Genomic DNA, 64991 nt, shown 5'->3' with positions numbered 1-64991 from the left:
CACACACTCTTTCAACTGTCATTCTACCCCCCTCTATCTATCACACTCTCTCTCTCCTTCCTTCCCTCTATATCTCTCCCTTCCTTCTTATGTGCCAGTCTTGTGTTGAGGCCCCACCCCCCCTTGCACAGCTAGTGCATAGTAACCCTGCTGGACAGTGAATCTATATACACACACACAGACACAGACACACGTGCGCATGCACACACGCACACACACACACTTGTGATTGGTCACTTGCTCTGGGTTATCAGCTTATCACATGGCCAGGCTAGGGGGTAGATGAGAGGGGTACCCTCCCCCTGCAGGGTTTTCCTCAGATGGAGAGAGATTCTTCTCTGTCTAATATAGGTTCTCATATGCTCTCCTCCTCTCTCTCTCTCTTCTCCCTTTCCATCTTTCTCCTGTTCTTATACTCTCCTTCTCTCATTCCTGTACCTCCCATCCTCTTTCTTTCTCTCGCTACTGTACCTCCCACCCTCTCTCACACCCTTCCCTTTCTCTCTGCCTCTAAAGTATAGTTATCCTCCTTGTTATCCATTCCCCATCACTCTCCCTCCCTCCCTCATGCTCTCACTCTTTATTCTGTAGAAACATTATGAGCTGGAAGGAGGAACCCTTTTCTCCCCAATAGAACACAGGAAGCAGGTCACATATGAACACATATTGTATACAGTACCATGACAGATATTGTTTACGGTATGTTGCCCCCACACACGTAATGAATAATCAGTTCATTGTTGCAGCGCTGTGTACCAATAATAATATACTGACGCAGGCATGGAGATGCTGGATGGATGAGAGAAGGAGAGATGGAGAGTTTGATAGGTGAGAGATGGATGTAGGTTTGATTACATGCGACTCATCCTCTGTAACCCCACACACACTGTGCGTTGCCCTGGATACCAAGATCAGCTCGACGACTAAATGTAAACGTTAACTGTAACTGTGTGTGTGCTTACTGTGCCTTCAGAAAGTATTCACACCCCTTGACTTTTTCCACATTTTGTTGTGTTACAGCCTGAATTTAAAATGTATTACATTTAGATTTTGTGCCACTGGCCTACACACAATACCCCATAATGTTAAAGTGGATTTTTTTTGACAAATGAATACAAAATGAAAAGCTGAAATGTCTTGAGTCAATAAGTATTCAACACCTTTGTTATGGTAAGCCTAAATAAGTTCAGGAGTAAAAATGTGCTTAACAAGTTGCATGGATGCAATAAGTGTTTAACATGATTTTTGAATGACTACCTCATCTCTGTACCCACACATACAATTATCTGTAAGGTCCCTCAGTCGAGCAGTGAATTTCAAACACAGATTCAATCACAAAGACCAGGGAGGTTTTCCAATGCCTCGCAAAGAAGGGCACCTATTGCTAGATGGGAAAAACAAAAAGCAGACATTGCATATCTCTTTGAGCAATACAACATGGGATTTTACTGGGAGTCACCTAGTTACCGTTTTGACTTAAATGGGCTTGAAAATCTATGGCAAGACTTGAAAATGGCTGTCTAGCAATGTTCAACAACCAACTTGAGAGAGCTTGAAGATTTTAAAAACAGTCATGTGCAAATATTGTACAATCCAGGTGTGCAAAGCTCTTAGAGACTGAACCAGAAAGACTCAGCTGTAATCACTGCTAAAGGTGATTCTAACATGTATTGACTCAGGGCTGTGAATACTTATGTAAATTAGATATAACAAAAAAATTCAGGCTGTTCCACAAAATGTGGAATAAGTAAAGGGGTATTCATACACTTTCTGAAGGCTCTATACATGCATGCGAGTGTATAAATGTATTTAGATTTTGTGTGTACTGTGTGTTTGTTACATTTACAGTGCATTTGGAAAGTATTCAGACCCCTTGACTCAGTACTTTATTGAAGCACCTTTGGCAGCGATTACAGCCTCGAGTCTTCTTGGGTATGACGCTACAAGCTTGGCACACCTGTATTTGGGGAGTTTCTCCCATTCTTCCCTGCAGATCCTCTCAAACTCTGTAAGGTTGGATGGGGAGTGTTGCTGCACAGCTATTTTCAGGTCTCTCCAGAGATGTTACATCGGGTTCAAGTCTGGGCTCTGGCTGGGCCACTCAAGGACATTCAGAGACTTGTCCCGAAGCCAGTCCTGCGTTGTCTTGGCTGTGTACTTAGGGTCATTGTCCTGTTGGAAGGTGAACTTTCGCCCCCAGTCGGAGGTCCTGAGCGGAGGTCTTTCCCTCGATCTTGACTAGTCTCCCAATCCCACCGCTGAAAAACATCCCCACAACATGATGCTGCCACCATCATGCTTTACCGTTGGGATGGTGCCAGGTTTCCTCCAGATGTGACGCTTGGCATTCAGGCCAAAGAGTTCAATCTTGGTTTCATCAGCCCAGATAATCTTGTTTCTCATTGTCTGAGAGTCCTTTAGGTGCCTTTTGACAAACTCCAAGCAGGCTGTCATGTGCCTTTTACTGAGGAGTGGCTTCCGTCTGGCCACTACCATAAAGGCCTGATTGGTGGAGTGCTGCAGAGATGGTTGTCCTTCTGGAAGTTTCTCCTATCTCCACAGAGGAGCTCTGGAGATCTGTCAGAGTGACCATTGGGTTATTGGTTACCTTCCTGACCACGGCCCTTCTCCCCCGCTTGCTCAGTTTGGCCGGGCGGCCAGCTCTAAGAAGAGTCTTGGTGGTTCCAAACTTCTTCCATTTAAGAATGATGGAGGCCACTGTGTTCGTGGGGACCTTCAATGCTGCAGAAATATTTTGGTACCCATCCCCAGGTCTGTGCTTCAACACAATCCTGTCTCGGAGCTCTACGGACAATTCCTTCGACCTCATGGCTTGGTTTTTGCTTTGTCATGCACTGTCAACTGTGGAACCTTATATAGACAGGTGTGTGCCTTTCCAAATCATGTCCAATTCATTGAATTTACCACAGGTGGACTCTAATCAAGTTGTGGAAACATCTCAAGGATGAAACAAGATGCTCAATTTCGAGTCTCATAGAAAAGTGTCTGAATACGTATGTAAATTAGGTATGTCAGTTTTTTGTTTTTTATATACATTTGCAAACCTTCCTAAAAACCTTTTTTCGCTTTGTCATGGGTTATTGTGTGTAGATTGCTGAGGGGAAAAAAGTATTTAATCAACTTTAGAATGTTTTGTGTGTAGATTGCTGAGGAAAAATGTATTTCATCAACTTTAGAATAAGGCTGCAACATAACAAAATGGAAAGGGTGTGAAAACTATCTGAATGCACTGTACATTTGAGTCATTTAGCAGACGCTCTTATCGAGAGCAACTTACAGTAGTGCATACATTTTCATACTTTTTCATACTGGTTCCATACTGGTTCCTTGTGGGAATCAAACCCAAAACCCTAGCGTTGCAAGCTCCAAGTCCTACCAACTGTGTGTGTGTGTGTGTGTGTGTGTGTGTGTGTGTGTGTGTGTGTGTGTGTGTGTGTGTGTGTGTGTGTGTGTGTGTGTGTGTGTGTGTGTGTGTGTGTGTGTGTGTGTGTGTGTGTGTGTGTGTGTGAAGATTCCTGCTAGATGCATGTCTTAGAAATACAGTCGTTTGTATGTTGATGTGTGGGGGTGTTAGGATGCGGAAAACAGAGAGGAGAGAGAGCAGAGAGAGAGCGAGAGCAGAGAAAGAGAGAGAGAGAGCAGAGAGAGAGAGAGCAGAGAAAGAGAAAGAGAGAGAGAGAGCAGAGTATGAAGAACAGACCGACACACACACATGCTCGTTCTCGCACTCTAACACACACACACACACATACACCAACCCAGTCACACCCCATCCATTACACATGGGGTCTGATTCTGAAACGGTAGTAGAGCAGTGAGCAAGATAATCCAGCCCTCCTGTACATGTAGGCCCCTTCAGTGTGTATTAATTATATAGATGCTCAGAGACTATAAATACTGGTGACTGTGTTCTAAGTACAGACACACACATTCTTCAGTTGCCATCTGTGCCAGGACAAAGAGCCAATCACACCATCTCTGTCTCACTGTTTTCAAGGAAAGAATGAGTGTGCGTGTACGTCACATGGGCTATTAATATATTGCATATACACAAACAGTATTCCATCATTTCTATCTCATTGGTGAAGTAATTTGTGTCTCACCACTGAGTATTAATATGCAGTTAAATGTATTACCTCTTCCCGCTGGAAATCATTTCATTGAGTATGGGATTCCATTCCACATTAGTTCATGTTATAGCATGTACTGTAATCTTTTTAAATAATTATTCCCCTAGAAAAAAGAGTAGTGTAAATATTGAGCTAAGCTGTCTCAAAGTGAAATAATGAAATTATAACCAAGCAAGCCCACATCGCTAGCGTCCTTGTTAAGGCTAATAGAACTGGACGCTTGCTGCATCTCTTCTGCATGACCTCCTAAATGTGTTTTCTGCTTTACTGCTGCTGCTGGTTAGACTGAACTAAAGCTGCCTGGCCTGGCCTGGCCTGGCCTTGCTTCTATCTGCACTGGGACGCCACACTGAGCAACCCCTAATGAAGTTGGTGTGTACAGTCAGGGTCATGACGCAGAGCCTCATTCCCCTCTTTTCAACTAGGGAGGTAAAGGGAGGATAAGGGAGGTAGAAGGAGAACGAAAGATGACAGAAATTATGAGGGGAGGATGGGGGAGAATGAGTGAGGAATAGGGAGGACAGGGAGGATGTGGGAGATAGAAGATGAGGGAGAGAGAGGATGAGGCAGGAAGAGAGAGAGGATGAGGTAGGGTGAACAAGGGCCTGGGTTCACCCTGAGGGAGAGGAAAGGAGTCACACAAAGAAGAGGAGGCACCAGGGTAACAAACCAAACCAAGCAGAGATAGTGTGACTGAGAGATGAGGGGTGAGAGGCATTCGCTTACATCTCCATACCACATATCCCTTACATATCCATATCACATATCCATATCCCTTACATCTCCATATACATATCCCTTACATATCCATATCGCATATTCCTTACATATCCATATCGCATATCCCTTACATATCCATATCACATATCCATATCCCTTACCCAGTGGCGATTTTAGCATGTAAATCTTGGTGGGGCAACATTTTTTTAAGTGGGACGCATGCCAGCAAAGCCACAACACTAAATTAATTGCACTATAACAACGGCCTACATAAAGCTGTCCGAACAGCAGTCCCAAAATTTTACCGCTGCTACACCTGGCTATCAGCGGTGCCTTGTCTGGCAGCGAAACAGTTCATTCAGCCTCATTTACTGACTTTAAAAAACATAGCTGATATGGCTGACTTGCTGAAACAAATGTGGTTTCTGGCATAAGGGGACGACAAGCGGATAAGAGACAATCCGTAATTTCGATTAAGAGCGAGCTACAACGGACATAGTCAATATAACTATTTGTTTAGCACTTTTGAAATGTACAGCGACAGAATTCAGAACATGGGGCATTCTTAGTGTTCTCCCTGTACACCAAGTCAGAACTGTGGAATAAATAAAGGGGGCATTTAAGCAGACAATGAAAGTGCTTACAATATTTGATTATTACATTTCTCTAAAACAGGTTTTAGGCTACATGTGCACCACCAAGTCAGAACAGTAACAGGAGGTGAAATTGAGAGGGGTAAATAGACTGAATTATTAGGGTGAGGCACATGGGCTACTAACACCTTACTACACAACATACACGTGTTTCTTAGCTACAGTGTACATATCACCCTGGTATATTACATCATTTACGCAGCAGCATACAATAAATTTTTGGACTCATCTTGTTGTGCTGTGCTCACTTGAACAGGAAGGTGGCGCCGCAGTCCTTCGCGGGCAAATTTTGTCATCAAAGTCTGTCATTCTCTGGATTTATTATGCTTTCAAAACAACTGGGAACTCTGAAAAAAACAAGGTTGAATCATGATGACGACATTGATCTTCAGATCGTAGCTCTAGAAAGAGTCCGGATTTACAATTCCGAGTTCGATGACCGTTCAAAACTTATTTTCCCAGTCGGAGATCGTTTATTCCCGATTTCCCAGTTGTCTTGAACTCACTGAAGTCAAGTTTTTGCAGTTCCGAGTTAAGAGTTGTTTTGAGCGCGGCACAAATCATGCTTCATTGACAGCATGGCCAATGTTGAATGTTTATCATTTAAACTTGGAAAAGCACCCCTTAATCCCAGATTTGGGACCACACAGCCACTCCACTGAATAGCAGGCTAGTGATTGCTTCTCAATGCTTGCAGTTAGCCGCTGATTCCTTCCAAACCACTCATTGTTGAATTTGCGATTTCCAACTTGTTGTGTAATGTCCAATGGCCGATGAGCACCAATACGTTTTATCTATAATTTCTCTTCATACGACAAGGATTTTAAAGGATTTGCAAGTAGATTGTCAACTTGATTCATGATGATGACTGCTAGCTAAGATTTTTAAAGTATGATGTTGACATGATCAGTGCAATCCAAGCTACTGTACATATAACGTGATTTAACGTTATTTTATCTGTGGCCAATGACCTTGAGCCTTCTTGGATGGGCACTTCTAATGTAACTCTATGGCAGCACCCAAGAGACTACAATTTTTTTCGCTCTACCCTTAGACTTGGTGGTGATATAGTGTCCCCATGAGTGACAGAACACTGAGCCAATCACGGCGCAACGCTCTGTATTTTCTGCTGGCTTGCCCCACCACCACAGAAAGCACTGAGCTAGGCTGAAACACCTGCATTTTGGAGCTGCCTTACTCAAGAAAACAAAAAAGAGACCATGTTTGTATGCAGCTTCATTAACTCAATGATATATATATATTTTACATTGTTTGCAAACTGATATGTGACAGGTATTAATGCCAAAATAACATGCAAAACAGGCAAGCCCTTCAAAATTTGTATTTATTTTTTATTTATTTATTTCGCTAAAAATGTGGGGCTCAAAACAGGGGCTGAATGATGGGTCACCACTGCCCTTATATATCTACTGTATATCATATATCCATATCCCTTACATCTCCATATCACATTTCCATATCCCTTATACACTGAGTATACCAAACATTAGGAACACCTTCCTGATATTGAGTTGCACCCCCCATATCCCTTACATATCCATATCAAATCAAATGTTATTTGTCACTTACACGTGTTTAGCAGATGTTATTATGGGTGTAGTGAAATGCTTGTGTTTCTAGCTCCAACAGTGCAGTAATATCTAGCAAATAATATCTAACAATACACACAATCTAAAGGAAAGGAATTAAGAATATATAAATATATGGATGAGCAATGTCAGAGCAGCACAGACTAAGAAACAGTAGAATAAGACAGAATACAATATATACATATGAGATGAGTAATGCAAAATATGTAAACATTATTAAAGTGACTAGTGTTCCAATTATTAAAGTGGCCAGTGATTTCATGTCTATGTATATAGGGCAGCAGCCTCTAATGTGCTAGTGATGGCTATTTAACAGTCTGATGGCCTTGAGATATCCCTTACATATCCATATCACATATGCATCTCCCTTACATATCCATCTCCCTTACATATCACATATCAATCTCCCTTACATATCCATATCACATATCCATACCACATATCAATATCCCTTACATACATATATCACACATTCATCTCCCTTACATATCCATATCACATATTCATATCCATTACATATCTATATCACCTATCCATATTCCTTACATATACATATCCCTTACATATCCATATCACATATCCCTTACATATCCATATTACATATCAATCTCCCTTACATATTCATATCACATATTCATCTCCCTTACATATTCATAACACATATTACATATCTATATCCTTACACATCCATATCACATATCTATATCCCTTACATATCCATATCACATATCCCTTACATCTCCATATCATACAGTGTATATCTCTCATTCTATTTTTGCCCAAGAAATGACCATAGTTTTCGACTGAAGAGACAATTATCAGCAAATGACAAAGAAAAGGTCCTTCATCATACATTAAATACACCGATTGTTTCCGTTTATTTTCCAACTCCACATTAACACCCATGATTTTGTAATGAGATGTTCGACAAGCAGGTGTCCACATATTTTTGGTAATGTAGTGTAGTTTTGGCCATATTGCTTTCACCACTGTCATCTATAGGGGACAACTATTTGGAATGAAATTGTTATATAGGCTATGTCTTGACCAGAATACATGTTTTTATATATGCATCACATTGCAGTAGACAAAGAGAACCTTCTCATATCTCTACCTCACCGTTTCATGGCCCCGTTTCCCTGGCCTGGAAGAAGCCTTTCCATCAGGAAGGAGGGAAGGAGAGCACTCTAAAGACCTCTGTTACGTCACCACCTCAGAAAAGGCTCATGTCAATAATTTATTCCCTCCCTTTTCCCAGAACTCTCCACTCACTGACGAGAGCAACACAGATCTGCACTTTCCTGGAGCTTGTCTGAAATATCCTTACACACACACACACACACACACACACACACACACACACACACACACACACACACACACACACACACACACACACACACACACTGGCCTGTCTGAAAAGCTCTCTGGCGTTTGCATTGCCCCGCATTTATTTTCCTCACGATTGTCAAATGGTGTTACATCGTCCTCTTCTCCACCCGCAGATATACAGAGCCCAGCCTGGGGTTTAAATCCCAGTACTGGAGGCACAATAACTAGAAACACTCCCTATCCTTCTCCTGTTCAGCCATGATAATGCTTTAAATCCATCAAATCACAGACTGCATCCTACTGTACAGTATAATGAACTACTTTGCAGCTATACTCAACAACACTCAACTTGCTACTCAACTACAATGAACACATGTATATGGGGCTTTTCTGTAGTGGTCATGGTAATAACATACAATGCAACACACAATTGGAGCTAAGGCATTAGCACTCATTGGTAGGGAAAACAATACATGATCTAAACCCACAGGATCAGGAATGTAAATATTAAGGCAGTGGGGTTGAACTCTTCAATTTGCAATGTACCAGAAATCAGCCATGCCCTTATCCTGTGGGAAGACCGATAAAACATTGATAGAAAAGCTGAGCTTCTCTCTCAAGGCTGAGCTCAGAGCGCAACACTGATTTTTCTGAGAAATACATGTATGGTAAGAGGGAGTATGTGTGTGAGAGAAGTAGAGAGGGGGCAGAGAGAAAGAGGGAGGGAGAGAGAGAACAACGAGAAGAAGCGGAGAGGGAAGAAGAGAGTGAGAGAGAAAAAAAAAGAGAAACAAGAGAGAGAGATGAAGTGGCTAACAAACACAAGGGGCTTGAGGGAGATGTCAGCTCTCATCAGACAAGCTATAGGAGAAGTGCTAAGGGGTGTCTGTGTGTGTGTGTGTGTGTGTGTGTGTGTGTGTGTGTGTGTGTACTGTATGTGTGTGTGCATGCTTTCATGTGTGGGTGTGTATGTGAATGGTTACATCCATGCATGTGTGTGTGTGCTTATACGTGCCTGGCTGTGTGCATGTACAGTAAAAGTCAAAAGTTTGGACACACCTACTCATTCAAGGGTTTTTCTTTATTTTTACTATTTTCTACATTGTAGAATAATAGTGAAGACATCAAAACTATGAAATAACACATATGGAATCATGTAGTAACCACAAATAAGGCCCGTAACCATGCCATATGTGTGAGAGCAGACATCACCTCAGGCTCCAGAGTGTAGGGTCAGCCTTCACCTGTAGGTTGCACCTTGCTGCTCACACAGCGCAGGGGTCAAAGGGCACTCAATCAAAGCAGGAAGTGGCCCTGAGGCAGCAGGAGTATGACTAGTGTGACTAGTGCTATCAGGGATCCTTGGGACGTCCATAACTTAAACCCTACACTCTTACAAAAAAAGGTTCCAAAATTGTTATTTGGCTGTCCCACTAGGAGAACCCTTTTTGGTTGCAGGAAGTACCCTTTCTGGTTCCAGGTAGAACCCATTTGGGTTCCATGTAGAACCCTCTGGGTTTTACCTGGAACCAAAAGGGTTCTACCTAGTACCAAAAAGGGTTCTTCAAAGGGTTCTTCTATGGGGACAGCCAAAGAACCCTTTTAGGTTCTAGATAGCACTTTTTTTCTAAGAGTGTAACCTTAACCCTTACCCTAACCATAACCCTTACCTTTACCAGGACGACAGGTAGCCTAGCGGTTAAGAGCATTGGGCCAGTAACCAAAATGTCGCTGGTTCGAATCCCCGAGCCAGCAAGATGAGTTCCTGGACTATAGTCAATACAAGCATCTCTAAAACTAAGAGCATTGTATTTGGTTCAAATCATACCCTATGTTCTAGACCTCAGCTGAATCTGGTAATGAATGGTGTGGCTGTTATAGAGCCATTATTTCATGGAACTCCCTTCCACCTCATATTGCTCAAATTAACAGCAAACCTGGTTTAAAAAAACAGATAAAGCAACACCTCACGCCACAACGCCTCTCCCCTAATTTACTTAGATAGTGTGTGCCTTTTTTAAATTGATGTCCTTGAGCTGTTCTTGTCTATTAATGTTCTGTATTATGTCATGTTTGATGTTTTGTGTGGACCCCAGGAAGAGTAGCTGCTGCTTTCGTAATAGCTAATGGGGATTCCAATAAAATACCAAATACCAAGCATTCACACCTGATTCAAATAATCAGGTAGGGCTGATCCTAGATCTGTGGCTACAGGCTACTTTTACCTGCAGCTGTATTCCAATAGACCAACATGCAAGGAAAGAGAAAAGTCACATTAGCATAGTTAGTTCCATTAGTTGACTATTACATCAAACAGGACACCTTTTTATTATTTTTGACCTTTTTTGTCTCCCCAGTTCAGAACTGAGCCTGAGTGGGGAAAGTGGGGTCCTGAGAGCCAGATGGCCTGTGGAGTGCTAGGAGTCAGTCTACTGAGATGGCGCTCTCTGTCCATCCCACTCCAACACAGCCCCGTTAGAATCTCTCTCCTCAACACTGTCTCCTCAGGCATCTCTCCTCAACACTCTCGCTACAGGCCTACATTTTACTATCTCTGCCCTTGGTTTGTTAAGCGCATCAGCTGCAGTCGAAGAACATCACCTGTCTGGAAAGCACATCATCAGCTCCAAGAACAATCCCAGGCAGCACATGTATAACAGAGTGACAAATGCAGTAATTAGATGGTTAGGACATTTGTGACTCATAGCTCAAGGCAGGAGAGACTTTTCACAGCTTTCATAGCTTGACAAGTAGGACTAATACAGTAGCTTTCATGCGGGAAGTAATCGGATGGATTTCTGAGAAACTGGTTTGAACTGTGTGATGTAGACTGGAGTTATAGAGGATTTCAGAGCATGTGGCATAGACTTATTATAACATGCTGGAGTTATAATGCATGATTACCGCTCTGAATAAAATACAATGATATTCAGATTGAAAAAGGCAATCATACGTGCACACAGCGAGCAGCCAGCCGTCTGCATTCACACACCTAGCTACAAACATACACAAATTGAGAGAAATAAACGACACATACGGAGTGAAAAGTTGCAAGAAAATCAACAGTAGTGGCAAATCAGACAACAACAAAAACAACAGCAACAAAAACGTCCCTCTTTCGGCTGAAAATCATTCTGGTGTTGCCATGGTGAGGGGGTCCTGTGCTTGAATATAACTGTGACAATGACATCATCCCATTCAAACATAGCCTAGCATTTAGGATGGGTGTCATGGGCTGAATAATACCCTGAGGAAACATAATGGGATTCTGCTTAAACACTTAGTGTTGATCCTTTTTAGATGGACCATAGAGAGTGGCTGGAGTCTAGCCAGTGCCGAGGGGCACTCTGTTTCTGCATCAGACAGCTCTATGGTCAGTCCTTCATTTGTAAGTCGGGAGGTGCCCGAACAAAGAGTGAACTTGAGAGGTACCAGAACTGATTAAAAAAATCCCCTTTATAATAAAGCATTGCATGCATATCATAGCATTTGCGTAATGGCATATAGCAGTAGAAGTTACAGACGTTGCACACATGGGGAACTTTTTAGTAACCTAGGGGCTGGGAAAAATGTGGCCTTTTATAAACGCATTTCATGCAATTCTACATCATTTTACATGTCCGAAGACTTTGGCAGAATCTTTTTTAATATTGCACATATGATCGAAAAGGCAGGCTACTTTGACTCTGACAAACTGAGAATCTGAGATACATTAAAACGACCTTGAATCCATCAATAGCATAGGCCTAGGTGTGTGGAGACATATTGTAGGCTACAACTCTGTAGGCGGGGACCTTAATGAGGATGAACTTATAGTCCTAAACATGCTTTCCGGTTTCACTGACTCACCCAGTGAAGTGCAGCTCACCCGCCTGTGATGGCTGATGCGTTCGGGCCATAAGCCTATATTTCGCTCTTGTTTTACTTTGTAAAACAATATTTGGAAGTTGATGAAATATTTTGGTAGCCTACAGGATAGTCTTTTCAGCTGGAGACATTTGCTTTCAAACCTGTGTTTTTCCTTGATTATATTTGAAATATTGCGAAAGGCCTGTTTTGTCTGCTTGTTCACTGACAGATTTGCCGCATGATCCCAACTGTAGGCTATGTCATGTTATTGGGCTACACAAAATCCACAGCTGTGGAGGCTCCTCAGAGGAGGAAGGGGAGGACCATCCTCCTCAGCGAATTTCATAAAAATCTAAATAGTGAAACATTAAAAAAAAGATATACTAAATATATTCACATCACCAAATAATTGATTAAAACACACTGTTTTGCAATGAAGGTCTGCAGTAGCCTCAGCAGTACTCTGTAGAGTAGCACCATGGTATAGCCTGAGGGCAACTAGCTTCTGTCTTCCTCTGGGTACATTGACTTCAATACAAAACCTAGGAGGCTCATGGTTCTCACCCCCTTCCATGTACTTACACAGTAATTATGACAACTTCCGGAGCACGTCCTCAAACCTATCAGAGCTCTTGCAGCATGAACTGACATGTTGTCCACCCAATCAAAGGATCAGAGAATGAATCTACTACTGAAAGCATTAGCTACAGCTAGCTAGCACTGCAGTGCATAAAATGTGGCGAGTAGTTGACTCAAAGAGAGAGAAAAACAATAGTTGAACAAATTAATTTCTTCCAAAATTAAGGAGAAGCGAGAGCGAGAAAGAGAGAGCTAGCTATATTTGGTTGTATTTTTTAAACTTTCACTTAGCTAGAAAATGCTGCTAGCTAGTTTAGCCTAGTCAAACACCCGACACAAACAGAGAGGGATGCTATGTTAGCTAGCTGGCTATGACTATCCAACACTGGAACTCTTTTAAGTCAAGGTAAGCTTTTGGTTTTATTAATTTATTGCCACTGGGACACACCAGTGTGGCTGCTAAACTGCTTTCTGACTGTAAATTGTACTGCATGACTGTAGCGGGTTTACTAACGCATTAGTTCTAGTAGTTTTGATAGTAGATTTGATTTCTAGTTGACTATGACGTGACAACTACAGTATGTAGAATGTGTGCAGCGGTTAGCATTCATGATATGAAGGTTTGGCTTGGAAAGGTTTTTTCGCCTGCTCACAGACAGCTGATATGTTGTGCACTGAAGTTCACAAGCAATGGGAAAAGGTGAGAGAAGAGCGTGTAGATAGTTGTGAGAAGGAATTATATATACAACGAGCAAAGTGATCATGCTGTTTTTATGTGGCTGCTATGAAAGTGAACTGTTTGCGTGTGATCAGGGATGTATTCATTCCGCCGATTCTGTTGAAAAACGTTTCTAAAACGGAAGCAAACAGAAGAAAACGGGGATAAACATACCTGAAGAGTGTTCAATAGAAACTCTCATTTGCAACTGTTGGACTAATAATTACACCCTAGATCAGCTAGATGCAGGCAAGAGTGTTCAAGGCAGTATTTAATGTGTCACTGTCTGTCACCTTGAATCCTCCAAATTCTCTCGACCTGTGCAGCAACGTTTTAAACTTTTATTCATAGCAACGTTTTAAACTTTTATTCATAGCAACCTCATGATGGGTATAGGGAAAATTAGAGTATCATGTAGTAGCCTAAACCTATCAATGTTACATTAAGCTGGGTGAATGGAATATGAATGACAGTCATCCAATATGCTGTAAAAGGCCATGCTCATAAAATTATAATTCTCCTTCATCTTAAATGGCACCGACCTCCACTGATCCACAGCTAGGCAATTTTTTAAAAGAAGCTATTGATCCTCCATGGCTAAATTATGGGCATTTTCATGGTGTAGTATGCTATTCTAAATGATTTCATTTATTTCTGAACAGACGGCAGTTATTCTATAACTTTGGAAAATGTATTTCAATTTATCATGGGTGTTGCAAGCAGTTCCTCCAGAACCCTTCACACGGCTATGATTCTATAAATAAATAAATGATGAAGTGCAACGCTGGAGAGATGAGAGTTGCAGGCTCAGGTCTATCAGAGCATCATAGAAAGGGAATCTCATTCTATTTCTGTAAGAGATACAGGCGCGCTACTCACACAGCTATGGCCACGCTTTGGTCTCAAACATAGTTACAATGTTACGCAAACTATAAACCCGGGCCTAGCCAACCTGACTCAACTCTTAGAATATCAGGCCCGGGCAGCAAATCTACTTTTTCACATTACGTTTTCTTTTGGGGGCGGGGGGTACCGGATCCGGCCACATAGGTTCCGGAACGAAACAGTCCAAAAATGAAGCAGTCTATGGTCATTGTCGATGGTCAATATCAGAGGTGTCGTAACCATTGAAACTGAGCAGCCACTTACCCCCTCGCTTTCACACAATAGTTTCAAGACATATGATGACATGGTTACAGCACACACACACGAACACACACACACACCACTTCAGGAGCTGCTGTGTGCAATGCTGTGCGAGCATAAATGCTAAAGTTAATTTGCAATTCAGAAGAGTAGGTCAAGCATGTGGTTGTGGCATTTAAGCAACAGGTGGTTGCCCACAAGATAAAATTAATATCAGTGGAGAACTAGATATGGATCTTATGTCCACCTACCAAAATTCTAACCTGAATACCACGATACTGATAGCCAGGTCAAATGGCCTAGGAGGACAAAAAGCAAATCAGATGGCTCTAAACAGAAAGTATTTAACCTGAGACCTACTGGTGCTGTTGAGAATGGATTGTGATGTGTAAAGTGCATTTGGAAAGTATTGAGATCCCTTTTTCACTTTTCCACATTTTGTTATGTAACTGTTACGGTTGTCCAAAGGAGTAGACCAAGGTGCAGCGTGGTAAGTGTTCATCCTGATATTTATTTTAACTCAGAACACTTAAACAAAATAATAAACAATGGTAAACAACCGTCACGTCTTGCAGGCTTTACAGAGCAGTACAAAAATAAGATCCCACAACTCAAGGAGGAAAAAAGGGCTGCCTAAATATGGTTCCCAATCAGAGACAATGATAGACAGCTGCCTCTGATTGGAAACCATACCTGGCCAAAACATAGAAATATAAATACATAGAATGCCCACCCCATATCACACCCTGACCTAACTAAACAGAGAAAAACGGCTCTCAGGTCAGGGCGTGACAGTACCCCCCCCCCCAAAGGTGCGGACTCCCGGCCGCAAACCTGAACCAATAGGGGAGGGTCCGGGTGGGCATCTATACTTGGCGGCTCTGGTTCGGGGCGTAGCCCCCACTCCGCCTGCTGATCCCCCCTCTTCTGTGTCGCCGGAGGAACCAGACCGTGGATCATCACCGGAGGCTCTGAACTGCCGTCCGCAGCTGAAGACTCCGGGCTGCAGGCCGCCGCTGGAGACTCCGGGCTGCAGGCCGCCGCTGGAGACTCCGGGCTGCAGGCCGCCGCTGGAGGCTCCGGGCTGCAGGCCGTCGCTGGAGGCTCCGGACTGGGGAGCATCGCTGGAGGCTCCGGACTGGGGAGCGTCGCTGGAGGCTCCGGACTGGAGAGCGTCGCTGAAGGCTCCGCGCCATGGATCATCACTACAAGTTCCGCGCCATGGATCACCACTGGAGGCTTTTTGCCATGATCATCACTGGAGGCTCCAGGCCATGGATTATCACTGGAGGCTTCGTGCCATGGATTATCACTGGAGGCTCCGGGCCATGGATCATCCCTACAGGCTTCTTGCCATGGATTATCCCTACAGGCTCCGGGCCATGGATTATCACTGGAGGCTTCGTGCCATGGATCATCCCTACAGGCTCCGGGCCATGGATCATCACTGGAGGCTTCGTGCCATGGATCATCACTGGAGGCTCCGGACCATGGATTATCACTTGAGGCTTCGTGCCATGGATCATCACTGGAGGCTTCGTGCCATGGATCATCACTGGAGGCTTCGGACCATAGATCATCACTGGAGGCTTCCTACGTGGAGCTGGAACCGGTCTCACCGGACTGGGGAGATGCACAGGAGACTGGGTGCACAGAGCAGGCACAGGGTATACTGGGCCGTGGAGGCGCACTGGAGCGGAGCGCTGGCACAGGACAAACTGGTTTGTGCTGGTGAACGGGGGGTGCCGTGCGTAGAGCTGGCGCAGGATAACCTGGGCCGAAGAGACGCACTGGAGACCAGGAACGCTGAGCCGGCACAATTCTTCCTGGCTTACTGCCAACTCTACCACGGCAACTGTGGGAAGCTTGCACCGAGCGCACTGGGCTGTAGCTGCGCACTGGTGACACAGGATCTCCTCCCAAGTCCAGTCCTCCTGACCACGCTGCTTGGTCCGTCACGTAAACGACCGTCACGTCTTCCAGGCTTTACAGAGCAGTACAAAAATAAGATCTCACAACTCAAGGAGGGAAAAAGGGCTGCCTAAGTATGGTTCCCAATCAGAGACAACGATAGACAGCTGCCTCTGATTGGAAACCATACCTGGCCAAAACATAGAAATATAAATACATAGAATGCCCACCCCATATCACACCCTGACCTAACTAAACAGAGAAAAACGGCTCTCTCAGGTCAGGGCGTGACAGTAACAGCCTTATTCTAAAATGGTTTAAATAAATACAAATACTCATCAATCTACAAACAATACCCCACAATGACAAAGTGAAAACAGGTTTTTAGAAAGGTTTGTAAATGTATTAAAAATACAAAACAAAAATACTTTATTTACATAAGTATTCAGACCCTTTGTTATGAGACTTGAAGTTGAGCTTTGGTGCATCCTGTTTCCACTGATCATCCTTGAGATGTTTCTACAACTTGATTGGAGTCCACCTGAACCCGATGGTCCCTCTGACAGGGCTCCAGAGTTCCTCTGTGGAGATGGGAGAACCAAGATTCTCTGGTCTGATGAAAACAAGATTGAACTCTTTGGCCTGAATGCCAAGTGTCACATCTGGAGGAAACCAGGCACTGCTCATCACCTGGCCAATACCACCCCCATGGTGAAGCATAGTGGTGGCAGCATCATGCTGTGGGGGAATATTTCAGCGGCAGGAACTAGGAGACTCGTCAGGATCGAGGGAAAGATGAACGAAGCAAAGTACAGAGAGATCCTTGATGAAAACCTGCTCCAGAGCAATCAGGACCTCAGACTGGGGCGAAGGTTCACCTTCCAACAGGAATACGACCCTAAGCACACAGCCAAGACAACGCAGGAGTGGCTTCGGGACAAGTCTCTGAATGTCCTTGAGTGGCCCAGCCAGAGCCCAGACTTGAACCCGATCTAACATCTCTGGAGAGACCTGAAAATAGCTGTGCAGTGATGCTCCCCATCCAACCTGACAGAGATCAGCAGAGAAGAATGGGAGAAACTCCCCAAATACAGGTGTGTCAAGCTTGTAGCATCATACCCAAGAAGACTCAAGGCTGTAATCACTGCCAAAGGTGCTTCAACAAAGTACTGAGTAAAGGGTCTGAATACTTATGTAAATGTATTTATCTCAGTTTCTTTTTTTTTTTTTACATTTGCAAAAATGTCATTATGGTTTATTGTGTGTAGATTGTGGGGGGGAAACAATGTAATACATTTTAGAATAAGGTAACAAAATGTGGAAAATTGAAGTAGTCTGAATACTTTCAGAATGCATGGTATAACTGAAAGTTGAGCCAACGTTACAGGAAAACAAATTATCAATGAGAAGAAACTGACTACACCGATGAAGTGTCTTCACAGACATTTTCAATCTATCCTTTCCCAGTCTGTTATCCCAAAACGTTTAAGCTGACCACCATTGTCCCTGTTCCAAGGTAACCTGCCTAAATTACTATAGCCCTGTAGCACTCATAATCTATAATTATGAAGTGCTTTGAAAGGCTGACACACATCAACACCATCATCCCAGACACTCTAGATCCACTCCAATTCGCATATCGCCCCAACTGATCCACAGATGATGCAATCTCAATTGGACTTCACACTGCCCTCTCCCACCTGGACAAGAGGGGAAATAACTATGTGAGAATGCTGTTCATAGACTACAGCTCATTCAACACCATAGATCCTGGGCTTCCTGATGGGCCGGCCCCAGGTGGTGAGAGCATACGGTTTATGAAATGGTACAAAAAACTACACTTGATTCAACATTTTTTTTTTTCAATTTAAATGATTATATAAAATTATTGCCACTGCTCAAAAAAATAAAGGGAACACTTAAACAACACATCCTAGATCTGAATGAAAGAAATAATCTTATTAAATACTTTTTTCTTTACATAGTTGAATGTGCTGACAACAAAATCACACAAAAATAATCAATGGAAATCCAATTTTTCAACCCATGGAGGTCTGGATTTGGAGTCACACTCAAAATTAAAGTGGAAAACCACACTACAGGCTGATCCAACTTTGATGTAATGTCCTTAAAACAAGTCAAAATGAGGCTCAGTAGTGTGTGTGGCCTCCACGTGCCGGTATGACCTCCCTACAACGCCTGGGCATGCTCCTGATGAGGTGGCGGATGGTCTCCTGAGGGATCTCCTCCCAGACCTGGACTAAAGCATCCGCCAACTCCTGGACAGTCTGTGGTGCAACGTGGCGTTGGTGGATGGAGCGAGACATGATGTCCCAGATGTGCTCAATTGGATTCAGGTCTGGGGAACGAGCGGGCCAGTCCATAGCATCAATGCCTTCCTCTTGCAGGAACTGCTGACACACTCCAGCCACATGAGGTCTAGCATTGTCTTGCATTAGGAGGAACCCAGGGCCAACCGCACCAGCATATGGTCTCACAAGGGGTCTGAGGATCTCATCTTGGTACCTAATGGCAGTCAGGCTACCTCTGGCGAGCACATGGAGGGCTGTGCGGCCCCCCAAAGAAATGCCACCCCACACCATGACTGACCCACCGCCAAACCGGTCATGCTGGAGGATGTTGCAGGCAGCAGAACGTTCTCCACGGCGTCTCCAGACTCTGTCATGTCTGTCACGTGCTCAGTGTGAACCTGCTTTCATCTGTGAAGAGCACAGGGCGCCAGTGGCGAATTTGCCAATCTTGGTGTTCTCTGGCAAATGCCAAACGTCCTGCACGGTGTTGGGCTGTAAGCACAACCCCCACCTGTGGACGTCAGGCCCTCATACCACCCTCATGGAGTCTGTTTCTGACCGTTTGAGCAGACACATGCACATTTGTGGCCTGCTGGAGGTCATTTTGCAGGGCTCTGGCAGTGCTTCTCCTGCTCCTCCTTGCACAAAGGCGGAGGTAGCGGTCCTGCTGCTGGGTTGTTGCCCTCCTACGGCCTCCTCCACATCTCCTGATGTACTGGCCTGTCTCCTGGTAGCGCCTCCATGCTCTGGACACTACGCTGACAGACACAGCAAACCTTCTTGCCACAGCTCGCATTGATGTGCCATCCTGGATGAGCTGCACTACCTGAGCCACTTGTGTGGGTTGTAGACTCCGTCTCATACTACCACTAGAGTGAAAGCACCGCCAGCATTCAAAAGTGACCAAAACATCAGCCAGGAAGCATAGGAACTGAGAAGTGGTCTGTGGTCCCCACCTGCAGAACCACTCCTTTATTGGGGGTGTCTTGCTAATTGCCTATAATTTCCATCTGTTGTCTATTCCATTTGCACAACAGCATGTGAAATTTATTGTCAATCAGTGTTGCTTCCTAAGTGGACAGTTTGATTTCACAAAAGTGTGATTGACTTGGAGTTACATTGTGTTGTTTAAGTGTTCCTTTATTTTTTTGAGCAGTGTATATATATATATGGGGCATACAACAATCTCAGCTCCGTCGATTTTGCTGCGAAGAGACAGAATCAATAGATCATTTATTTTGGTATTGTCCCTATGTAGCTCGTTTCTGGTCACAGGTTCAGGAATGGTTAGAAAATCACAACATGCACTTAAAATGAACTTTACAAATAGCAGTGTTGGGCGATCTGGAAAGCCATAGTCAGATAATAAATAATATAATAATACTCGTAGGAAAGGTTTTCATCTTTTGCTCACAATCTGTGGATACTGTATGATTAGAAAGGTTCAAGAATGTTGTAAAACATCACAGCACAATTGAAAAACATCTGGCACATGGAAACCAAACAAGGGTGGTCTATGGTGATAGGTGAGATGGGCTGAGAGTGGCTGAAGGTTAAGATTAAAGAGCTGATGTTTGGTAAAGTATTATTGTTATGTGACTGCTTTATATAAAAGTACCATGTACTGTATGTAAAATGTGTATGTAAAATGTATATATATATGTAGCAAAAAAGCTACAAAAACGAAAAGATATTTGTTCTCCGAAGAGTGGAGGGGTTAATAATAACAATAACATTTAAATTAAAAAACATATCCGCAACGCTGACTCGCATCACGGTGGCCCCTTAGTCCCCTCCTGTACTCCCTGTTCACCCACGACTGCGTGGCCTAATCACTGACGGCAATGAGTCAGTCTACAGGGAGGAGGTCAGAGACTTAGCAGTGTGGTGCCAGGACAACAACTTCTTCCTCACTGTCAGTAAGACCAATAGGCTGATCGTGGACTACAGGAGAAAGAGGGGAGAGCACGGCCCCATCCACATCGAAGGGGCTGTTGTGGAGCGGGTCGAGACTTGAGAGCTTCAAGTTCCTTGGTGTCCACATCACTAAGGACCTAACATGGTCCGCACAGTCGTGAATAGGGCACGGCAGCGCCTCTTCCTCCTCAGAAGGCTGAAAAGATTTGGTATGGGCCCTCGGATCCTCAAAAAGTTCTACAACTGCACCATCGAGAACATTGACTGGCTGCATCACAGCTTGGTATGGCAAATGCACCACACTTGACTGCAAAGATCTACAGAAGGTGGTGCGGAGAGCCCAGTACATCACTGGGGCCGAGCTTCCTGCCATCCAGGACCTCTATATCAGGCTGTCTCAGAGCAAAGCCACCGAAGCCATAGTATGTTCACTCTGCTACCGTCCGGCAAATGATACCAGAGCATCGAGACAGCTAAATAGACACAATGCTAAATAGTCAATTAATGGTAACCGAACTATCTGCAACTGACTCTATCTTGTAAATGAATCTACGCACACTCACTAGACTATATATATCAATCAATCAAATGTATTTATAAAGCCCTTTTTACATCTGCAGATGTTACAAAGTGCTTTAATGCAGACGTAGAAGCACAAATCATATACACACTCACTTACACACACAAAACCCACACCCATTCACATACACTTCATACGCACACATATAACACACACACATAGGCTTACATACACATTACACGCAAACACTTTTACACTCATCATTTGCTGCTGCTACTCTGTTCTTTATTTTACTCGTATTATTATTTATCCTGATGCCTAGTCACTTTACCCTGCTTTAATGTACATACAGTTGTACATACAGTATCTTTTTGGCTTCCCGAGTGGCGCAGCGGTCTAAGGCACTACAGATCCGGGTTTGATCCCAGGCTGTATCACAACCGGCCGTGCTCAAGAGTCCAATAGGGCTGCCATGCCCAGCGTCATCCGGGTTAGGGGAGGGTTTGGCAGGGGGGCTTTACAAGTAGGCCGTCATTGTAAATAAGAATTTGTTCTTAATTGACTTGCCTAGTTAAATAAAGGTAAAATATTAATAAATAAAATGTACCTCAAATACCACGTACCTCTGCACATTGACCTAGTACTCCCTTTATATAGCTCCATTCTCGTGTATTTTATTCCTCGTGTTACTACTGTTGAGAAGAGCTCTTAAGTAAGCATTTCACGGTAAAGTCTACACAAGTTGTATTCTGCGCATGTGACAAATACAATTTGATTTGAACAGAGGGTTAAACTGGCAAACTATTATTTTCATTTACGACCACTAGATGTCCCTGTAGTAGCGCCAGAGGACCCACAACACACACATACACACGCACACACACTTGAACGTTAAACCTGAACTCTGTGATTTAACATTTTGTTTCTCACAGCCGAGAAAGTTTATTCTGCCTAGTCTTTTATTTCCCCATATACAATTGTAGTAGCACTGATTAAAGCTGGAGGCCTTAATTGAAACAATTACAAAGCATTTACCCCTCCTCTGTTTTGGTCAAAAGCTGAAAAACATGAAGTATGTGGTAGCCCACAGTTGTGCCTGAATAATTGTGTTATCTGGCATGGGCCTGTAGAAATGTAACCACTCTCAAATTCATCAAAAGAGCAATGGATGCAAGGACTGACCATCCATATCAAAGTTATAGTTGTAACCATGTTTTGGAACTATACAGTTTGTTTACATTTACATTGTTTACAAACATTGGGAGTAAAAAAGATATATTTGGGGTTCTGATGGGGAACGACAGTTGAACCAAGCTCATGATGCATTTATTTATAAGTTATATTATTCAAGAATCAATTGGTACAAAATAATGTATTTATAAGTGTCTAATGTATGTAGCAACTAAGGATTCTAGCTTTAAATTAAATATGTAAAATGGGATGAGTATTTTTGTCAATACTAGGTTCATTTGTTTGGCTAAACCGGTAAAAAACTGTTTTTCTTCCAAATAGCCGTCGCCGATGTAGGCTACATGGTATATCTGTAAACAATAACTCTTTGAGCCGATGTCAATAGTTGTTGAATACGCTTGTTAATGTAGTAGAAAACCACATTTTATCGCTTGAAATTTACGGTAAGTAGCTTGTGTTTTTTGTTGCACAGTCGTCACGAATACTTTAGAGCAGGGTTAGACGTCAATTTCTATATTTGGTGATGGACGGAACCTCATTTGCATTTTACACCCACCTCGGTTTTCCACGATGTGAACCAATCACATCGCACGGGGAGCGCTGTGTATGGTTTTTCTGTGAATTTCATTGGTTAAAATGCCAATCACTCAAAACTTGCAATTAAGTGACATCACATATTCTGTCCCTTGATAAAAAAGAAGCCACAAGCTGTAGTGCGAGCACAGACAACTTGGAAGTGGCACTTGAGCGAAAAATAACATCAAACGCCACTTCCAATCGAACAAATATTTTGGATAAATAATGCTGATTGTTACTTTGGCTAGAGCCAACTTGTTGCTTTGATATCACTGCTTCTGACTTGAAGATTCATTTTTGCTGAAGGATTCGTCCAGGACTCGCATAGCTACTTCCGCTATAGCTAGCTAACGTTACTTCGGTTTCATACTGCATTACTGTCAAACTCTTTTATTTCCTACGAGCTGAAATAAAAATTTTGCTGGCAAAATGAACCAAGGATACTCATCTAGAGGTGAAATGGGACCCGAAGTAACGGCCGCTGCGACGTTTGTTTCCAGGTTATTGAGAACAAGGGGCTTCCTGAGTGAACACCAACTTCATGATTTCAGAGATTGTCTTCAACAGTCATTATCAGGTAATTTGGTTGGCTTTTCCTGTAATAAAAAAAAAACGTTTGGCTACGAACTAGTTATTGTGGAAATGGCTGCATAGTGTTTTGGCTAGTTAGTTGACTAACGGTAGCCTAGCTAACGTTAGCTAGTCTTGGCTTTGTCTGTTCCAACTGACAGTCAAATCGAACTACTTTTTTAATCTGATCGACGTTAGTCAGCAAAAGTATCTAATATATATATATATATTTATTAGGTAATGCTGGGGGGGAGACAACGAACATGTAATTCGACACATTTTTAAAATAATTTTGCAAGTCAGCAAATTCGTTAGCAAGCTTCCTCGTTAGCTTAATTTAGCATAATGTCTCGAGCTGATTGTAGTAGGCCCAAATTCATTAGCTGGTGCTTTGTTTTCAAAGCAACAAGTTAAGTTGACTCTTCTAGTTTCGTGCCTTCATTCTGATCATTCTCTCTTCACAGAGCACTACCAGAACCACTGGTTCCCAGACAGACCACAGAAGGGCTCTGGCTACCGCTGCATCCGAATGAACCATGAAATGGACCCAATTATTGGCAGGGCTGCTGGTCGGATCGGACTTACTAGCGATCAGCTCTTCGCCCTCCTTCCCCGGGAGCTGACCCTCTGGGTGGACCCCTTTGAGGTCTCTTACCGCATCGGTGAGGATGGCTCCATATGTGTCCTCTATGAAGCAGCGGCCCCAGCGCCAGCAGCAGCACCAAGCCCCGACCCCACACAAAACTGCAAGAATCAATTTCTGATCGGTGGCCGCACTAGCCCCCCGAAGAACTACCTGATGACCGTCTCGAGTTAGTGCGGAACCAGGCATTACCTCGACTGGCTACGTGAACAGCGTCAGTGTGAAGCCCGTCGACCACCCACAGTGATTATTTTTCTACTTACATTTCGCAGCATTTACCCCTTTTTTTTTAAATGTGAGTTTTCTTAAAGCACTGGGTATTTGTTGTAGTGTTTCTGTTGGGTTAGCTTTTTTTTGTATTTTGTTTGACTACCAGCCCATTGGCTCTTTTTGCACTACAGAGACTCAGTATGTAGTGTGCTTCTGTCCTGTGGTCTTGGCACACTACAATCAAGCCAGGACTCAAAGTGTAAACAAAACGATTCTGGGATTCTGATGTTAGTATCTCATGGTGCAATAGTAAAAGTACTTCACACCATTGCCACTTCTCACAAATGTATACTAAAGCAATCATAACTGGAGAGTTAAGTATTTGTTCAGGTACCCATACATTTCCAAGATGAACTTTTTAAAAATATGTTTCTGTGTAATTTGGTGTACTGCTGGTTTGTAATCTTACAGGGCCTCTTTTAACCTACCTGTGCCCTGAAATCAAAGACTCAAGACAACGTCTGACATCCTAGTTGAAAAAGAGCTGCCTCTAACAGGTTATACTACCTTAACATGACAATGTCTGCCCAAATCCCTTTGCGTTGAATATTGCTGCCAAACTTTATATCTTGGCTCCTTTTGTGCAATAGTCAGAGTATTCAGAGCAACTGGAGTTTGGCTAAATCTCTCAACAAATAGTCAACTAATTTCAATCCTCTTGGATCCTAGTTGAGAAAGATTTGACTTTTTAATCTAAAATAGCTTTACTTTCAACATGTTCAAAAAGTGGTTGGTTTTAATATTGATCACTATTGTGAATGTTTTTCCTATGTGAATCTGTCACTTTGACAAGTGTTCCCTGTTATTCTCCCCTGGGTAGTTTGCCTTTGTGTATAAGCTGTGAGGTGGTTGGTTGGCGTCATATTAACGTCTATCACTGCCAGGTAGCGTGATGCTCTCAGCCCTCTGTAGTGTACTCTCCCTACCGAGCTGTTGAGCAGCTCACCATTGTTTACTGTTCTAGACGGGAAAGATGTAGAGTTTAAGCTATTTGAAGCACAGTATGCATTTAATGTACATTTAAAAAAAGATGTGCATATCTAGATACTTGTACAGTTTGTCAATTTTATTACAATAAACCTTTATGAATTCAGATTCTCTTGCTGTGGTCTGTTCAATTTGCATTATAGTTTATCCTTTCACTGGTAGCCCATTCTAAGTAATCTCTTCCTGTTGTAACTTGAGAGAATCTGAACTCCACTTATGCCATATTCTACATAAATGCCCCCAGCCTCTACGCTTGAAACCCATGAGTAGATCTGACAGGATTGGATAATTGTTGTCCATAACTCCTATGAGCTCCTATCCCGACTCCATGTTTGCATTGGACCAATCTGATCTATTTATCTATATGCAGGGTTTATATGAATGGTGCACTGTCACTCATTCATGTGTTCACTCTCTCAGGATCAGGCTTGTCTGTGCCTCAGAGCTGGTTTGGCTTGTCACTAAGGGCACACGTGTCTTGACATGCCCTACACCAGCCACAGAAGAGGGAGGACCTATCAGCATGTACACTGTCCTGTTGTATCAGTTCTGTCCTGGGAGAATGTGTGAAGTTACATTTAGTAAACCCTCCCTGCAAGTGTTTGCAGTCTTTTCTGCAAATAAACCTTTCAAAGATGGTGTTTGTGAACTTACACATTTGTTAGTAAGCGGATGTATTGATTCAGCAATCCTACCTTCCAGGCCTACTCTGCTTGAGCCTTAACAGACAGCAGGTCAAACGCTGTTGGAAATAATTCAACCCACCCACTAGACCTACACAGACAGTGATGTGTTTAGGTATGACTAGCCTAAGTGCCCTTAGCAGACTAAACTCCACTCCATGGTGAAGGAAGTTTTATGAACTTCACTGACGACTTGGGGCCGAGACCAGGCTGTGTGGAGTCTAGCAACGATTCGCCCAAGATCAATACTTAACATTTCAATTATGAAACGCCCACCTTTGTCCTCTGTAGTTGCCTGCCTTTGTTTGCTGACATTCATACTATTTCAATAAAAGTTAATCAAGGAGCAAACTGTTGGTTGTATTTGAAACTTCCTTCACTGTGGAGTTTAGTCTGCTAAGATGCCCTCAGGTTGGTTCACTTGACAGGACCCCGAACAGCTTCTACCCCCAAGCCATAAGTTATTTTATTTAACCTTTAACTAGGCAAGTCAGTTAAGAACAAATTATTATTTACAATGATGGCCTATAAGACAGTTAACTAGTTAACCAAATATACTATTTAGCAATCTGGATTAACCCTTCTTGCACAAACTTTTTTTTGACTCGTTACACGCTGCTGCTACTGTTATCTATCCAGTTGCCTAGTCACATTTATTCATAGTTATAACTACATACAGTATCTACCTCAATTAGTTCGTACCCCTGCACATCGACTTGGTACTGGTACCCCATGCATTGTCCAAGCTACCCGTTGTGTATTTAACTTTTATTATTATGTGTTATTACTTTTTAAATTATTTCAAATTTGTTTCTCTCTGCGTTGTTGGGTAGGGCCGTAAGTACGCATTTCGCTGTTAGCCTCAACCTGTTGTTTACGAAGCATGTGACAAAAGATTTGATTTGTGTGTGTGTGGGGGTAAATACAAAAATATAAACCAAGAGTTCTCAATTTAACCTCATTCTTTAATTATTATTTATTTATTTCTCAAATTTTCTGCATATTAATATACTTCTCTGTCAATGGGTAATATGCGTATATACAAAAGGATGTTGACACTAGCATTTGCAAACATGCTGATGTCATTGACATTGCGATAGAGTCAGATCTGCCTCTGTGTGCCAATGTCACTGAGTTAAGAGTACAAACCTGAGGACATCTCTAGCTGTTTTTCCTTTCTAAAACCACGCTATCATTATGAATGCTACTATACTATGAACTACTATATTTGCTGTGTATGTGCCTGTTAACCAACAAGACTCAACAATAAAAAATGTATTTAAAAAAGAAACCAAAAGGAATATGAGGGTGTGTTTGTGTCTGGTTCCCTATAGCTTCTTCTTGGCCACACAACTCCCAAAATACAGGTGTGCCAAGCTTGTAGAGTCATACCGAAGAAGACTCGAGGCTGTAATCTCTGCAAAAGGTGCTTCAACAAAGTACTGAGTCAAGGGTCAGAATACTTATGTAAATATATTTCAGTTTATTTTTAGTAAATTTGCAAATATTTCTAAAAACCTGTTTTTGCTTCGTCATTATGGGGTATTGTGTGTAGATTGTTGAGGGAAAACGATTTAATCCATTTTAGAATAAGGCTGCAAGGTAACAAATGTGGAAAAAGTCAAGGGGTCCGAATAGTTTCTGAATGCACTGCAAATATCAGTATCCCAGTGGCCAGTAACTTAGCCACTGACTAGCCAGTAAGCTTGCTAATTATTGCGATCAACTTTTCCTGTAAATATATTAGCTACATTCTTGAATAATGCAACCAAACTACACTCTTGAATATTGCAACAATTCACATGCATGTGTAGACAATCAAGGGTTTATTTTCTCATCCAAACACACATTAAATGTAGCTACAGTGGGGAGAACAAGTATTTGATACACTGCCGATTTTGCAGGTTATCCTACTTACAAAGCATGTAGAGGTCTGTCATTTTTATCATAGGTACACTTCAACTGTGAGAGACGGAATCTAAAACAAAAATCCAGAAAATCACATTGTATGATTTTTAAGTAATTAATTAGCATTTTATTGCATGACATATGTATTTGAAACATCAGAAAAGCAGAACTTAATATTTGGTACAGAAACAATTACAGAGATCATACGTTTCCTGTAGTTCTTGACCAGGTTTGCACACACTGCAGCAGGGATTTTGGCCCACTCCTCCATACAGACCTTCTCCAGATCCTTCAGGTTTCGGGGCTGTCGCTGGGCAATATGGACTTTCAGCTCCCTCCAAAGATTTTCTATTGGGTTCAGGTCTGGAGACTAGCTAGGCCACTCCAGGACCTTGAGATGCTTCTTACGAAGCCACTCCTTAGTTGCCCTGGATGTGTGTTTCGGGTCGTTCTCATGCTGGAAGACCCAGCCCCGACCCATCTTCAATGCTCTTACTGAGGGAAGGAGGTTGTTGGCCAAGATCTCGCGATACATGGCCCCATCCATCCTCCCCTCAATACGGTGCAGTCGTCTTGTCCCCTTTGCAGAAAAGCATCCCCAAAGAATGATGTTTCCACCTCCATGCTTCACGGTTGGGATGGTGTTCTTGGGGTTGTACTCATCCTTCTTCTTCCTCCAAACACGGCGAGTGGAGTTTAGACCAAAAAGCTCTATTCTGTCTCATCAGACCACATGACCATCTCCCATTCCTCCTCTGGATCATCCAGATGGTCATTGGCAAACTTCAGACGGGCCTCGACATGCGCTGGCTTGAGCAGGGGGACCTTGCGTGCGCTGCAGGATTTTAATCCATGACGGCGTAGTGTGTTACTAATGGTTTTCTTTGAGACTGTGGTCCCAGCTCTCTTCAGGTCATTGACCAGGTCCTGCCATGTAGTTCTGGGCTGATCCCTCACCTTCCTCATGATCATTGATGCCCCACGAGGTGAGATCTTGCATGGAGCCCAAGACCGAGGGTGATTGACCGTCATCTTGAACTTCTTCCATTTTCTAATAATTGCGCCAACAGTTGTTGCCTTCTCACCAAGCTGCTTGCCTATTGTCCTGTAGCCCATCCCAGCCTTGTGCAGGTCTACAATTTTATCCCTGATGTCCTTACTCTGGTCTTGGCCATTGTGGAGAGGTTGGAGTCTGTTTGATTGAGTGTGTGGACAGGTGTCTTTTATACAGGTAACGAGTTCAAACAGGTGCAGTTAATACAGGTAATGAGTGGAGAACAGGAGGGCTTCTTAAAGAAAAACTAACAGGTCTGTGAGAGCTGGAATTCTTACTGGTTGGTAGGTGATCAAATACTTATGTCATGCAATAAAATGCAAATGAATTACTTAAAAATCATATAATGTGATTTTCTGGATTTTTGTTTTAGATTCCGTCTCTCACAGTTCAAGTCTACCTATGATAAAAATTACAGACCTCTACATGCTTTGTAAGTAGGAAAACCTGCAAAATCGGCAGTGTATCAAATACTTGTTCTCCCCACTGTAGCTAGCAAGACATTAACACAGCTAGCTAGTAATGTAAGCATATCAAACATGAACGTTTACCCTTCTCAAACGAATATAAAAGTACAGTTTCAGCGAAGTTACCTTAGAACAAACCAGGCTTCATTTTATCAATATCATGGAAGTCATATGAGGTACAGTACCAGTCAAAAGTTTGGACATACCTTCTCATTCAATGGTTTTTCTTTATTTTGTACTGTTTTCTACATTGTAGAATAATATTGAAGACATCAAAGCTATTAAATAACATATGGAACCATGTAGCAACCAAAAAAGTATTAAACAAATCTAAATATTTTTCCTATTTTAGATTCTTCAAAGTAGCCACCCTTTGCCTTGATAACAGCTTTGCACACTCTTGGCATTCTCTCAACCAGTTACTTGAGGTAGTCACCTGGAATGCATTTCAATTAACAGCTGTGCCTTGTTAAAAGTTAATTTCTGGAATTTCTTTCCTTCTTAATGCATTTGAGCCAATCAGTAGTAGGGGTGGTATACAGAAGATAGCCTTATTTGGTAAAAGACCAAGTCCATATTATGGCAAGAACAGCTCAAAAAAGCAAAAATAAATGACAGTCCATCATTACTTTAACCTGTTAGGGCTAGGGGGCAGTATTGACACGGCCGGATAAAAAACGTACCCGATTTAATCTGGTTACTACTCCTGCCCAGTAACTAGAATATGCATATAATTATTGGCTTTGGATAGAAAACACCCTAAAGTTTCAAAAACAGTTTGAATGGTGTCTGTGAGTATAACAGAACTCAAATGGCAGGCCAAAACCTGAGAAGATTCCATGCAGGAAGTGGCCTGTCTGACAAGCTGTGTTTCATCTTGGCTCTTTTTATTGAAGACTGAGGATCTTTGCTCTAACGTGACACTTCCTACGGCTCCCATAGGCTCTCAGAGCCCGGGAAAAAGCTGAACGATATCGAGGCAGCCTCTGGCTGAAACACATTATCGCTTTTGGCAAGTGGCCGATCAGAGTACTAAGGGCTTAGGCGTGTGCCCGAGTCGACCGAATGCTTTATTTTCTTTCGTCTGTTTACCTAAACGCAGATTCCCGGTCGGAATATTATCGCTTTTTTATGAGAAAAATGGCATAAAAATAGATTTTAAACAGCGGTTGACATGCTTCGAAGTACGGTAATGGAATATTTAGAATTTTTTTGTCACGAATTGCGCCATGCTCGTCACCCTTATTTACCCTTTCGGATAGTGTCTTGAACGCACGAACAAAACGCCGCTGTTTGGATATAACTATGGATTATTTTGAACCAAACCAACATTTGTTACTGAAGTAGAAGTCCTGGAGTGCATTCTGACGAAGACAGCAAAGGTAATAACATTTTTCTTATAGTAAATGTGACTTTGCTGAGTGCTAAACTTGCTGGGTGTCTAAATAGCTAGCCCTGTGATGCCGGGCTATCTACTGAGAATATTGCAAAATGTGCTTTCACCGAAAAGCTATTTTAAAATCGGACATATCGAGTGCATAGAGGAGTTCTGTATCTATAATTCTTAAAATAATTGTTATGCTTTTTGTGAACGTTTATCGTGAGTAATTTAGTACATTTTTTGTAAATTCACCGGAAGTTTGCGGGGGGTATGCTAGTTCTGAACGTCACATGCTAATGTAAAAAGCTGTTTTTTGATATAAATATGAACTTGATTGAACAAAACATGCATGTATTGTATAACATAATGTCCTAGGTGTGTCATCTGATGAAGATCATCAAAGGTTAGTGCTGCATTTAGCTGTCTTCTGGGTTTTTGTGACATTATATGCTAGCTTGAAAAATGGGTGTCTGATTATTTCTGGCTGGGTACTCTGCTGACATAATCTAATGTTTTGCTTTCGTTGTAAAGCCTTTTTGAAATCGGACAGTGTGGTTAGATTAACGAGAGTCTTGTCTTTAAAATGCTGTAAAATAGTCATATGTTTGAGAAATTGAAGTAATAGCATTTCTAAGGTATTTGAATAACGCGCCACAGGATTCCACTGGCTGTTACGTAGGTGGGACGATTTCGTCCCGCCGGCCCTAGAGAGGTTAAGACATGAAGGTCAGACAATGTGGAACATTTCAAGAACTTTGAACTATTCTTCAAGTGCAGTCGCAACAACCATCAAGTGCTATGATGAAACTGGCTCTCACGAGGACCGCCACAGGAAGGAAAATCCAGAGTTACCTCTGCTGCAGAGGATACGTTCAATAGAGTTACCAGCCTCAGAAATTGCAGGCCAAATAAATGCTTCACAGAGTTCAAGTAACAGACACATCTCAACATCAACTGTTCAGAGGACACTGCGTGAATCAAGCCTTCATGGTCGAATTGCTGTAACAAAACCACTACTAACGGACACCAATAAGAAGAAGAGACTTGCTTGGGCCAAGAAACTCGAGCAATTTACATTAGACCGGTGGAAATCTGTCCTTTGGTCTGATGAGTCCAAATTTGAGGTTTTTGGTTCCAACCGCCATGTCTTTTTGAGAGGCAGAGTAGGTGAATGGATGATCTCCACATGTGTGGTCTCCACCGTGAAGAATAAAGGAGGAGGTGTGGTGGTGTGGGGGTACTTTGCTGGTGACACTGTCAGTGATTTATTTAGAATTCAAGGCACAGTTAACCAGCATGGCTACCACAGCATTCTGCAGCGATACGCCATCCCATCTGGTTTGCGCTTAGTGGGTGTCACACCCTGATCTGTTTCACTTGTCTTTGTGATTGTCTCCACACCCCTCCAGGTGTCACCCATCTTCCCCATTATCCCCTGTGTATTTATACCTGTGTTCTCTGTTTGTCTGTTGCCAGTTCGGCTTGTTTGTTCAAGTCAACCAGCGTTTTGTGTCTCAGCTCCTGCTTTTTCCAGTTTCTCTTTTCTCCCCCTCCTGGTTTTGACCCTTGCCTGTACTGACTCTGAGCTCGCCTGCCTGACCACTCTGCCTGCCCATGAGCCTGCCTGCCGACCTGTACCTTTGCTCCCCTCTGGATTACCGACCTCTGCCTTACCCTGACCCTGAGCCTGCCCGCCGTCCTGTACCGTTGCCCCACCTCTGGTTTACTGACCCCTTCCTGCCTTGACCTGTCTATCGCCTGCCCCTGTTGAATTATTAAACTATTGTTTATTCGATGTGGTCTGCATCTGGGTCTTACCTTCATACCTGATAGTACTAACTGGCCATGACTGACCCAGCAGATCCGGACCAACTGCACAACACCATCTCCTCCCAAGGAGCCTCCATTGGTAGGCACGAGGAATTGGATGGGGTCCAAACGTTGACTGAGCTCCATGACCGGGCGTTGGACATGCTGCTGGAGGAATTCCGCGGGTCGTCTGGGGGTCAGCCTGCCTCGGTGGTAACTCCACCACCCCTCAGCAACTCGGCGGTTAGCAGCGCCGCCCCACCAGCCACTCCACCTTCTCAGGAGCCCCAGTTACCTCCTCCGGAACGCTTTAATGGAGACCCGAGCACCTGTCTGGCATTTTTTAGCTCAGTGTACCCTCATTTTCGAGCTTCAGCCCTCCTCCTTCCCCTCGGATTGCTCCAAAATAGCCTACCTCGTCACACTGATGTCTGGAAGGGCTCTCACCTGGGCTACTGCCGTATGCGAACAGAAGCCAGCCATACGCGTGAGCCTGGAGGGGTGAGGAAGATTTTTGATGCCCCGTTCTCCTGGAGAGAAGCTGCCCGGAAGCTAATCTTGCTCCGACAGGATGCCCGCACTGTAGCCAACTATGCAGTGGATTTCCGTGCGTTGGTAGCAGAGAGTGCATGTAACCCGGAAGCCCTGTTCGACATGTTCCTGCACGGCGTCTCGAAGGAGGTTAAGGACGAGCTTGCGGCTTGGGAGTTACCCACAGATTTTGACTCCCTCATCGCTTTTACCATATGCATCGATGGGCGATTGCGGGAATGATGAATGGAGAGGAAATTCGATTTCACTCGCACGTCCAGGGATTCCACCTCCCCTCCGAGTCAAGTCCCCAGTGGTCCCGTGGCCGAGAGCACCCGATACTTCCTGAACTTCTTTGAGAATCACAGAGGAGGGCCGAGGCACTTTTTCCCGAGCCCATGCAACTAGGCAGGGATGGGCTGTCGCCAGTGGAATGGCAACATCGGATCAGCATAAGGAGCTGTCTGTATTGCGGGACTTTTGGTCATTTTGTGTCCTCGTATCCAGTAAAAGATCAGGCTCACTGGTAGGAGCGAGTACTCTGGTGGGCCATATGGGGAACTTTTCTGCTTCCCTTACGTGCACCCCTTTTCATGTCATTCTGCTGTGGGGAAACCAGTCCAAACCGGTCCTCATTCACTCTGGGGCAGATAAAGAGCTTTTTGGACGCCACACTGGCTTCCGAGCTGAACATCCCCACTCAGCCCCTCTCTATTCCCATGGATGTTAGAGCATTGGACGGGCACTCTATAGGTCGGGTCACCCATAACACCACTTCCATAAACCTACGTGTGTCAGGGAATCACAGCGAGACCATTCAGTTCCTGCTCATCAAGTCCCCCCAGATTCCCATGGTTTTGGGATTCTCCTGGCTCCAGCGACACAACCCACTCATCAACTGGTCTACGGGTGCCATCATGGGCTGGAGTCCGTTCTGCCCACGCCCATTGTCTGAAGTCGGCGCAATCTGCCCGGGATGTCTTCCTGGGTCCTCAGAGGTGGTTCCGGATCTCTCCGCCATTGCCACGGGGTACCAGGAACTCCGGGAGGTATTCAGCAAGTCCCGGGCCACTTCCCTTCCGCCTCTATGACTGCAGGATTGACCTTCAACCCAGCACCACGCTGCCCCGGGGGCGTCTGTATTCGCTGTCGGAACCTGAAACCAAGGCTATAGAGGACTACATTGGGGACTCCCTAGCTACTGGCTTTATCCGTCCCTCTTCCCCTCCCGCTGTCGCAGACCTTGCGCCCGTGCATTGACAACCGGGGACTCAATGACATCACTGTTAAGAACGTTATCTGCTACCACTAATTTCCTCTGCCTTCGAGCCACTCCAGGGGGCCACTGTGTTCTCCAAGCTGGATCTATGAATAGCCTATCACCTGGTACGGATACGAGAGGGGGACGAGTGGAAGACCGCCTTCAACATGGTCAGTGGCCACTACGAATATCTGGTCATGCCCTTTGGCCTCACCAACCGGCCGTGTTTCAGGTTCTGGTGAATGATGTTCTCCGCGACATGCTGAACCAGTTCGTCTTCGTCTACGTTGATGACATCCTCATCTACTCCCGCTCCCCCCAATAACACATGCTCCATGTCCGGTTCTCCAGCGCCTTCTGGAGAACCAGTTGTTCGTTAAGGCGGAAAAGTGCGAGTTCCATTGCTCCACCATTCCCTTTCTGGGCTACATCATCTCTGCTGGGAGCGTCAAGATGGATCCCGAGAAGGTGAAAGCGGTGTGGGATTGGCCTCAGCCTGCGTCCAGGGTGCAGCCGCAAACATTTCCTGGGGTTTACCAACTTTTCCCAACGCTTTATCCGGGGTTACAGCAGCCTGGCCTCTCCCCTGTATGCCCTCACCTCTAACAAGGTTCCGTTCACATGGTCCACGGCCGCTGACCAGGCGTTCCGGGACTTTAAACACCAATTCACCATGCCTCCGATCCTGGTTCATCCAGACACTTCCCGTCAGTTCGTGGTGGAGGCCGATACTTCGGATGTCGGAGTGGGGGCTGTTCAGTCCCAATGTTCTGCCCTGGACCTTAAGCTGCATCCCTGCGCCTTCTTCTCCCACCGCCTCACCGCCATAGAGAGGAACTACGATGTGGGGAATCGGGAGCTTCTCGTGGTGAAGATGGCATTGGAGGATTGCAGGCACTGGCTGAAAGGGGCGGAACATCCGTTCATTGTGTGGATCGACCACAAAAACCTGGAGTATCTCCGCACCGCCAAGCGCATCAACTCCAGGCAGGTGAGATGGGCCCTGCTGTTTACCCGGTTCAACTTTTCTCTCTCCTACCGGCTGGGGTCCAAGAACATCAAGCCGGATGCCCTGTCTCGCCGTTATATCCCCACGGCTACCACCCCGGAGCCCCATCCTTCCCACCTCGTGCCTGGCGATGGCACTCAGCTGTGATATCGGGAAACAGGTCTGGTAGGCAGGGCCCAGATAACCGGATGTTTGTTCCTGACGCTGTCCACTCCGCAGTCCTGGAGTGGGCCCATTTCTCCAAGCTTGCCTGCCACCTGGGCTCCCGGGGGACCTAGCCTTTGTGCAACAACGCTTTTGGTGGCCTAACATGGTTCCAGACGTCGCCGCCTTTTTCCCCGCCTGCACGGTCTGTACACAGAACAAGACCACTCGACAAGCTCCGGCTGGCCTCCTCAGACCTCTGCCCGTCCCTCATCGCTCCTGGTCTCACATCTCCCTGGACTTTGCCACGGGTATCCCCCCGTCTGATGGCAATACCGCCATCCTGACTGTGGTGGATTGCTTTTCCAAGGCCCACTTCATTCCTCTCCCCAAGTTACCCTCTGCCAAGGAGACGAACCAGCTCATGGTGCAGCACTTCTTCCGGATCCATGGACTGCCCGTGGACATGATCTCTTACCGTGGCCCCCAGTTCTCGTCCCGGTTCTGGAAGGCGTTCTGCACCCTGATTGGATTGTCGGCCAGCCTGTCCTCCAGGTTCCACCCCCCTGTTGAATTATTAAACTATTGTTTATTTGATGTGGTCTGCATCTGGGTCTTACCTTCATACATGATAGTGGGACTATCATTTGTTTTTCAACAGGACAATGACCCAACACACCTCCAGGCTGTGTAAGGGCTATTTGACCAAGAAGGAGAGTGATGGAGTGCTGCATCAGATGACCTGGCCTCCACAATCACCTGACCTCAGCCCAATTGGGATGAGTTGGACCGCAGAGTGAAGGAAAAGCAGCCAACAAGTGCTCAGCATATGTGGGAACTACTTCAAGACTGTTGGAAAAGCATTCCAGGTGAAGCTGGTTGAGTGAATGCCAAGAGTGTGCAAAGCTGTTATCAAGGCAAAGGGTGGCTACTTTGAAGAATCTCAAATATAAAATATATTTTGATTTGTTTAACACCTTTTTTGGTTACTACATAATTCCAAATGTGTTATTTCATAGTTTTGATGTCTTCACTACTTTTCTACAATGTAGAAAATAATAAAAAATTAAGAAAAACCCTGGAATGAGTAGGTGTGTCCAAACTTTTGACTGGTACTGTAAATGCAAAATTGCAACTGAAAACATTGATAATTTCTGTGGTGTTTATTAGCTTCTTGGAGCATGCTTCTTGCCTGGATGATGGTTCTTATGATTTTCTGTGGCACTAACATATCCTACACCAGGCCGTCACCTACTACCAATTCAATCTTCTGGGATTTCCTTTCCATCTGTGCTATACAATTAATGACAATAGCAATAAAGAACAAGAAGCCAACCTTACTAAAGCACAAATTGTTGGACTCACTGTACTGGTCTACTAATCACAGGGATCCTCTCAGGCTCCCTCACCCTTTGCCCATCATCCTCTACTTTCCTCACTGCCTCAGCATATGACACTTTCTGCACTGCTCTCACCCTGGAAAATTCAACACTTTTTAAAATGTATTTTATTTATTTAACACATGCACAGGTCATTTCTGATCCCCAGCAACATGACCTCCCTCACAATTGAAACACTCCACTTTTTCCACCAAAACTACACACTTTGTCCCATGCCATCCTTCACATTTCGCACAGCTCAGAATCTCCCTCCTGCATACTGCTGAAATATGACCATAAACTTGCCACCTGAAACACTGCAGTGCGTTCGGATCAAAAGCTCTCACAGGATAACTTATATACCCTAGCATGACTTTATCCGGCAAACACTCTGCATCAAAACTCAGGACAGAAAGGGTCTCCTCAGTCTCATATTCACCACCGGGTCTGCGCTGCGCCAAACGGCATTCATCACAGACACTGCGGATCCCCAACTTCAGTTGATCCACCCCAACACTCGACACCACCCCAGTTATAACTCCTTTCAGCGGCACACTGCTCCCGGAGAGCAAAGCAGGACCCTCTCCCTATGGGCAGCAGACACACAGTTCACCTCTGGATGCTTTGACCAAATTGACAGAACCCAACTCCTTCCCTGCCCAGCCTGATACCACAAACGGATGGATCTACTTTCTCCAAGAATTGTACTCCCACTGGACCAGAGTCATCTCTGGCATTTTCCTGATTATTGGGGTAAGGCTCAGAAGCCTTCACCTCACCTGATGACGCGGGTTCTTCCTCTTTACTTCAGTTGCATTCAATTTCAAATTCATTATCCGTCGACTGGTCAGGGTTATAAGGAGCGCAACATGTAATTTTCTCTCCTGTTCTTGACTCAAAGGAGAAAGTACTCAGGTTGTATTTCGCAGATGTCGGTTTGGGTTTGAACCTCTTCTTTCTTCTTCATTTTTTCTTGTCATCCGCCATCTTCCTCGTCTGCGCCTCCGACATCTGGTAGATAGCTCAGAGCAGCCAAGCGGGGTAAAACAATTCTTCTTCTTCTTTGGTGGAGTTTAACGGGTTTAATGCATTACCCCCGCCAACTGGACAGGCTATTGAGCGATAAAATAAAAAATCTATTGCGGGAAAAGGAGAAAAAAACGACATCAAACATAATACAAAAATATCAACAAACAAAACCAATCAGTCCAATCCAAAATACATCCCTACACAGGCTCAGGGGCCTGCTAGAGCGGAACAGTCGTTGACAGGATTCCTCGGCTGTGAAAGGCCTCGGCTGTGAAATCACGAAAACGTTCAGCCGCACACCAATGATCCCAATTTTCTCCAACTTCTTCTCTGCTTTTGCTGTACAGTTTATGACCATTGCAATAAATTATAAAAAAGTCCACCTTTTTAATATGTACAGTGCCTTGCAAAAGTATTCATCCCCTGTAACGTGCTGCTTCCAACTCACACTCTCAAACATGTAGATCCCGTGAACGCAGCTCACTTTCCAGCCAACTTTCCAGCTCACACTCTCAAACACATAAATCCAGCTCACTCTCCACATCCCAATCACCTGAATTCTGATCACCTGTTCACACACCTGTATGTCATTATCACACACTATTTAGTTCAGTTATTTGCACCCCATCATTGTGAGGTATTGTTTGTTTTGTGACACACTTATATTCGGAGCGCTGTTTTTCCCGTAATTTAATCCTCCCATGTATGATAGTGAGGCAGGAAAAAACTAACGACGCCTTTTGCCTATTCCCTGCCTGTACTTTAGCCTATCGGATTTCCTGTTATCAACCTATTGCCTGATCTCCCGGATGACGTTACTAGCCTTTTACCTGCTTGTACTATTGCCTTTTTGGACCCCCTGTGTATGACCTTCTGCCTGCCCCTGGACCCAGCTACCTGCCTCCTCCTGTGGTCCTTTTCAGATTATCATGACACAAGGTGAGACCCAAATGCAGACACAGGAGGCAGATGTTTGGAGTCTTACAATATTTATTAATCCAATAGGGTAAGGCCAGAGAATGGTCGTGGACAGGCAAAAGGGTCAAAACCAGATCAGAGTCCAATAGGTACCGAAGGGCAGGCAGAATCAAGATCAGGGCAGGCAGGATGATCAGGCAGGCGGGAAAGTAGTCCAAAGTCAGGCAGGGGTCAGAACCGGGAAGACTATCAAAAAGAGAATAGCAAAAAGAGTACGGGAAAAAAACACGCTGGTTGACTTGACTAAACATACAAGACGAACTGGCACAGAGAGACAGGAAACACAGGGATAAATACACTGGGGAGAATAATTGACACCTGGAGGGGGTGGAGACAATCACAGGAACAGGTGAAACAGATCAGGGCGATGACACCAATAAACACCTGCTGCGCCCTACGCTTGAAACGAGCTCTCTGTCTCCCATCGTGTTCACTACATCCCCCTTGGTCAATTTTTTCCTATTTTTTTGCATTACAACCTGTAATTTAAATTGATTTTTATTTGGATTTCATGTAATGGACAGACACAAAATAGTCCAAATTGGTGAAGCGAAAGAAAAAAAAAATCACTTGTTTCAATTTTTTTTTAATAAAATAAAAACCAGAAAACTGGTGCGTCCATACTGTATGTATTCACCCCCTTTGATATGAAGTCCCTACATAAGATCTGGTGCAACCAATTACTTACAGAAGGCACACAATTAGTTAAATAAAGTCCACCTGTGTGCAATCTAAGTGTCACATGATTTGTCACATGATCTCAGTACAGTTGAAGTCAGAAGTTTACATACACTTAGGTTGGAGTCATTAAAACTCGTTTTTCAACCACTCCACAAATGTCTTGTTAACAAACTATAGTTTTGGCAAGTTGGTTAGGACATCTACTTTGTGCATGACACAAGTCATTTTTCCAACAATTGTTTACAGACAGATTATTTCACTTATGATTCACTGTATCACAATTCCAGTGGGTCAGAAGTTTACATACACTAAATTGACTGTGCCTTTAAACAGCTTAGAAAATTCCAGAAAATAATGTAATGGCTTTAGAAGCTTCTGATAGGCTAATTGACATCATTTGAGTCAATTGGAGGTGTACATGTGGATGTATTTAAAGGCCTACCTTCAAACTCAGTGCCTCTTTGCTTGACATCATGGGAAAATCAAAAGAAATCAGCCAAGACCTCATAAAAGATTGTAGACCTCCACAAGTCTGGATCATCCTTGGGAGCAATTTCCAAATGCCTGAAGGTACCACGTTCATCTGTACAAACAATAGTACGCAAGTATAAACACCATGGAACCACGCAGCCGTCACACCGCTCAGGAAGGAGACGCATTCTGTTTCCTAGAGATAAACGTACTTTGGTGCGAAAAGTGCAAATCAATCCCAGAACAACAGCAAAGGACCTTGTGAAGATGCTGGAGGAAACAGGTACAAAAGTATCTATATCCACAGTAAAACGGGTCCTATATCGACATAACTTGAAAGGCCGCTCAGCAAGGAAGAAGCCACTGCTCCAAAAGCGCCATAAAAAAGCCAGACTACGGTTCGCAACTGCACATGGGGACAAAGATCATACTTTTTGGGGAAACGTCCTCTGGTCTGATGAAACAAAAATAGAACTGTTTGGCCATAATGACCGTCGTTATGTTTGGAGGAAAAAGGGGGAGGCTTTTCAAGCCGAAGAACACCATCCTAACCGTGAAGCACGGGGGTGGCAGCATCATGTTGTGGGGGTGCTTTGCTGCAGAAGGGACAAGAGCACTTCACAAAATAGATGGCATCATGAGGAAGGACAATTATGTGGATATATTAAAGACATCAGTCAGGAAGTTAAAGCTTGGTCGCAAATCGGTCTTCCAAATGGACAATGACCCCAAGCATACTTCCAAAGTTGTGACAAAATGGCTTAAGGACAACAAAGTCAAGGTATTGGAGTGGCCATCTCAAAGCCCTGACCTCAATCCTATAGAACATGTGTGGGAAGAACTGAAAAAGCAGTTGCGAGCAAAGAGGCCTACAAACCTGACTCAGTTACACCAGCTCTGTCAGGAGGGATGGGCCAAAATTCACTCAACTTATTGTGGGAAGCTTGTGGAAGGCTACCTGAAACATTTGACCCAAGTTAAACAATTTAAAGGCAATGCTACCAAATACTAATTGAGTGTATTTAAACTTCTGACCCACTGGGAATGTGATGAAAGAAATAAAAGCTGAAATAAATCATTCCCTCTACTATTATTCGGACATTTCACATTCTTAAAATAAAGTGGTGATCGTAACTGACCTAAGACAGGGAATTCTTACTAGGATTAAATGTCAGGAATTGTGAAAAACTCAGTTTAAATGTATTTGGCTATGTAAACTTCCGACTTCAACTGTATATATACACCTGTTTTGAAAGGCCCCAGAGTCTGCAACACCTCTAAGCGAGGGCACCACCAAGCAAGCAGCACCATGAAGACCAAGGAGCTCTCCAAACAGGTCAGGGACAAAGTTGTGCAGAAGTACACATCAGGGTTGGGTTATTAAAAAATATCCAATACTTTGAAATCCTACAGAGCACCATTTAAATCCATTATTAAAAAATGGAAAGAATATAACACACAACAAACCTGCCAAGAGAGGGCCGCCCACCAAAACTCACAGACCAGGCAAGGAGGGCATTCATCAGAGAGGCAACAAAGAGACCAAAGATAACCCTGAAGGAGCTGCAAAGCTCCACAGCGGAGACTGGAGTATCTGTCCATTGGACCACTTTAAGCCGTACATTCCACAGAGCTGGGCTTTACGGAAGAGTGGCCAGAAAAAAAGGCATTGCTTAAAGAAAAAAATAAGCATACAAGTTTGGTGTTCGCCAAAATGCATGTGGGAGGTCAGATGGGACTAAAATTGAGCTTTTTGGCCGGTCAAGGAAAACGCTATGTCTGGCGCAAACCCAACACCTCTCATCACCCCGAGAACACCATCCCCACAGTGAAGCATAGTGGTGGCAGCATCACGCTGTGGGTATGTTTTTCATTGGCAGGAATTGGGAAACTGGTCAGAATTGAAGGAATGATGGATGGTGCTAAATACAGGAAAATTCTTGAGGGGAAACCTGTTTCAGTCTTCTAGAGATTTGAGAATGGGACGGAGGTTCACCTTCCAGCAGGACAGTGACCCTAAGCATACTGCTAAAGCAACACTCGAGTGGTTTAAGGGGAAACATTTAAATGTCTTGGAATGGCCTAGTCAAAGTCCAGACCTCAATCCAATCGAGTATCTTTGGTATGGCTTAAAGATTGCTGTACACCTGCAGAACCCATCCAACTTTAAGGAGCTGGAGCAGTTTTGCCTTGAAGAATGGGCAAAAATCCCATTGGCTAGATGTGCCAAGCTTATAGAGACATTTCCCAAAAGACTTGCAGCTGTAATTGCTGCAAAAGGTGGCTCTACAAAGTATTGACTTTGGGAGGGGGGGTGAATAGTTATGCATGTTCAAGTGTTCTGTTTTTTTGTCTTATTTCTTGTTTGTTTTACAAGAAAAAATATTTTGCATCTTCAAAGTGGTAGGCATATTGTGTAAATCAAATGATACAAACCCCCCCCAAAAAAACAATTTTAATTCCAGGTTGTAAGGCAACAAAATAGGAAAAATGCCAAGGGGGTGAATACTTTCGCAAGCCACTGTAATATCATGATCCCTCGGTTGGTTTGAAACCTTCACTGGTGGTCGCTCCTTCCACTCTTCTCACTGCCTCTGAACTGCCTAGGAGGCACTCTGGACAGCCCTTACTCTTGCTACCTCTGTCTTCTTCACCCTAACAGGGCACTCCAGGAATTTGGCCGCCTGTTCGCTGCCACAAATGCAGCATTTCACCTCTGCTGGCATACGATACTTTTCCTGTCTGCATACACTTGACATATTACCAAATGTTTAACACTGAAGGGGCTTGTGCACAAAAGCTCTTACAGGGTATCTCATGAATCCTAACTCAACAAGAGAAGGGAGAGACTCTTCATCAAAGAACAACAGTATGGATGAATGTCATTTATTTACTCCATCCACCATACAACCAGTTCAATCAATGTTTACCAACCACTCCATCTATTTCTTCAGTTACCTTGAGCAGTTTACTTCATTTGCCACCCCAGAGATAACTCCCTTGATTCCAAAACCCTCACTCCGACTAAAAACATGTCTACGCTAGGCTTGGATTTCACCACCTCCTTATTTCTCTTGTTTCCTTTCTTTTTCACCACTGTATCCCACTAATTCTAACTCTCTGTGCTCTCATCTTCACACAACGCGCTGGGGGAAACAGTTGAGCTTCCCTTTTTTAAAGCTGCGCCAACAATTTTAGAATGTAACAGGCTGTTACTGTAATTTCAGGTGAAAACTCAATAAAATATAATGAAAATGTCCATACTGTTTCAAAAACATTGCTCTGCTATTAGTATTTGTATTGTATGAATGTTGGGCTCAATGAGACAATTCTGTTTAACCTGCCCTGCTTAGAGGGGAGCAACTGTCGGACGAGTGTCGTTCGCGACCTCCGGAGTTTGCGTTCGAGACGTAAGAAATACGCTAGTTTACATTACAGTAATGTCTCTCGAGAATCAATACCTCTCTAGAATCTCTCGAAATTCTCCTTAATTCTCGTCAATGAGAACACACCCTCAGTGTCACCTGGCCTTTTCACCCTCCTCTTCTGTGCCCCTTTAAACCCAGCAGCAGAGAGAGGGAGAAAGACCTGAATGCAGGCCTCTAAAAGGTGAAAAGAAGGTTGGTGTACCCCCTCCCTCGCCCATCTCTGTTCCCCCTTTCATCTCACCCTGCTGACCCAGGAGGGGTGAGGGACGTAAGCCGAGGGGCACTGGACCCCTTGCAGCACGTGAGTGGGACAATTGGCATCGCTTTGCTGGGCCTTTCAGGAAAGGGGCATCTGGTGTTTGTGAAAGCCGGGGGAGATGAGAGGAACAATAAAAAAAGGCATGCCTCGTTCTCCGGCTCTACTCCCGTCTCCCTCTCTCTATCCTTGGCTCCCCCTCTCACAGTAGCCATAGCACCATCTGTCCCACCCCCACCTCGTCCTGTGCCCACCGCCCCCATCCATCCAGCACTAAACATCAGAAAAAGGCCTCTATCAGCTCAGTGACCCCAGCCCTCCGACAATCCTATTACTATTACAGAGGCCTGTGAGGTCGACACAACTTTTCATGCAGCAACAAGTGCCCGGGGTGGATTAGGCCGCTTTGATTGGGGGGGGGGTTGAGCTGAGAAACAGAGAAGTGGAATCAGTGTCATTTATTCCTTTGGTGGAGTCCTATTGATTATAGACGTGTTAGAGTGGAAGTTTCCAAAAGTTTGCCTGATGCTGTTATTTTGGTCTGATCCTCTGGGGTTACAAAGTAAATGGCTAACCATCAAAGTACTACTGTTTTCTTTAATTATGTTTACTTTTATAACAGTCAAATTTGTAGCTAATCCGAATATCTGATTTCAGGTACAAAATACATCACATACTAGAATATACACACCAAAACTCAAATAAAATGTGGATAAACAGAGACTTCTAATAGTTGATCTCTACCTTATTATTTATAGCATATTGATTGTATGTGTGTGTGGGTGAAGGGGGCATTTATGTATGTATGGGAGAGAAAGACAGGATATGTGTGGGTGCGAACAGAACAGTGAGTGAAATGGTCCTCATTTAATCATTAAGATGGTGCGAAGAGGGATATCATTTAATTGAGTCTGTAAACAAATGTAGGTGTTTAGACGAGGTTGTTTATTAGCCAGAGTTTATGTCTGTTTCTGTCTCTCTGTTGATGTTTCCCTCAGGATTGTGTTTGAGTAGAGTAGACCAATGTATGTATGTGAGAATTTACTGAGCTGTGTGTTTGTCTCTGTTAGTGGACACAGTTGTGTCTGTCTGTGTCTTGTGTCGGTTGTGTGTGTGTGCTCACAGTAAGACTCAGTTGAATCATAAAGTAGGTGTGAAGGAGGATATAAGGAGGATATAATGGGAGGTGAGGTGATGTGTGGAAACGGGCTGTGGGTGTCAGGCTCAACATGTAAACTTTAGTGACATCACAGAGTTGGATTGGTGAGGGGGCCACACTTCTGTCTCCCTGGAGACGAGGGTAAAACAGGGGGACATAGATATGGCAGGGAGTCTTTAGGACTGTAAGTGTGGATTCCACCCCAATTCAGACCTATCATATGTATGCACGCAAACGCATACATACACCCACCCCCCAATGGTTCACATTTCTCCCTTGATCTATAGATTGTAGGAAAGGAGACATACAGTAGCAGTCAAAAGTGCCAAGAGTGTGCAAAGCTGTTATCAAGGCAAAGGGTGGCTACTTTGAAGAATCTCAAATATAAAAAGAAAGAAAAACCCTGGAATGACTAGGTGTGTCCAATCTTTTGACTGGTACTGTACATACGCACATTCTACATAGATCATTCTACTTCATCTTAGGTTACGTCTCACATAGGACACACATAACACGACATCACATAACACACACTCCTCATTGTTCTCTGTGTGACCCAATCAAGACTATCTGAAGCAGCCACTCCTGTGTCTTAGGAATTCACAGGCAAAGCACACTGTAAATGAGACCCAGATAAGCTAGCAGTACGCTAAGCTAATTATGGTAACGACCCAGGAAAATTCAGCTTCCCTGACACAAGATCTGCTTTGGCCATTGGGAGGTAGACAGGTGGTTTAGAGTGGTACAGTGACACAATAATGTATTACGTAATATTTGCCGTGAACATGTTGCTCATATAATAGTGGTTATGTCAGCACAACAACGTTCCCTGTCTAAAATGCCCTGTCAATTTGACCTGCTGGATTGTAAAATTGGCTCATAAATACAATAAATACTGTTGCAGTATCTCTGTTGGCAGGTGCCGAGTTTGTATATTGACATGCAGCAACTGACGTTCACCATGGTGGCTTACATTTGCCTGCATTTTTCCTGAAGTACAAGGTACAGTAACTGTTGAGAATAGTTGTGACGTTGTACTCTTGGTTGCTACAGAGAGACAGACAGGAGTGACGTCAGTGGGGGCTCTCTGTCTGCAACACACCTGACAGAGTCAAAGGGGCGCTGTGTGTGTGTGTGTGTGTGTGTGTGTGTGTGTGTGTGTGTGTGTGTGTGTGTGTGTGTGTGTGTGTGTGTGTGTGTGTGTGTGTGTGTGTGTGTGTGTGTGTGTGTGTGTGTGTGTGTGTGTGAGAGAGAGAGAGAGTTGTTAAAACTGTCTACTATTTATTCAGATGACAACTGAACACTCACAGCTTGAAAAGTAAACACAAATGGTAATTGTGTAGTGCAGTATGTATGTGCTCATTTGATAATTCTAGTCCGTTTGTCGTTTGATTCGGTCCATGGTTGGGACATAGATTGGAGGCGTTAATCATCTTTCTCCCTCTCCCGCTCCCACTCCTTCTTTCTTTCTCTCTATCTCTCTCTCTTTTTCTTCTTCACCCTCCTTTATCTAACTTTGTTAGGGCATTCTATCGTAGGAAACGGCATCTTAAGTTACCTGTGAATGCCCACTAACTACATGGGTTTGGGGGAAACCTGACAAGAATGTGACACTGTTTCTTACACTACATGACCAAAAGTATGTGGACACCTGATCGTCGAACATCTCATTCCAAAATCATGGGCATTAATATGAAGTTGGTCCCACCTTTGCTGCTATAACAGCCTCCACTCTTCTGGGAAGGCTTTCCACTAGAAGTTGGAACATTGCTTCGGGGATTTGCTTACATTCAACCACAAGAGCATTAGTGAGGTCGAGGACTGATGTTGGGCGATTAGGCCTGGCTCGCATTCGGCGTTCCAATTCATCCCAAAGGTGTTCAATGGGGTTGAGGTCAGGACACTGTGCAGGCTAGTCAAGTTCTTCCACACCGATCTCAACAAACCATTTCTGTATGGACCTTGCTTCGTGCACGGGGGCATTGTCATGGTGAAACAGGAAAGGCCCTTCACCAAACTGTTGCCACAGTTGGAAGCACATAATCGTCTACAATGCCATTGTATGCTGTAGCATTAAGATTACCCTTCACTGGAACTAAGGGGCCTAGCCCAAGCTGTACTGAAGTTGCTTCCGGAGGTAGTTTGGAATTCGGTAGGGAGTGTTGCAACCGCTTCAGCACTCTGCGATTCTGTTCTGTGAGCTTGTGTGGCCTACCACTTGCGCGACTGAGCCTTTATTGCTCCTAGACGTTTCCACTTCGCAATACCAGCACTTACAGTTGACTGGGGCAGCTCTAGCTGGGTAGAAATTTAACAAACTTACTTGTTGGAAAGGTAGCATCCTATGACGGTGACACATTGAAAGTCACTGAGCTGTTCAATAAGGTCATTCTATGTTTGCCTATGGAGATTCTATGGCTGTGCGATTGATTTTATACACCTGTCAGCAACGGGCTGAAATAGCCAAATCCACTAATTTGAAGGGGTGTCCACATACTTTTGTGTGTATAGTGTATGTTGACCAGAAAAATGATGGGTATGTACATTTTTGTAGGTCATTGCCTTAACAAAAGCCCCAGTCTGCCCTGTTGTGTGTGTAATGGATCCATGTCCTCCTGCCCCCTCTCCTTCTAACAGCCAGAACTCTGTGGGTTAAAGGGCTCATTGACAACTGAATGGATGACCTCTGACCTGTAGGCAGCTGCTGGGGCCAGTCAAACTTTGTTTATAGACCTGTCTGCTTTCTCATTGGTTGATGGCGGTATCCAGGCAGGTTTCTTGGTTTCTCTCCCCCCTCTTTCTTTGCTTCTCTCTGTCTCTGTCTCTATTGCTCTCTATTTCTGTGCCTGGCTCTGTCTCTTTCTTTATCCCTTGCTCTCTCTCTGTGTCTTTGTCTCTGTCTCTGTGTCTATGTGGGACTCACTGACTTCCCACAACAAAGTAAAAACGGGTTCTTCATGCTGCAGTATATGCTACTAACAGTTACGTATAGAAGTAGAGAGATAGTAAACAGTAATGCTAGTGTGTCTCTTCTTCCCCCAGTGAAATAGAGATTCAACAGCTTATTTGACAGAGCAATCCCCACATGTAGTTGGGTTCCCCTATAATCATATTCATTTAGAATCCCTAAGATATAGGATCAGCTTTATTTTCGTTCTCTTTCTCATTCATCTCTCTCATTCACCTTTATGCTACCCTTCCCTGCCCTGAGGCTACCAGTGTGTTGTCTCAGCTCAGGCTTCATCCCCTAGTCCGCAAGCAACCCCCCCCCCCACCACACACAACACACCATAACTCAGAGTTGTTTGGCCATTGTTTGGCCTTGGCCACCCCAGACCATCCCATTGTGGAGGGGGACACACCAGTTGGTGTGCAGTGTGAGCGGGCAGGCGGGTGGTTTTGTAGATCCCCTTTGAGGCCATTTGGATAATCCCTGGTGCTGGGTACTGTAAAGACCAGACGCTCTCCCCCCAATTACCCCAGAGTGGGCTGAGGAGCTGGGCCAGCCAGCGGGCTGGGGGCCCCTCGCCCTTGAGGGCTGGCCAGCTCAGTCCTCCAGGATTTCCCCGACCCTGAGGCATGGGGATAATTGGTCTGGCGCTTCACAATGGTTTAATTTCTGTGTCATTACTGGAGAATGTCAGGGTTTGTTGTTGTTTTTTTAAAGGGGTTGTTTCAGGTCAACAGTGCAACTGTGGGCTCTATTCAATCCGTATCGTGGAAGTTCACCGTTTTACAGGCAATGTTCCCGCGTCAGCGGAAACTGCATTCACTGTAAACACTGCATATATCTGTTCAATCAGAAACGACCTTTATATTTCTATCACGCAATCTATAACTCTTCAGTGGTACAGACTGAATAGAGCTCCAAGTCTACTGGACAGTAGGGCCTATCTATTGTTTGGTTGTAGTACACTCGTTTAGAGATGGTTGAGTTTATTGAAATATGCATATCATCCAGAATGTAAATAAGATTGTAAGCAATTGAATCAATACAATCAAAACAATTGTATGTAATTGATATGATTCACAAAATCCTGTTTGTACGGTGGTACTACATAATAAACATGTCTGTAACCTATTCACTGGTACAAGAACACGTTGGTTGAAATGGCAAATGATTTCTCAATCTGTCTTTCTCTCACCCCATGCCAACACATCATTTCCTGTTGGGCTATAAATGAAACTTTCGCTTCCTTTGTCTAAATCTCCCTAAAACACCATTTAATTTGTTTCCTGGAAAATACAGTAGAAAGATACTGCTGACACTTGTGTTTCCCTGTCGCAGCTGGAGACTGCGATGTGGCAAGAAATAATGTTTTGTTTATTTCGATAATCCTAAAGTAGTTCACAACAGAAAAGTGTTAGGAAGCCACTGTCTGAAGGGGAAGATAGAGCAACAGGCCCATGGGTTATTAGTCGTACGACCTTGGTTATGACTGTAATGACACCCAGAGCTCCTTCCTCTGTGACCCGTCTCCTGAGAGACCATTTGATGTTAAAGTGTGAACGGTGGCTCTCGACACTGTATTTACAGGTTTACCTCCCTGCCCCATACATTACAATAGACCCAAGTATTGTCTCTCACTCTATCACTCGGCTGTCTGTCTGTGTGCTTGTGTGTGTGAGGGAGAAATAGACTAGAGGGGCCTCTCAATAACATTCTCCTATCCTCTCACACTCATTATCTATCCATGTCCTATGTGTTCCATCTCATGTGAAACCATTTTGTCTCTGTTGTGCTTGGTCTTTCTTTCGCCCCCCTATCTCACTTCTCATTTAGCCTACCGTCAAAATGGCCAGAAGGGAACTGAGACATACTGTATCTGTGATGCTAACTGGGGGAAGCCCCTATGGGGGGGGGGGTTGTTAACAGTAAAAATGCAGGTTTTAACTTTTATGTAAGTTTTTGTTGTTGTTTCTACTGGAGTGTTACTGTAAACAACAAAACAATTGTAGGACACAAAGCTACAGTACCTCCAGGACTTTCTCTCAAACCTGTCTAGAGAAGACCCATGCTCTTTATCTTTGTGCTGGGATTTTACCTCAGATAATTAAACTAAAGTGTAGGAGCATGACTCTTTTCTTTCTCGAAACCCTTTTCTTTATCAGGGAACTCTTGTCACTCATCTTACTTGTGCAATCGTACAAAACCCAACCCAGAGTGATCCTTTATGAGTAGAAACATACAAACAACCACATTATCTACTGTATATACAGATTAGATCAGACCTTCACTTTGTCTTTGTTTTTCTAAGTAATGACAATGAGCAAGAAAGACAGGGTTTAGTGAGTTAGTTAGAATGTGAACGAAAATACATTACAGTTAGCTCTGCCCCAGCAAGTTCTGATCACTAAGTCTCAGTGCTAAACATGATGTAAAAATGGGGACTTCTCTTCTCATATAACAGAACGTTCAGATAGAAATGTATTGAGTAGAACAGAAAAGGTCACCTAACTGAACAGTTTCATGACCCTAGCAGCTACCTGTGGCCCTAAAGTCAAACCCACTGGAACAGGGAGACAGTCAAACAGCAGTAAACTCCAGAAATAGGCCCCTTAAACATGCAAAGGTGAGACTTTAAAAGGACAGGCTGAGTTTTATGGGTTGTGAGTTTTTTAGCAGCTGTTTACCAACTCTCCCTCCTCTTGGCCCTCTCACCATGTCCCCCTCTTCTCTCTCAGCCCCTAAATCCCCCGCCATCACTCCCCCAACCCCCTCACCTCACAAAGCCTAGATTGTTCCCTGTTGATGCCGGGAACTCGACCTAATCCAAGGGCAGCTGTCTGAATAAATCCCCCCACCCTTACACACACACACACACACACACACACACACACACACACACACACACACACACACACACACACACACACACACACACACACACACACACACACACACACACACACACACACACACACACACACACACCCCGCTTGTGGTCAGACATTAAAGGGGTGCCCCCTCCACCCCGTCCCAGACTCTAGTCAAATCCTCCCCCTCCCGGTCTTCCCCCATAACAACCTCCCACGTACCCCTGATCTCCCCGTCCCAAAACAACCCCCACATGGCAGTCCCCTCCATCCCCCTCCACTAGCCAAACACTCTCCAGCTGTAGCTCACTGAGCAGTCCTCCTCGCCATGTTAACCCCTTAGTGGTACCCACACACTCACTCACCTAAACACACAATGGTGCCCTATGTATGCTCACACACCTAAGCACAGACAGAAATACACAATACTAATACAAAACTCATGACATTACACAAAGTTCATACAAAAACTACCTAAATGCACAGAATCCGACTAAGCCACACATACAAAAGAACAACCACAGTGTGGTTTGTTTTTCTCTATTGCTGGGTTTTCCATCATGTTAGACAGCATGGGGGAGTAGGGAGGATGTGGTGAGTCAAGACTGTCAATCACAGGAAGTATCTGTGAAACTGAGAAGAAAACAAATAAGATGTTCTTTACCGTGACATCAACCCACTGATACACACCTGGTTAGATGACAGTCTATGTATATGCATCAAAGGATATCATTTGACCTGCTATCATATGCTCTGACATTGTTCATCCATATATTTATATATTCTTAATTCCATTCCTTAGATTTGTGTGTATTAGGTATTTGTTGTGAAATTGTTAGATTTTACTTGTTAGATATTACTGCACTGTCGGAACTAGAAGCACAAGCATTTCCCTACACCCACAATAACATCTGCTAAACACGTGTATGTGACTTGATTTGACGAGTTACTGTTACAAAGAGAGGGAAATAAGTTAGCAATGACATGTTTTCTCTTAGTATATCACACTGTATCTTCCACTGTATGTATGAAAAACTGGTGGTCAGGTCTGCTAAAGGTTTTGCTTGGACTGGTGTTCCTGCTAATGTGGTGTGGGCCTTTGTGTCTGTGCGTATGTGCACTTGCGCGCAGGTGTGTGTGGTGTACAGATTTTCTCTGACTGTGTTGATGGAGAGGAGGACAGGGGCATGAGGAACCCTTATTGAAAACAAGCACATTGAGTGCTTGAAAAACAAACACTACTCCACTTAAGTGGGCCTTACCACTGGCCCCGCCACCACACCCAGGCCCTCCTCTCCTCTGGCCCTGATAACAGCTCCAATGTCGGAGAGCAGCCGTCTGGGTTTTTTACCCACTGGCAAACAATAATAAGCCAGCAGAATGGAGACAAGATGCAGGTCAACACACAATACTTAGCAGGGCCTTCCCTGAAGGGAGAGGATATCGATTTAGACTGACTAGGCTGGTCTCCCAGGTCGTATTCCCCCAGGTCGTATTCCCCCAGGTCGTGACATGTTGGGTGTTGTTTCTCCCTCCTCTCTCCCCTTGAGCTGTTGTCATCTGCTTATTGGGTCAGGGTGACATGATCAAACCCAGACCTCTGGGGTGACCAAACAATAGCCCAACTACTCTACGTCAGAGCAACAGTATGTGTTACAAGGCCCAAATCCCCATCAGTGGCAGGTAGCCTAGTGGTTAAAGCGTTGGACTAGTAACCGAAAGGTTGCTAGATTGAATCCCCGAGCTGACAAGGTAAAAATCTGTCGTTCTGCCCCTGAACAAGGCAGTTAACCCACTGTTCCTAGACCGTCGTTGTAAATACGAATTTGTTCTTAACTGACTTGCCTGGTTAAATAAAATCAGTGTGAAGAAAAGACAGAGAAAGGAGGGTGGGGTGCCTTGTAAGAATTTGCCTACGAGTAGGTAAACCCCCACCACCTTCTGTATTATTGGCCAACGTGCAATCATTGGAAAACAAACTGGACGATCTACAATCAAGAATATCCTACCAACGGGACATTAAAAACTGTAATATCTTATGTTTCACAGAGACTTGGCTGAACGACGACACACATAATATAGAGCTGGCTGGCTTCTCTGTGTTTCGGCAGGACAGAGCAGCTACGTCTGGTAAGACGAGGGCCGTGCTTAGTCCACTCCTGTACTCCCTGTTCACCCACGACTGTGTGGCCAAGCACGACTCCAACACCATCTTTAAGTTTTCTGATGACAGAACAGTGGTTGTCTCACCGACAACGATGAGACAGCCTATAGGAAATAGGTCACAGACCTGGCAGTGTGGTGCCAGAACAACAACCTCTACCTCAATGTGAGCCAAACAATGGAGCTGATCATGGACTATAGGAAAAAGAGGGCCGAACAGGCCCCAATTAACATCGACGGGATTGAAGTGGAGCGGGTCGAGAGTTTCAAGTTCCTTGGTTTCCACATCACCAACGATCTGTCATGGTTCAAACACACCAAGACAGTTGTGAAGAGGACACCACAACACCTTTTCCCCCTCAGGATACTGAAAAGATTTGGCATGGGTCCTCAGATCCTCAAAACGTTATACAGCTGCACCATCGAGAGCATCCTGACCGGTTGCATCACCGCCTGAGCATTTCACGGTAAGGTTGTATTCGGCCTGCTGTATTCGGTGCATGTGACCGATTTGATTTGATTTTGATGTTTTCAAGTTTTAATAGTCGTACGTACAGGATACACATGGTATACACCGTCCAACGAAATGCTTACGCGCAGGTTCCTTCTCGGCAATGTAACAACAATAATCAACAATAAAACATAACAATACGAACATCAGTTAAATGGCTTAGTAGAATATAATAAACATTTTAAAATAAGTAAAATACAGGAAGGCATCATTTATAGTCCAATATTTACAGTATACATGTATCAGGGAACTGGGTATTGGGGGCCAAGTGTTTAAATTGTGCAGTATTAGCAATAGTAAATAAGAGTCTGGTAGCTGCAGTTGTGATGTGTGTGTGTGTGTGTGTGTGTGTGTGTGGTATGTGTGCTAAGTTGTGGAGAGTCAGTGCAGGCGGTCGGTGCATTTTCATTTCAAGTGGCTTGTAGATAGAAACTGTCTCTTAGCCTGTTGGTGTCAAATCTCATGCTCCGATACCATCTGCCTGACGGCAAGGGAGTGTACAGCTGGTGGCTGGGGTGTGTAGGGTCCTTGATGCTGTGAGTGTGTGTGCATGTACAGTGCCGTGAAAAAGCATTTGCCTCCTTTCTAATTTTCTCAACATTCTGTATCAAAAATATGCAGAAGTAATCTGAACCAAAACCTAACATTGGATAAAGGGAGCCTGAGAACAAATAACAGAGCAATTACATACTTATTTCATTTATTTCATAAAAAAACACCCAATGCCCCTGTGTAATTGCACCCTTACACTCAATAACTGATTGTGCCACCTTTAGCCGTAATGACTCCAACCAAACGCTTCCTGTAGTGTTTGATCAGTCTCTCACGTCGCTGTGGAGGAAGTTTGGCCCATTCTTCCATGCAGAACTGCTGTAACTCACCGACATTTGTGGGTTTTGAAGCATGAACTGTTCATTTCAAGTCCTGCCACAACATTTCAATTGGGATTAGGTCTGGACGTTGACTAGGCCATTACAAAACTTCACATTTGTTGCTTTTTATAAATGTTCATGTCAAATTCAAAATGTATTGGTTGCATACACATATTTAGCAGATGTTATTGCAGGTGTAGCGAAAGGCTTGTGTTCCTAGCTCCAACAGTGCAGTTATTTCTAACAATTCAGAACAATAAAAAAATCTAAAAGTAAAAGAATAGGATAATGAAATATATAAATATTAGGATGAGCAATGTCGGAGTCCAGAGTAGAAAATAAATTAAACAATTTGGAAAGTATTCAGACCCCTTGAATTTTTCCACTGTGTTACGTTACAGTCTTACTCTAAAATGTATTTTAAAAATCCTCAGCAATCTACATACAATACCCCATAATGACAAAGTGAAAACAGAAATACCTTATTTACATAAGTATTCAGACCTTTTGCTATTAGACTCATTTAGCTCAGGTGCATCCTGTTTCCATTGATCACCCTTGAGATGTTTCTTCAACTTGATTAGAGTCCACCTGTGGTAAATTCAATTGATTGGACATGATTTGGAAAGGCACACACACCTGTCTATATAAGGTGCCACAGTTGACAGTGCATGTCAGAGGAAAAACCAAGCCATGAGGTCAAAGGAATTGTCCGTACAGGATTGTGACAGGATTGTGTCGAGGCACAGATCTGGGGAAGCGTACCAACACATTTCTGCAGCATTGAACACAGTGACCTCCATCATTCTTAAATGGAGGAAGTTTGGAACCACCAAGATTCTTCCTAGAGTTGGTCGCACGGCCAAACTGAGCAATAGGGAGAGAATGGTCTTGGTCAGAGAGGTGACCAAGTACACGATGGTCACTCTGACAGAGCTCTAGAGTTCCTCTGTAGAGTTGGGATAACCTTACAGAAGGACAACCATCTCTGTAGCACCAATCAGGCCTTTATGGTAGAGTGACCAGACGGAAGTCACTCCTCAGTAAAAGGCACATGACAGCCCACTTGGAGTTTGCAAAAGCCACCTAAAGACTCTCAGACCATGAGAAACAAGATACTCTGGTCTGATGAAACAAAGATTGAACTCTTTGGCCTGAATGCCAAGTGTCACGTCTGGAGGAAACCTGGCACCATCCCTTCGGTGAAGCATGGTGGTGACAGCATCATGCTGAGGGGATGTTTTTCAGCGGCAGGGACTGGGAGACTAGTCAGGATCGAGGCAAAGATGAATGGAGCAAAGTACAGAAATCCTTGATGAAAACCTGCTCAGGATCTCAGACTGGGGTGAAGGTTCACCCCAGCTGCCAAACTAACCGTGATTCAGATGACCATCCTACCCATGCTAGATTGCGGAGACATAATTTATAGATCGGCAGGAAAGGGTGTTCTCGAGCGGCTAGATGTTCTTTTCCAGTGTGTGAATAAGCTAAATGTACAGGTGTATATAAGAATACAGGATTAATGAATAAGCCTTTTCTAAAATGAATTGTGTGTGTCAGCATGTAACAGTATAGCTTCCGTGCCTCTCCTCGCCCCAACCTGGACTTGAACCAGGAACCCTCTGCACATATCAACAACTGACACCCACGAAACATCGTTACCCATCGCGCCACAAAAGCCGCGGCCCTTGCAGAGCAAGGGGAACAACTAATTCAGGTCTCAGAGCGAGTGACGTCACCCGATTGAACCACTATTAGCGCGCACCACCACTAACTAACTAGCCATTTCACATCGGTTACCCTTGTGTATGAGTAAATGAGAGATCTTCCACGTGTTTGTGTGTGTCAGCACATCATTCCAACACACAGATTCATTTCACTCAGATCTGGTTAACAGAGGGAGGAGCCTAGGTCACTCCTTGACCTCCTACCCAGGTTGCACTGTACACCTCTGGCAGGAAGCCAGCTCCTGTGAATGTCTCTTTGTTCATCAGATTAGTAAACCAAGATGACAGCTGATTATACCACTGGTGAGGTCTGTTGTTTTAGTTATGGCTAGAGCCAGCCACCCTATCAGCCACAAGCAGATAACAGGTCTTATGACTTCAACCAACCCAATCAAAAACGTTTTTTTGTTGTTTGAGACCCACCTAATGCTTTTAGGCCACCAAGCCAACAAAACCAATGTTTAGTCAGCAAGTAGTCTGAAAGTATCCTGAAATTGTAATCTGAAGGGAATCCTCCCCAACCCACCAGTCCCAACGCACTATTTCTGAAACACTAGTCTGGCATCACTTAGCTGAAGGAGGTGATTATAGGCTATAAGGGGGGTTCGCTGAGTGTTTGACTTCAGGGAGTTTGTGTGTGGGAAAGTGTGTGAGATTTGAGTGCGTTTTGGTGCTAGGTCTTGAGATGTGTGTGTGTGTGTACTAGGCGTAAGCCCTATTCTCCTCATTCTCCTCTCAGAGACAGGATGCAGCCAAGGCCGCTCTAACACGTGTCAGTAAACACAAGAACTACAGGAAGCGAGGGAGCACGGAGAGCTGGGAGGACCACAATAGAGTAGGTTGTCCAAAGCTCCTCTCTCTGGCTCTGCTCTATATTTCTCCTAACCTCCTCTTACGTGTCTTTCTTTGTATCTCTCCTCGGTTCTCCTGTCTCAAATCTCTCTATTTACTGTTTCACCTCTCACTCTCCCTTTACACCAACTCCTTTGCCTCTGCTCTCTCTACCTTCTCTCTCTCACTCACTGCAGCTGTTGGTCCCGATGAGGCGTTATGTCAGAGCCGCCCCCCGCCAATCAGGTGCTGTTGTCGAGGGAGAACAGAGCAGCAAAGCAGGAAGTAGGAAGGGTGGAGAGGAGGAAGGGTTTGGTGTGTCCTGTGGTCTGCCTGGTGGGAGCTGGTGTTGATTATGGGTGTGTTCCTCTGCTCAGACGTTGCTGACGCATTACAGATCTAACTACACCTGGAAAGGTACTATATTTTACGTATCAGATAACCACAACATATGTTATAGCAATCTGTCAGTCGATGACGTGGCATACGACCATTGGTTGATGGATGTAAAGTCTGAGCAGGGGAATGTGACCAAAACACTGTCGTTAAAGGCTCTCCTCCTTCTGAACAGCGATGAGATCCAGATCACCATACCTCCGTGTTTAGTTCATTTTCTTGGCCTGAACAACTACCAACACCACCACGACAGTCATGATAAAGGGGGGACTAGTTGGAGTGTGGCGGGGCTGGAATGCACTGATCCTGGGGATGAGAGGGCTGGGCTGCTGCTTGGCCATCTGCCCCTTTGTGTGAGAGGCAGGCAGGCTGGAGGGTGCAGGGAGGGGGTGGGCACAACAAGTGGCAACACATAACAAATGAGAGAGGTGGAGACAGCTAGTGGTGGAATGCAAAGATTCAATGGTGACCTCATGTTTTGTCTTCCCCGTTTGTTTTATTCCCAGTTTATTTTTCCACCCTTTTTTCTTTAGCCATGACTTGAATTGTTTCATTAAAACATGCATGAATGAGTGAATTATCATTGAAGACTTATGTCTCTCCTGTTTCCTTGACCTATTATTACATTAAGATGCACTGTTTGTACAGTGACGTTTTATGGTGTTACTGTCTTTGTCTTGTTAAAAAATTACTTTTAAACATAAACATTATGCCATGAACAAAACATCTCATAGGAGAGACTTAAGTCTGTAAACATAATCAAAGAAGCTAATCTTTCTGAAAGAAGGAAAACACCATAGCTGACAGGTCTTTCTCAAAAACATTTTCTTGGTTGAGGGGTATTTTAGGTGTGAGTCTGCCCTCTGGTGGTGAAAAGAATAATTAGATAAATAATATCAGCCAAAAAAGCATTGTGAGACACACAGCAAAGGTAAAGCTATTTATTGACAAATGTACACCTCGGCAACATCAGCATAGATCCAGATACACGACGCAGCTTGATACCGCTGATATTGGGTTCTGTAGTTTTGCAGTTCATTTCTTCAATGACGTAGACAAGGCCAACTTTTAGCTCCTCAGACGGACAGTCTACCTCTGTGAACCGTTTCACAAGTGTTTCAGTTGAAAGAATCCATCTGTTTAAGAGCACTCTCCAAACCAAAACTTCAGAGTAGACGCAGAAGTACACAGTACTGGAAAACTCACTGCAGTCAGAGAAATACAAAACCAAAACAGACGTTCTTGTATCACGATATGCCATTTAGCAGACGCTTTTATCCGTTCTTGTATCACGATATGCCATTTAGCAGACGCTTTTATCCGTTCTTGTATCACGATATGCCATTTAGCAGACGCTTTTATCCGTTCTTGTATCACGATATGCCATTTAGCAGACGCTTTTATCAGTTCTTGTATCACGATATGCCATTTAGCAGACGCTTTTATCCGTTCTTGTATCACGATATGCCATTTAGCAGACACTTTTATCCGTTCTTGTATCACGATATGCCATTTAGCAGACACTTTTATCCGTTCTTGTATCACGATATGCCATTTAGCAGACGCTTTTATCCATTATCGTGTCATGATATGCCATTTTGCAGGCGCTTTTATCCATTATCGTATCATATGCCATTAGCAGACACTTTTATCCATTATTGTATCATATGCCATTAGCAGACACTTTTATCCATTATTGTATCATGATATGCCATTAAGCAGACGCTTTTATCCATTATTGTATCATGATTATGAAGACTAGAGGTAAAATCAAACTGGAGCTAGCTTTAGCGCAGGTGCTGCTTCTCAGAAGCAGCAGGATGAGTATGCTACTGTATTGTGGCTAAAACAAACAAAGAAAGATCAATCTGCTCATGCTCACATCTGAACATTCTAAAGCCAGTCTCCATGACAACGGCTTCTCGGAGTCTCTCTCTGATTGGTTCTGAGTTCCGAGATAGGAGTTCTGCTCACTTTGTGTCTGTGGCAGGAGACAGGGCTCCAGGAGTGCTGTGGAGCTGGTCGGCGCTAAGGGGAGCAGGTACCCGTGTCGTACCCAGGGAAAGATGCTCTGTTTGGGGGGGTAGGTGTGTCTCAGCAGCTCCCCTCTCATGTGTCCTCATCCTGAACCAGCCCTCCCTGCTGGATGGCAGCTGTCGCCATGCTGATGGCCTCCTCCAACGTCTGCTGCTCCTCCAGCTACACACACACACACACACACACACACACACACACACACACACACACACAACAACACACACACACACACACACACACACACACACACACACACACACACACACACACACACACACACACACAACAAATCAGTGTAATGCTCAGAGTGCCACTTACAGGTTGTTAATCTCGGTGTGTGCACTCTATACCGACCTGAACAGCAATCTGGGTGCCGTTAGCCGTGGCCAGCAGTGCAACCTGCTGGTAGTGAGGGCCGGAGCCCTGCAAGCTGCCTGTCATAATACCCTCCGATGTCACTATGGCAACCTGGAGAGGAAAGACAAACCACCAATAACATGATGATCCACTTTACAGTACAATCATTGACATGCAAGAGCAAATACTGATTCACAGATAGCTTAGTGTGGGCTAAGATGTGTGTGCAACATACCGGCTGCAGCTCCTTGCCCTCCCCTGTAACCATGGTGATGTGGTGGTGTCCCATGGCGGCCATGTCCGTCTGGTGGGTCGGCAGGGAAATGGTTGTGCCGTCCTGCGTTACCATGGTGATGGCCGTGCTGAGTGCCTGTAGGTCCTCTGTCGACAGACCCACCTGCCAGAACAGAACCAATCAAACTGAAGGACAGAGAACCAACCATTTTTTTTATAATACAGTAAAGCTCTGATAAATGCAACAGCTTGAGACTGTCTTGACAGAATGTGCTAAACCGGAGCATGCTGCAATCAAATGAATGGGAATGGAAAACTATTGCATCCACAGTCTTTGGTGGGACAGCTGAGAGCTTATGCTATTTTCTATCTACAGTAGGGGGGAAAAGTATTTGATCCCCTGCTGATTTTGCCCACTTACAAAGAAAGGATCAGTCTATAATTTTAATAGGTTTATTTGAACAGTGAGAGACAGAATAACAACAAAGAAATAAAAAAAAACACATGTCAAAAATGTTATAAAATGATTTGCATTTTGATGAGGGAAATTAGTATTTGACCCCTCTGCAAAACATGACTTAGTACTTGGTGGCAAAACCCTTGTTGGCAATCAGAGGTCAGACGTTTCTTGTAGTTGGCCACCAGGTTTGCACACATCTCAGGAGGGATTTTGTCCCTCTCCTCTTTGCAGATCTTCTCCAAGTCATTAAGGTTTCGAGGCTGACGTTTGGCAACTCGAACCTTCAGCTCCCTCCTCAAATTTTCTATGGGATTAAGGTCTGGAGACTGGCTAGGCCACTCCAGGACCTTAATGTGCTTCTTCTTGAGCCACTCCTTTGTTGCCTTGGCCGTGTGTTTTGGGTCATTGTCATGCTGGAATACCCATCCACGACCCATTTTCAATGCCCTGGCTGAGGGAAGGAGGTTCTCACCCAAGATTTGATGGTACATGGCCCCGTCCTTTGATGCGGTGAAGTTGTCCTGTCCCCTTAGCAGAAAAACACCCCCAAAGCATAATGTTTCCACTTCCATGTTTGACGGTGGAGATGGTGTTCTTGGGGTCATAGGCAGCATTCCTCCTCCTCCTTCAAACACGGCGAGTTGAGTTGATGTCAAAGAGCTCCATTTTGGTCCCATCTGACCACAACACTTTCACCAGTTGTCCTCTGAGTCATTCAGATGTTCATTGGCAAACTTCAGACGGGCATGTATATGTGATTCTTGAGCAGGGGGACCTTGCGGGCGCTGCAGGGTTTAAGTCCTTCACGGCGTAGTGTGTTACCAATTGTTTTCTTGGTGACTATGGTCCCAGCTGCCTTGAGATCATTGACAAGATCCTCCCGTGTAGTTCTGGGCTGATTCCTCACCGTTCTCATGATCATTGCAACTCCACGAGGTGAGATCTTGCATGGAGCCCCAGGCCGAGGGATATTGACAGTTCTTTTGTGTTTCTTCCATTTGCAAATAATCGCACCAAATGTTGACACCTTCTCACCAAGCTGCTTGGCGATGGTCTTGTAGCCCATTCCAGCCTTGTGTAGGTCTACAATCTTGTCCCTGACATCCTTGGAGAGCTCTTTGGTCTTGGCCATGGTAGAGAGTTTGGAATCTGATTGATTGATTGATTGCTTCTGTGGACAGGTGTCTTTTTTTACAGGCAACAAGCTGAGGTTAGGAGCACTCCCTTTAAGAGTGTGCTCCTAATCTCAGCTCGTTACCTGTATAAAAGACACCTGGGAGCCAGAAATCTTTCTGATTGAGAGGGGTTCAAATACTTATTTCCTTCATTAAAATGCAAATCAATTTCTAACATTTTTGACATGCATTTTTCTGGATATTTTTGTTGTTATTCTGTCTCTCACTGTTCAAATAAACTTACCATTAAAATTATAGACTGATCCTTTCTTTGTCAGTGGGCAAACATACAAAATCAGCAGGGGATCAAATACTTTTTCCCCCCACTGTATATCACACAAGTTGAATTACTAGATAGGAAATTATTAACTACCTGAGAACCAATGATAACCTGGGAATCCGACCCATCCTCTTTCTGCTCCGCCCCCTCCAGAAAGGAGGCCTGTGATTGGTCATCCACCGCTTCTGCAACAGAGACAGAGAAGCAGCCAATTAATGAATGAATACTGTTCAGACCTTCTGTCCTCAGCTGGTGTGTGTGTGTCTACATACCTTCCCCGTCCTCTGTGGCCTCAAAGTCTCCGTGCGTGGTGCGTTTGTGCATGGCCAGCGTGGAGGTCTGTCTGTAGGTTTTGCCACAGTGGTTGCAGGTGTAAGGTTTGCAGTGGGTGTGAACCACATGGTGCTTGTACAGGCTGGAGTACTCTGTAAATCGCTTCCCACAACCAGGGACTGTACACAGGTAGGGCTTCTCCCCTAGAGGAGAGAGAGGGTGCAGAGAGAGAGAGAGAGAGAGAGAGAGATATAGAGAGGGAGATAGAGTGGAGCACTTAGTTAATGTCAATTCTAACTGGGTGATTTGAGCCCTGAATGCTGATTGGCTGACAGCTGTAGTATATCAGACCGTATACCACGGGAATGACAAAACATGTATTTGTACTGCTCTAATTATGTTGGTAACCAGTTTATAATAGCAATAAGGCACCTCGGCGGTCAGTGGTATATGGCCAATATACCACGGCTAAGTGCTGTGTCCAGGCACTCTGCGTTGCGTGGTGCATAAGAACAGCCCTTAGCTGTGGTATATTGGCCATATACCACTGCATTATTGCTTAAGTATCTAACAGAGCAGTAATGTAACCTCTCACCTGTGTGTATTCTCATATGATTTTAGTGTGTGTGTGTCTTACCTGTGTGTATTCTCATGATTTTAGTAGTGTGTGTGTGTGTCTTACCTGTGTGTATTCTCATATGATTTTAGTGAGTGTGTGTGTCTTACCTGTGTGTATTCTCATGATTTTAGTAGTGTGTGTGTGTCTTACCTGTGTGTATTCTCATATGATTTTAGTAGTGTGTGTGTGTGTGTGTGTCTTACCTGTGTGTATTCTCATATGATTTTAGTAGTGTGTGTGTCTTACCTGTGTGTATTCTCATATAATTTTAGTAGTTGTGTGTGTGTGTGTCTTACCTGTGTGTATTCTCATATGATTTTAGTAGTGTGTGTGTGTGTGTCTTACCTGTGTGTATTCTCATATGATTTTAGTAGTGTGTGTGTGTGTCTTACCTGTGTGTATTCTCATATGATTTTAGTAGTGTGTGTGTGTGTCTTACCTGTGTGTATTCTCATATGATTTTAGTAGTGTGTGTGTGTGTCTTACCTGTGTGTATTCTCATATGATTTTAGTAGTGTGTGTGTGTGTCTTACCTGTGTGTATTCTCATATGATTTTAGTAGTGTGTGTGTGTGTCTTACCTGTGTGTATTCTCATATGATTTTAGTAGTGTGTGTGTGTCTTACCTGTGTGTATTCTCATATGATTTTAGTAGTGTGTGTGTGTGTCTTACCTGTGTGTATTCTCATATGATTTTAGTAGTGTGTGTGTGTGTCTTACCTGTGTGTATTCTCATATGATTTTAGTAGTGTGTGTTTATTACCTGTGTGTATTCTCATATGATTTTAGTAGTGTGTGTGTGTGTGTCTTACCTGTGTATTCTCATATGATTTTAGTAGTGTGTGTGTCTTACCTGTGTGTATTCTCATATGATTTTAGTAGTGTGTGTGTGTGTCTTACCTGTGTGTATTCTCATATGATTTTAGTAGTGTGTGTGTGTGTGTCTTACCTTTGTGTATTCTCATATGATTTTAGTAGTGTGTGTGTGTGTGTCTTACCTGTGTGTATTCTCATATGATTTTAGTAGTGTGTGTGTGTGTCTTACCTGTGTGTATTCTCATATGATTTTAGTAGTGTGTGTGTGTGTCTTACCTGTGTGTATTCTCATATGATTTTAGTAGTGTGTGTGTGTGTCTTACCTGTGTGTATTCTCATATGATTTTAGTAGTGTGTGTTTATTACCTGTGTGTATTCTCATATGATTTTAGTAGTGTGTGTGTCTTACCTGTGTGTATTCTCATATGATTTTAGTAGTGGTGTGTGTGTCTTACCTGTGTGTATTCTCATATGATTTTAGTAGTGTGTGTGTGTGTCTTACCTGTGTGTATTCTCATATGATTTTAGTAGTGTGTGTGTTCTTACCTGTGTGTATTCTCATATGATTTTAGTAGTGTGTGTGTATTACCTGTGTGTATTCTCATATGATTTTAGTAGTGTGTGTGTGTGTGTCTTACCTGTGTGTATTCTCATATGATTTTAGTAGTGTGTGTGTGTGTCTTACCTGTGTGTATTCTCATATGATTTTAGTAGTGTGTGTGTCTTACCTGTGTGTATTCTCATATGATTTTAGTAGTGTGTGTGTGTGTGTCTTACCTGTGTGTATTCTCATATGATTTTAGTAGGTGTGTGTCTTACCTGTGTGTATTCTCATATGATTTTAGTAGTGTGTGTGTGTGTCTTACCTGTGTGTATTCTCATGATTTTAGTAGTGTGTGTGTGTGTGTCTTACCTGTGTGTATTCTCATATGATTTTAGTACTGTGTGTCTTACCTGTGTGTATTCTCATATGATTTTAGTAGTGTGTGTGTGTGCTTACCTGTGTGTATTCTCATATGATTTTAGTAGTGTGTGTGTGTGTCTTACCTGTGTGTATTCTCATGTGGTTCTTGTAGTTGGTGGCACTGGCAAAGCCTCGTCCACAGGATGGTTCAGGGCACATGTAGGGGCGCTCTCCTGT

General features: G+C 44.0%; 3 protein-coding genes across 4 annotated transcripts in view; 1 reads left to right on the top strand and 2 right to left on the bottom strand.

Annotated features, from left to right (window-relative positions):
• The window catches only part of LOC106583493 (uncharacterized), an 11232-nt gene extending 11108 nt beyond the window's left edge, over positions 1-124 (bottom strand). Inside the window, exon 1 of the mRNA XM_014167734.2 lies at positions 1-124. This exon is cut by the window's left edge and continues 362 nt beyond it. The gene's annotated coding sequence lies outside the window, so the exon portion shown is untranslated.
• A 23166-nt stretch (positions 125-23290) lies between these two features.
• On the top strand, positions 23291-25763 carry LOC106583494 (protein BTG2). Its single transcript, XM_014167737.2, has 2 exons — positions 23291-23762; positions 24220-25763. The coding sequence occupies exons 1-2, from the start codon at positions 23615-23617 to the stop codon at positions 24570-24572; spliced, it is 501 nt and encodes a 166-aa protein (XP_014023212.1). The 5' UTR covers positions 23291-23614; the 3' UTR covers positions 24573-25763.
• A 32764-nt stretch (positions 25764-58527) lies between these two features.
• Positions 58528-64991, bottom strand: part of znf76 (zinc finger protein 76) — a 26454-nt gene continuing 19990 nt past the window's right edge. For both annotated transcript variants that reach the window (XM_045705511.1, XM_045705512.1), the window contains exons 8-13: positions 64898-64991; positions 62416-62619; positions 62237-62328; positions 60230-60391; positions 59992-60105; positions 58528-59799 (exon numbers count right to left, since the gene is read on the bottom strand). The exon at positions 64898-64991 is cut by the window's right edge and continues 86 nt beyond it. In XM_045705511.1, the coding sequence (XP_045561467.1) occupies positions 59710-59799; positions 59992-60105; positions 60230-60391; positions 62237-62328; positions 62416-62619; positions 64898-64991 (756 nt within the window). In that variant the 3' untranslated portion in view covers positions 58528-59709. The remainder of the gene's footprint in view (positions 59800-59991; positions 60106-60229; positions 60392-62236; positions 62329-62415; positions 62620-64897) is intronic.

This window comes from Salmo salar, chromosome ssa22 (assembly GCF_905237065.1).
Source record: "Salmo salar chromosome ssa22, Ssal_v3.1, whole genome shotgun sequence".
NCBI classification, from domain to species: Eukaryota; Metazoa; Chordata; class Actinopteri; order Salmoniformes; family Salmonidae; genus Salmo; species Salmo salar.
The sequence above is the reverse complement of the archived record's forward strand: the minus strand, read 5'-3'. Positions and strand labels throughout refer to the sequence as shown.

Excerpts from the sequence above, each read along its gene's own strand:
- LOC106583494 (XM_014167737.2), top strand. The coding sequence starts at position 23,615 with ATGAACCAAGGATACTCATCTAGAGGTGAAATGGGACCCGAAGTAACG. Across the intron at positions 23,763-24,219 it reads TCTTCAACAGTCATTATCAG|AGCACTACCAGAACCACTGG; the intron begins GTAATTTGGTTG and ends CTCTCTTCACAG.